The following is a 60,948-nucleotide window of genomic DNA, read 5'->3' on the forward strand; positions in this document are numbered from 1 at the left end:
CTTTGTTGAGTATATACACATGGGAAAGATCTTTATTCGATACTTTTACTGCTTCGATACTTTTCGATACTGCAGTAAGTACTATCGATACAGATTTTGTGTTAGAGATTACAGTGCTATCTGATAGTTTCAATACCCTTCCTCAATGTAAGCTTACATATTTCAATACAAACTTAACTTCTTAGTAAACTCACAATGCTTTTGTTTTTGAAGGTTCATTGTTAATATATCTGCAATCATCTGTTTAGTTGAAAGATACTTTAAAATAATTTGCCCTTCCTTAACAATATCTCTTACAAAGTGATACCTGATATCAATATGTTTCGACCTTGAATGATGTACAGGATTCTTTGCCGACTGCTGAGCGCTTAAATTGTCAGTATTCATTATTGTCGATGTTCCAGATTCTCCAATTTCCAATATAAATCGTCTTAAAGAAATCGCTTTCTTGCATGCGGATGATAATGCCATGTATTCCGCTTCTGTACTAGAGCTACGATGCGTTGTTTTTCAGATTTCCACGAAATCGGTCCTCCAGCCAGATAGAATAGGTATCCTGTGTATGATTTTCTATCAGTTTTGTCACCTCCCCAGTCAGCATCCACGTAACCAGTTAGAGGCTCATTGCTAATTTTGTAATGCAGTTTTAGATCTTTTGTTGATGCCAAATATCTGAGTACATGTTTTACTCCTGTCAAATTCTCACTGTGGGGATCCTTGTTGCGCTGCGCCAATTTAGATACTGAATGTAAAATGTCTGGCCTTGATGATAGCGCCAACCACATGAGTTCACCAATGACCGCTTGATAAGCCTGTTCGTTGACTATTTTGCATCCCTCTTTATCACACGTGATTTGGAATCCGGCATCCAGTGGTGTTGCAGCTGCTCTACACTCCTTAATACCGTGCCGCTGAAGTAGATTTTCTATATACTGGCTCTGACTTAACGTTATCTCGCCAAGCTCGCCTTCTCGCTGAACTTCCAGTCCAAGAAACATATTCAACTGTCCATGATCTACACATTTGAAAGATTGAGCGAATTTTCCTTTTATGCTCATAAGATCATTTTTATCTTGACAAGCTATGATGAGATCGTCCACATATACAAGAATAAGTGCAAGATGGCGTCCACCTTTATTCATGTAAAGACATGGCTCGTTTGTACATGGATTAAAACCAATACTACGCAAAACTTCATTCAATTTACAGTTCCACTCTCTGCCAGGTTGTTTGAGGCCATAAATTGCCTTCTTTAGCTAAAGCACGCCGTCCGCATGATCTTTGGCTCGGAATCCGAGTGGCTGTTGCATGTATACAGTGTCTGTTAAATCACTATTCAAATATGCCGTACATACATCCATTTGGTGCAAATGAAATTTTAACTGTGCAGCCAGGGCAAGAATGAAACGTATACTTCCAATCCGACAAACAGGTGAAAAAGTCTCTGTATAATTAATTCCATACTGCTGTGAACCTGTGCCTTGTACCGCTGCACTTGCCCGTTCGCATCCCTCTTCACAGTAAAAATCCATTTGCCTATAGCCTCTAGCCTATAGCTCGTTCTGTTCTCGGAAGATCTACTATCTGCCAAGTCTGGTTGTTCATACGATCCTCGTACTCTCGATTTATCGCTTCCAACCATAATTCCGAATCAAGATAGCTGATTGCTTCTTCGTAGCTTACCGGAATAAATACGTCACTGCTAGTTGTCACTCCTAAGACATTGTACTGCTTTCGCGGGCGTCCAGGTTTGCCTGTTCGAATCAGCTTAGGTCTGGCAGGACCCACTCGTTTTCCATCCTGCGAGTTGTCCTCACCCTCTGCACCGTCATCATCGCTGTCACCGTCTTCTGCGCTTAGAAACTCGTCAATGCTGTAATCATTTTTTATGCCGACCTTGTCTTGGTCGTATGAGCTTTCGTCTTCCGAACTGGTGTATTCGGGCGAACCGGGGTTGACTTTGCCATCTGATTTTTCGTCGTTGCTGCAGTTGTCCCTCTTATCCTCCAGTTGACCGTCTGAAACACCACCGCCTTGTGGTAGTTCAAACGATACGAATCCAGCATCCTTTGCTATGTTATCAGCTCGCTCGTCGAAAAGTACGTCCCTCTTTTCGATAACTTGTCCTGTGCTCGGGTCGAAAACCCTATACCCTTTGGATGTTCGAGAATAACCAACCATTCGGTATTCCTTTCCTTTCTGCTTGAATTTACTTCGTGCGTGGCCTTTATCTAATGCAACTGCGAAAGAACCAAAAACTTTAAAATGAGATATTGATGGTTTTTTACCATTAATATCTCTCAGGGCGTTCGTAGGCGCTCTGTTCCGCAGATAGACAGCTGTGTATAAAGCTTCTCCCCATAAAGACTCCACCAGGCCAGATTGCGTCAGCAAGCATCGGGCCATCTCCACTAACGTACGATTAGCCCTTTCCGCTACTCCGTTTTGTTGTGGGCTGTACGGGATTGTTAATTGTCGCTTAATCCCATTCGCTTTTAAGAAATTGTCAAAGGTTGTGTTAACAAATTCCTTATATTGTATTTTGTGGTATATTACAACCTTCAATTCCACGAACCATGTTCTTCTTCACGATATCGGACAGACTGCGATAGTTGATGTGACCATATCGCATGTGCCATAAAATACCATCGGCGTTTGCAGCCGCATTACACTGATTGGACTTTTCATCGAATATATATAGATTTCCAGTTTTCTTTACTTGAAATATACACTTACCGTTCTGAATAATCTTTGCGTGCCTTTCGTTAAAGTGCACTAAATTGCCCTTAGAAACGGTTTGACTTACAGACATGAAGTTTCCCTTCATTGTAGGAACAAATAGTACAAGAGTGTAGCGATCCGTCTTTAGCTTGACCACTCCTTTTCCCTCTGCCATCAGAAATCCGTCTCCTGCTAAGCCAATCGTCTCTGTGTGCTTCTCCAGGGTTGTAAACAAATTTTCGTCACAGCACATGTGGCTTGTAGCTCCGCTATCTAGGCACCATTTTGTACGACCAAAGCTATCTGCGTCTAGAGCTCCCAATAAGCTGCACTGTTTTGGAGTCTGCTTCTTCTTTTCGGTTCCATCTAACCGATATTCAGCCTCGATATGTCCACGCTTGCCACAATTAAGCAAATAACATTCTTCCAATTCTTTTTGGAAACTGGCTTTGACGTGTTTGCTACAAAAGCCTGTGCGTGCATGTCGCTTGGACCAAATTGAGATCGTCTCTCTCCCTCTTCTTTGATCTTGATTTGCAGTACCTCGAACTCCGGCAGTGTATCGCGCGTCTCGATGGCGACCACAAAATTTTCGTACTCCTTGGGAAAGCTCGATAGCAGGATTATAGCTCGAAACTCCTCACTTATGTCAATTCCCACCGACGATAGTTGATCCAAAACTTCACTGAAAGCATTCAGGTGACTGCAAACATTTTGGCCATCCTCCATCTTTAAGCTTAGCAAAGTTTTGTAGAGCGATACTTTTCTGACTGGTCCACTCGGTTGATGCACCTCTCTCAGTTTGGTCCAAGCTTCAAACGATGTCGTACACGTTTTTATATAGCTTAGTTGCGACGTTTTAACGCTGAGAGTGATCATGGCTAGAGCCTTACTGTCACGGCTTGGCCAATTCGAATTTTCACCTGCCTCATCCAGTTTCAACGTGCCTGATGCCACGTCTCGTAGCTCCGCGTGTACAAGTACGCTGCGCATCTGTATACGCCAAGAATCATAATTCTTTTCCTCCAATAATCCATAATCCATAATGAAGCTTTTCGTTTTAGCGATCCGATTCCAATTTCATTGCATGCACTCGTAATGCAGACACCGTCAACTTCTCAACTTTTACTCAAGAACCGCGTGGCCTATACATGCATATGTATGTATGTGTGCTCTGGGCCCATAACCTCTTGATGTTGATTCCGCTTGAGTAAAAACACGTCCGACTTTGTTGAGTATATACACATGGGAAAGATCTTTATTCGATACTTTTAGTGACTGCAGTAAGTACTATCGAACCAGATTTTGTGTTAGAGATTACAGTGCTATCTGATAGTCTCAATAAGTAATTTTGGGTTAAAAAGATTCCTAATCTATTTAATTGCATACCTAACTCGATGTCTTCTATGTATTTTGTAAACTCCTGTAGGTTGAATATCACTTCGCAATTTGTTGGTTCTTTTTCCACCTTGAGCCTATTAATTATGTCTATACCGCTGTTTATTATGTCGATAACCAGGTTTAGATCATGGGTTTTAACGGAGTCTTCTGACATGTTATTAATTTTTTCCTCTAACTCCTCCGTGTCGTCTTCATCTAATGTACCAAATAAGTATTTATATGCCTTCCCTACTACGTAACAATTCTTAATCCATTTATTTCTCGTTTTAGTTTATCGACTAAATATTGTATCTGAGGTACATTGGGATAATCGTTTGCTTCAGTTACTAGATTTTCGAACATAAGCATTGTCTTTGTTATGTTTATACTCAAATAGTGGTATTCGTAGCTGGTTGGAATTTCCATCGTTCCGGTTTGGAATAGAATGTATCCATTTTTCGCACTTATTGGGTTTACTTCAATGTTGCTGCATTTGACCATAGTGATAAGTGATAACATGCAACTAAGCATTATTAGAAATATATTGCGTACTTTACGCTTCTCTGGCTGGTATATGCATCCGGGGTATGATGTATCCTCCAGTTGTCTTATAAGTGTTATGTAGGGCCTGTGATCCTTGAATGCCATCGCCAGGGCCGTCTTTGTATCCAGCCATGTGTTTACTCTTTCTTGGGTCACGACCTCCAATGCTGCATACACTTGTAACCGTTTTACTGCTCCGTTGATAACATGTGCTTGTCTGGCATCTTGGGTAGGGTATAAGTTAAGTAGCTGCTCGACCTGGTTAACAAACACAGACAGCTTTTTAAGGTGTGCCATCGTAGAGTAGTTCAGTTCTTTAATTTGATTTAATAACTGATTTAGGTGGGTTTCCGAAAGTTGCGGAACTGCCATTATGTATTCGTATAAGTTTCTGGATACACGGTGTTTATTTTAATTTTTTGTTTTAAGTAACGGATTTAAAAATTTTAATTAATTTTGCTTACCAGGGAAATGAAACGGGCTTTTCCTACAACTGGAAGTGACTTAATGAAGGTCAAAGAATTAATGGAGAGGAAACAAGGGTATGACGAGTCCTTCATCGATAATGTCTCCGACATGCACAACTTGCACTTTAAGTTGAAACACAAAATCGCCGAGGATGAATTTGTAGAGCTTTTGAAAGGACATGACGTCCCCAATAATATCGCAGGCAGAGCTTGAAATCTGTGGTTAAAAAACCGTGGAAAACCGAAGCGAAGTACACCAGTAAATAAGATCCAACGCTCAGACGGGCAAGGACGTATTCCTGATGGTGTCCTTGTGGAAGAATTCCAACGCAAGCCGGGAGACAGCCGCAAGTCCCACAGAACAGCGCATGGTTGTAGAAACTCTTTGCACTATATGCATTGGCACGATGTATCTTCCGTTTTCTCTAACTTTTTCCCACCATTTTTCAATTTATCATCTTTAACTTGACAAATAAATAATGTATCTTTAAAACTATAAGTTTCTATCACTAATATGTTCGTATTTTTGCTTAATGCATCTACATGCTGCATATGCTTTCCTGCTTTATGAACTACCTCAAAATCGTACTCTAATAGTTCTAATGCCCATCTCGCAATCCGAGGGTTTTATTCCACTCTATTTAACGTTAACGTTAATTTGTTGAAGTCCGTAACCATTTTAAATCTCTTTCCCTGTACATAAATTCTAAATCTTCTTAATGCATACAGGATGGCTAATGTTTCCAGTTCGATACTATGATATTTGGCCTCATAAAATATAAGGTGCGATTTCTTATCCTCTTTACTTTGCAATAACACTGCACCAAAACCTTGTGCACTTGCATCTGTATATAACTCTATTTCATCCTTATAATAATATAATCCTAACACTGGAGCTTCCATTAACTTTTTCTTAAATGTCTCAAAGCCTTTTAACTCTTTTTCCTCATGCGTAAGTTATTTTTATTTCGTCAATAAGTCATATAAAGGTTTTGCAATAGTGGAAAAACCCCTAACGAATCTTCTGAAATATGCACACAATCCCAAAAACCTTCCGACACCATGCACCATATCTGAAACTGGAAAATCCATAATTGCTGCGATTCCCTTGTCAGTGGCCCTTACTTCTTATTAAAAATCCTAAATATTGCACACTTGAGTGCAAAAACTCACATTTGTACATTCTTAGCTCTAATTTGTTCCTCATTAATCTGTCAAAAACTGCTCCATGTACTTGCATATGTTTCTTAATTCCATTGCTAGCTATCATTATATCATCCATATATATAAAATTCTATTAATAAATCTTTGAAAAACCGTCGGTGTATTTTTCAACCCCATCGGCATCCTTTAAAATTGGAATTGTCATCAGGTGTCATCAACGAAGTGTATTTAAATGATTCCTTATTAACAAAACATGAAAGTAGCGATGTTTATGATCTAGCTTCGAAAATATCGTTTTATTTAATAACGGCAGAGGATAATTATCATTAACCATCGTTTTATTAAGTTTTGTGTAATCAACACATAACCTTTAATGATTTCGTTTTCTAAATACTCATCTAAAATAAACTGCAACTTTTCTATTTATATGCTAATCTTCCCGGCGAATAACTAAACGCTTTCGAGTCTTAGTTGTATCACACCGAATCTTCGGTTCTTTCGGTGTTACTTTATTAGCATAACAACTTTCTACCAACTTAGTGAATTGACATCTCACATTATGATCTATCTGGTCGCCTATTTGTAATCACTTGATTACATCTATTTCATTAATTTCAAACAGTTTCCTTTCCACTGTGCTTATTTCAAAATGTGCAGATTTTCCTAATCTTTTTCTAATCATGTTACTAATCATTTGATTTTCACTACTACCCTGACGAACACTATCGCTAACTGTTTTATTATTATTGTAAATATTTGCTTCTTCTAACATTTTATCGGCTCTAGTATTACTTTGTTTTTTTATTTTATCCACTGTTTTCAAGGTGTCCAAATTCAAATTTAAATTGCATGCTTCCATAAAATCTCTCCCCAAAACCACATCATAAATCATAGACTAGTTGGCCACAATTATTAAATTGAAGTGCATTTTATCAAAATGTGCAAGAAATAAAAAAAAAATTTATACAAATATCACAATCAATTAGGGCACTTAGGGAGAGATAAGGTTATTGATGCTATTGTTCAGACCGATTGGTTTTCGAATATTAAAGAAAAAGTTGTTAGGCATAAACGAATTGATTTCACCAAAGTCTTCAAAAGAAAAAGGAATGCTGCATAGCATTCCAAAGGGGAACGGTCCGTTTGAGATAGTCTACATCGATCATTATGGACCGGCAGATAACGGTAGGGTAAAGAAACATCTGTTCGTAATAATAGACGAATTCACTAAATATGCAACAAAGACAACGAACACAAAAGAAGTAAATGTAAAGGATTATTTAAGATCATATAGTAGGCCGAAAATTATAGTATCAGATAGGGGCAGCTGTTTTACAACCGAAGATTTATGGAATAAAAGTTTATGGAATAACATAATATTAAGCACAAAAAGATAGCAACAGAATCACCCCAGGGCAATGGACAGGTAGAAAGATTCAATAGAATAGTGGAGCCTATGACCACTAAATTTACAAACATTGAAAATGGATTTCATTGGGATGCAGTTATTGAAGATGTAGAATTTTCTTTGAAAAATACCAAACAATCTCCGAGCAAGATGTAGTTTGGAATTGAGCAAAAGGAGAAATTTATTGATGAGCTAAGACAAAAACTATAAGAGTTAGATAACTTTAGTGAAATGAGAGACTTAAAATAAATTAGAAAGAAAGGAGCGGAGTGATACTGAAAAAAGATATAATAGTAAGAAGAAGACAAGTACGCAGTATAATATAGGAGATTACATTATGGTTAAGATTTTCGATAGTAAATGAGGAGTTGCTAAAAAGTTAATCCCCAAACATAAGAGTCCATATGTAATAGGGAAGGTATTAAAAAGTTATAGGTTTTTGATTAAAGATGTTGAAGGTTTTCAATTGGCACGTAATCCATATCAAGATGTCTGGAGTAATCAAAATATTAAACATTTGGTAGGAAGTAGAAAAAAATGTTGTATAATAAAGTATAACAAAATTGAAAAAAACAAAAAAAAAAACCAGAGACCATGTAATAGCTATAAGTTGAAAATTTCGACAAGATCAGAAGATCTTAAATGTCGGGATGGCCGAATTGTAGTAGACTAGGGTATGTAGATAGTATGCACTCACAATGTACATAAGTTTGCTATGTCAACATTGTAAATAAGTTTGTTTCACAAGATCGGTTTTCTAGCAACATGCGAAGAGGCAGATCGCAAACGGAGAAAGAGTCAGTCAAAGGCTTAAGCTACTAACGTCAAGTGCGAATAAATTAAAGCGAGAAAATGAGTTGTGCGTTTTAATCAAAAATATGGGAGATTTCCTTGTTACGATATCAGCCAACTAAGTTCCGATTGATATTTTTTGTAAGTAACGTATATATCATTTGTGGGTGGCTCACGTTTTCAACGTATTAGGCCAAGTTGCCATGTTGTTCGAGAAGGTTGAGTCCAAAGAAAACAGTAGCGAAAATATAATAGTAACGCATTTAGCGATGCGCTTCGGGTATATCGTTTGTTTGACAGAGGGTGTGGGGGAACTAACCAGAAAGCGTAAAATCGACCCTGCCAACGTAATAGGCTAAGGAGCCAGGTCGTTTGAGAAGCTCGAGTCTTTACGGCTTTCTATGACTTTGGGGCGGAGACGATTTTAGTTTCTTTGGTTTACGCTGCTAGCGTACTAGCTAACTGTTGTGGAATCCAAGCGCATAGGTCAAGCTACCGCGGGTGGTGGATTCCGAAAGTATCGGTCAAATAGCAGCAGGTTGTAGGGTCCGCAAGTATCGGTCATACTGCCTGGTTTTCCGACGACTGGCGGGAGGGGTTTTTCGGACATACAATGTCTTATGAGGACCAGTTCACATATGGAACCAAGTAAAAGCTCCCCAAGAAAAGGTGTCCCAGTTCACGTATGGAACCAAGTAAAAACTCCCCAGAAAAAGGTGGGCCAGTTCATATTTGGAACCACGTAAAAGCTCACCAGGAAAAAAATTCGTCCAGTTCACCTACGGAGCCACGTAAAAGCTCCCCAGGAAAAGGTGGACCAGTTCACGTACGGAACCTAGAAAAAATTCCCTAAACATAGGAAGACGGAGGCAGGTTAGCCGGATGTAACCATGTCAGGGCAAGGACCAACAGCTCCGGGTAATAATTTTTTTTTTTTTTGGGCTTAGATATCGAACGAGTTTTTCACTGAGGAGAGACTTATTAATGGCGTAACAGCACCCCAAATTTCCTATATATTATAAGAAGTTGTAGTCAGCAACGTTCCCTGTAGATCGTGTCATATATTTAGCTGCATACCAGGCAGAACACCGGAAACGATTCTTAATAGAGAAACCCAAATACATAAACACAGGGGGCAAAAAAAAGTGTTGTTTCAACCCTCCACCGGGAGAGAACCCCAATCGCAAACACAAGAAGAGAGTCGTGCACCGCGAGGTGCAAGTGCGGGAGACACCCCCCGACTATATGAGGCACTTAATCAAGAAAGTCTTGAAAACTTCGGAAACCAGCCGGAGGAGGTAAGACACTTGACCGATCAGATTAGAAACACAATGGATGAAGCAGCCGGAGGGATGGACAACCTAGGACCACCTAGGGGTCGCTCCAGCATGCTTCCGCGGTACCAGCCAAGTTCGGAAGAACGGTCGGATGCTGCCGATAGGCGGGAAAAAGTACTGATGGATTTGGTGAGACAAGGTAGAGATAAGCAATGGGAAATGAGCGCTCAAATAACCGCTCTAAAGAAGAACGTCGCAGAGTTACAAGCCACATAAACCTTTTCGGAAAAACCAAGAATGGCATCACCACCTGGACTACACAGAAACCCCACGGATAGCTGGCTAAGGTATCAAGACACCCCGACACCAGAACAAGTGGCACAAGAGTGTTTTAACAGCCAGATGCATCGATTGAGGAAGCTCAGACGAACGGCCAGGGTATACCCCAACAGTGCGTAGCAGCGGAGACCAGTCACCAATTTCACCCCGAGTTAGATCGAAGTCTAACGTTTCAAGCTCCCGTACCAAAGGGGGTTCGGCTAGATAAATGGAACTTAAAATTTGACGGAACCGGCCGCGGTATGACCGTTGAGTTTTTTATTCCGTATGGAAAAGTTACAAGAATTATATGGACTAAGTCGACAGAAAGTTTCAGAGAATTCCATAATCTGCTGGTCGGCGCAGCAAGTAAGTGGTATTGGCAACTAATGGAGGATCGAGCTGAAGATTACGATTTTGATTTCGCTCACCAAGGAAATGAAACTGGAAGTGACTTAATGAAGGTCAAAGAATTAATGGAGACAAAACAAGGGTATAACGAGTCCTTCAGCGATTATGTCTCCGACATGCACAACTTGCACTTTAAGTTGAAACACAAAATCGCCGAGGATAAATTTGTAGAGCTTTTGAAAGGACATGACGTCCCCAATAATACCGCTGGCAGAGTTTGAAATCTGTGGTTAAAAAACCATTGAAAACCGAAACTCTTTGCACTATATGCATTGGCACGATAGCGCATTTTCAACAGCGCCGAGGAAGAGGAAAACATCGCGCAGAACGCTCGCAAAACACAAAAACTTTATGAAAACATAACCGAACACCGACGCTTTTGACAAAAAGTCGTGGACACGGAGATAAGCGTACAACAAGACAACCGTTTCTTTGCTGATGGAGTAGAAATACTGGCACTACTAGATATCGTTACTTGTGCTACTTGTACAGCAGAAGCATTCTTGGAAACAGATGAAAACCAATTAAGTCTGTCTTTACATAAATACACATAGCCTGGCTAGCGCATTCAGCAGAGAATGGTGAGTCGAAGCCACACGTCTATGGGCGCCTGATGAGAACAGGGATGGAAAATCAACTGAAAGAATGGCGTAAACCATGGTAAACGCATCGATTAGTTCGAGCCTTTGTATTCTTAGTGTGTATTCTTTTTTTTTTTGTGTATATTACGTTACTGTTCGGTTTACAATTATTGGTGCACGAATGTTATGTATGTATAATTCCATCAGTATATATAGCAGCATCCACTATTGATACTGACACTATTGATGCTAGTAAGGATTTACAAACGATCAGAACAGCGGCGTCGGGATCACCACCACAGTGTGGAACGGATCGTATATCAGCAGTGTATATTGCAGAACAATCGTCAATGAAAACTCACTCGCTTACTACAAACAAATAATCAAAGAATAAGTGAACCGGTGCTTTTTTATGTAGATATCAACATAGACAAAATAACTTTCCCAAACAAGTGCACCATTCAAGTAATCTGAGAATCGGGTAGCGGCCGCAACGTGCCGCCGAAAACATTCATACAAACATACATATATATATATATATACATGTCTAGATCTTTACTTAGTGTATATTTTTTTTTGTTTGTGTAATAATTGGTACACGTAGGTGTATGTATGTATAATTGCACGTTGGTGTATGTATAATTCCATCAGTATATAAAGCAACACCCAGGATCTAACGCGTCGAGATATCGCTCCGGGGTAAGTTTGACGGAACGCTTTGCATATATGCTTGTGCCAATTTTATGTGTATACCATGGGTAAATATATGTATATTTTTGTAATAACGATAACCGAAAGCAATATATTCCATTAATAGACATTAAATGTTCAATATTTTTTAATATTATTCTGACGCGAGAAGTGGAGAAGGTCAAAAACGATGACATAACGTTTAACGGACAACCTTGATAAAAGGGGATCTTATTGCGCGGCCCGCGACGATCCTTTAGGTATGCGGACGCATGAAGAGGAGGGAAGGTGGCCGAAAATTTGTCCGATCGTTTTACGATCAAGCTACAGCTTTGCTTGGGGGGCAGTGAGGACTGCTAACTGACGAACGGTACGAACTTTTACAGGCACTTCTAATATTTATTCTCGTTATGTTGGAGCGGTGAGAGGCTTACCAAGATCCCACGACCCAAAATCGACGGGATTACGCTGGCAACCTGGTGCCTGAACATCGGATGCCCCTTCCTCCTTAGTCTTAAGCCTTAGTCCTTACCCAGTACACGGGCACTAAAACCCGAAGATCTTTTAGTGGTGTTGTGTTTGGTTTTGTGATTATAGATATATAAGATTGTTTCAAATCTTGTACATCTATCATCTATATTTTGTTCACTACTAATGATTCTCAATTTCTCGTTCACGGTTTTATGAAACCTTTCTTTATCGGCCACACCGTTTTTATTTCTGGTGACGGATATGTTTCTACCTGTTTAACTCTAGTTGTCTAGAGAAGAAATTTAATAGAATTTTTTCAGTTATTGTTTTGTAATTTAGATTACCTGCCTGGTTTCTTCAATTTTAGTGCGGAAAAGGGCATCCGCTATATAATTTTCCTTGCCCGGAATATATTTATTATTGTAATTCAAATTTATAATTCCATCTTTGTAACTTCATATTTGGCTCTTTGATATTATTAACCCATACCAAAGGTTTTTAATCTCTCAGTATTTCAAATGGTCTCCTAAATGTTAGGTTAGGTTAGGTTAGGTTAGGTTAGGTTAGGTTAGGTTAGGTTAGGTTAGGTTAGGATAGGTTAGGTTAGGTTAGGTTAGGTTAGGTTAGGTTAGGTTAGGTTAGGTTAGGTTGGGTTAGATTATATTATGTTATGTTAGGTTAGGTCGGAAGGCCCTCACGGGGCCGCGCATAGGCCAATAAGGCCCATAGCTGTCCGAATGTTTCTTTTATGGAAATATGTTTCGTTTTCGAAATCTTCTAGGATCGAGGTATTTTTCGCGAAGGCAAGTAATTCGCCTGGCTTCTTCCTGGAGGCATCTTCCAGCGATGCCAGAACCGGAGCGCGTAGGTAGTTTATTGTTGCCCTTGTTAGGGCCGGACACTTGCAAACTCTCCAAAGTTTCAATTGCCTCGGATTCGTCACATTTCCGGCATCTGGCGTTGTCGGTAATGCCCAGTTTGACTGCGTGTGCCGCAGCTAGGCAGTGACCTGTAAGAATTCCCAATAACAGTCTGCAGTCTTTCCTTGGGATATGCAGCACGTAGTGACTGAGTTTTACGTTTTGAGTTTTGCACATGATTTTTGAAATTTTGCAGGTGGTGGAAGTTCTTCTCCATCTGCTTTTGGCTCGTTCGTCTGCCCGTCTTTTCAGTTCGCTTTCGAGCGTCCTAAGGGAGACAGGAACGTTTTCTGATCTTTCATTCGTCAGTCCAACGCCTTCCTTTGCAAGTTCGTCTCCCGTCTCATTACCATCGATGCCCTGGTGGCTGGGAACCCAGTAGATCCTCACTGACGTGTTCGTGCTAAGGATATCTAGTGCCTCCCTGCTTGCCAGTACAGTTTTGGAACTGACCGCTGACGATTGCATGGATCTTATCGCCGCTTGACTGTCTACGAACAAGTTGACCGCCTCATGTGGGCGGTCAATGCTCAGCGCAAGCTCTGCTGCTTTCCCTATGGCGAATACTTCCGCCTGGAATATGCTGCATTGGCTTGGTAGCTTATACGACAGCCTCATTTCGGGGTCTGTACAGTATATGCCCGCTCCAACTCCTCCTTCCATCTTGGAGCCGTCCGTGTATATATTGAGGTGTTGGGCATGGTCCTGACATGTTTTCCAGTCGTCTGGTCCCATGAATGTCGTTGTTCTTACATCCGGGCACGTCCTGGTGACTATGTAGTCAGATATGCTGCTCATGTCTCGACCAATTGAACTGTGCCCGAGTCCTTGTAGAGACATATTCCCTGATGCAACTAGGCGTTGTGCAGCCTTTCCCGCGATCATTTGCGCGTGGATGTCTAGGGGATCAACTCCAACTATAGTTTCGAGTGCTTTTGTGGGGGTCGACCTCAGCGCCCCTGTTATGCAGAGCAGTGCCTGCCGCTGGGTTCTCTCCATGAGCTTGTTGTATGTCTTCTTTTCCATAGCCTGCCACCACACTAAGACTCCATACATCAGAATTGGACGCACCACCAAGATGCAAACCCAGTGCATTAGAGCGGGTGAGGGGCCCCATGTGCTGCTAAGCATCTTCTTGGATGCATATAGCGCTATGGTGGCCTTTTTCACCCTCTCTAGTACATTGGGCTTCCATGCCAGCTTGTGTCTAACACAAGTCCAAGGTACTTGTCTGGTGTCTTCGGGGTTAGCATGGATGAGTTAATCTTCGGGGGGACCCATAGCTGCACCTTGTATCTTTTGGTGAAGAGAATGAGGTCCGTCTTGTCCGCGTTTATGGTGAGTCCTACCCTCTTCGCCCACTCACATATCTCCCTGAGCGTTGATTCCATAATCGAGCTGAGTGTCGATGAACAGACTCCCATAATAATTATGCTTATGTCGTCAGCATAAGCTGTTATCTATGGGGCCTTCTCCGGATATATATATACAAACACTCCACACTTTCTCAATGGTGGCTACTAACGAGTGTAGTGCCGTCTCCACTGATTTACCCTTCGTGTAAGCATGCTGGTTGGATGACAGTAGTCGTCCTGCATCATTTCTGATGTATACGTCCAGCAGCTTTTCTAGCGTCTTTAATAAGAAAGAGGTGAGACTAATCGGCCTGTAATCCTTGAAGCTTATATGGCTGCACTTTTTTGCTTTTGGCAGGAAGACAATCCTAGAGGTCCTCCATTGGATAGGGATATAGCCCGTGCTTAGGCACGCTGTGAATATAGCGTGTAGCCATGGGGTGAACACTTCTTTAGTCACCTGTAGCATGGCTGGAAATATTCCATCTAGTCCCGGTGCTTTTATTCCCGCAAAGGAGTCTATAGCCCATTGGATTCTTCTAGAGGATATTAGATCTGTTGGGAGATGCTCCTCTCCAGTTAAGAGGTCCTGGTGCTTGTTATCTCGGTACATCCTAGGAAGTGAGCATGCACTAGTGCTGTTAGGACCTCTTCGCTGCTCTCAGTGCCCTCAGTCCACTGTCCGTCATGGTGTTTGAGCTGACTCTGTATGGTTGACTGCTTCGAGTCAAGCCGTTTCTGGGGCCGTCTCGATATAGGAGCAGAAGTTTCTCCACGAGCTTCTTTGTGCCCTGCGTATTTCCTTCTTGTAATCCCTGAGTAGGATCTTGTATTCCCCATTGATTATATCATTATTCGCGTCTTTGGCGATTTTGAAAAATTCTCGGAGGTTATTGCGTAGAAGCGAAAGAGTACCATTCCACCAGGGTGGAATTCTATGTACTTATGATCTGAGAAAGATGGTCTCTCAAGGACTTTCCATTCTGAAACCATAGTACTTTGTCCCCTTACGAGTGTTAGGTTTAGCACGTTCGAGGAGGTGGGACCTACAAAGGTGTGCTCTTCCCCCACGTTAGCTACGCATAGGTTGGTTGATAGTAAAAAGTTTAGGAGTGACACCTCTGTCGTTGATGTCGGGGCTACCCGACGTCTGCACCCACGATCAGTTGTTGGTCGTTCGGGCTGGTTTCAACCATGCTCCTGAGTTCCTCCGGTGGGACCGTTCTGTCATGTGCCATGTAGCAGGAAGCTACCAAACGGCGATTCCTTTCGCTCTCCAGCATCACAACAGTCAGGTCATCCGTACTGTAACGAGACACAAGGCTAGCATGCAGTCTCTTCCGCACAAGTACGGCGGCTCTGTTTCTGCTTACCGATGGTGTGTAGAAGAGGTTGTAATTGGAGGACTTTAGTCCGGCGACGTCATTGCCCGAGGCAATCCATGGCTCTTGGACCAAAGCTATGTCGGCGGACCCTTGCTCCAGGGCGATGAGGAGTTCCGCCCACGTGACCTTGCTTTCATGAAGATTGAGCTGCAGCACCCTCAGTGGCATGGGTACTGAGCTCCGTATCGTCTAGCGAGAATCCCTGGGCGGCTTCCGCGATGGTTTCCAGACCTAGGTCCTTCTCCACCTCGCCTGCCTTCAGAGTGTGAGCATCCTTATCCCCGGGGTGGCGTTTTTTGAGGCGCTCCCGTACCTTGGATATAGGATGTCCTCTGCCTCCTTGTTTATCTGGAGGACTGCACTCTGGCCCCCCTCCTTGGGTGATGGGTTCGCAAGGTGCAGAACCTTCCAGTTGGTATGTCTGGATTCTGCCGCTGCGGTAGCTTCAGCGCCCGGTCCCCTTGGATTGCGATGGGGAAGAGAACCTTCGCCTTTGGAATGGATGGGACTAGCTCCCTGTCCACCACCTCTAGCTGGGCCCCCTCCCACAACGCCTCCAATTGGCAGACCGTTTGTGTCAGCCACTTTCTTTATATATATATATATATGTATGTTTGCATGAATGTATTCGTAGGCACGCTGCGGCCGCTGCCCGATTCTCAGATTACTTGAATGGTGTACTTGTTTGGGAAAGTTATTTTGTCTTTGTTGATATCCACTTAAAAATATGTACCGGTTCACTTATTCTTTGTTTATTTGTTTTGCCGGCTTTTATGTTATGGACGGTATTAGGCAAGTGAGTTTTTATTGACGGATTGTTTTCCGAGAAGTGCTTCCCGAGAAGTGAACTCCCGAGAATTGAATCTCGAGTATTGACTCTCGATAACGGAATCTTGACTACTTTATCGGTGGGTTACGGTCTTTTTATACCGGCTTAGAGCTTTTTCTGAACTACTTCGGGCATAGATCTTCTATACAAAGTGTTCCCACCTAGGAGTCATATTTCCAGATTTCCCCTATTTTGGAAGTCAATACCCTCTCGGTGAACTGTGCCCGTAACTGTTTTTTTCTCCGACCTATTGAACTGGTCATCGGACACTCGTTTATGGTCGACTTGCATTTTCTTTGTCGCGTTCCGTCTGACTCAACGAGGTGGTATTACCCCTTCCCCTGCTTTAAATTCTGGTTGTGAATCTTCAAAATCTTAGGATCTTACAAAAAGAGAGTACGTAACAGGCTCGAACTATTCGATGCGTTTACCATGGTTTACGCCCTTCTTTCAGTTGATTTTCCATCCCTGTTCTCATCAGGCGCCCATAGACGTGTGGCTTCGACCCACCATACCCTGCTGAATGCGCTAGCCAGGCTATGTGTATTTATGTAAAGACAGACTTAATCGGTTTTGATCTGTTTCCAAGATCTCCGTGTCCACGACTTTTTGTCAAAAGCGTCGGTGTTCGGTTATGTTTTCATAAAGTTTTTGTGTTCTGCGTGCGTTCTGCGCGATGTTATCCTCTTCCTCAGCGCTGTGGGACTTGATGCTGTCTCCCGGCTTGCGTTGGAATTCTTCCACAAGGACACCATCAGGAATACGTCCTTGCCCGTCTGAGCGTTAAAGCTCAGTTACTGGTGTACTTCGCTTCGGTTTTCCACGGTTTTTTAACCACAGATTTCAAGCTCTGCCTGCGATATTATTGGGGACGTCATGTCCTTTCAAAAGCTCTACAAATTCATCCTCGGCGATTTTGTGTTTCAACTTAAAGTGCAAGTTGTGCATGTCGGAGACATTATCGATGAAGGGCTCGTCATACCCTTGTTTCGTCTTTATTAATTCTTTGACCTTCATTAAGTCACTTCCAGTTGTAGGAAAAGCCTGTTTCATTTCCCTGGTGAGCGAAATCAAAATCGTAATCTTCAGCTCGATCCTCTATTAGTTGCCAATACCACTTACTTGCTGCGCCGACCAGCAGATTATGGAATTCTCTGAAACTTTCTGTCGACTTAGTCCATGTAATTCTTGTAACTTTTCCACACGGAATAAAAAACTCAACGGTCATACCGCGGCCGGTTCCGTCAAATTTTAAGTTCCATTTATCTAGCCGAACCCCCTTTGGTACGGGAGCTTGATACGTTAGACTTCGATCTAACTCGGGGTGAAATTGATGACTGGTCTCCGCTGCTACGCACTGTTGAGGTATACCCTGGCCGTTCGTCTGAGCTTCCTCAATCGATGCATCTGGCTGTTAAAACACTCTTGCGCCACTTGTTCTGGTGTCGGGGTGTCTTGATACCTTAGCAAGCTATCCGTGGGGTTTCTGTGTAGTCCAGGTGGTGGTGCCATTCTTGGTTTTTCCGAAAAGGTTTATGTGGCTTGTAACTCTGCGACGTTCTTCTTTAGAGCGGTTATTTGAGCACTCAATTCCCATTGCTTATCTCTACTTTGTCTCACCAAATCCATCAGTACTTTTTCCCGCCTATCGGCAGCATCCGACCGTTCTTCCGAACTTGCCTGGTACCGCGGAAGCATGCTGGAGCGACCCCTAGGTGGTCCTAGGTGATCCATCCCTCCGGCTGCTTCATCCATTGTGTTTTTAATCTGATCGGTCAAGTGTCCTACCTCCTCCGGCTGGTTTCCGAAGTTTTCAAGACTTTCTTGATTAAGTGCCTCATATAGTCGGGGGGTGTCTCCCGCACTTGCACCTCGCGGTGCACGACTCTCTTCTTGTGTTTGCGATTGGCGTTCTCTCCCGGTGGAGGGTTGAAACAACACTTTTTTTTGCCCCCTGTGTTTATGTATTTGGGTTTCTCTATTAAGAATCGTTTCCGGTGTTCTGCCTGGTATGCAGCTAAATATATGACACGATCTACAGGGAACGTTGCTGACTACAACTTCTTATAATATATAGGAAATTTGGGGTGCTGTTACGCCATTAATAAGTCTCTCCTCAGTCAAAAACTCGTTCGATATCTAAGCCCAAAAAAAAAAAAAATTATTACCCGGAGCTGTTGGTCGTTGCCCTGACATGGTTACATCCGGCTAACCTGCCTCCGTCTTCCTATGTTTAGGGAATTTTTACTAGGTTCCGTACGTGAGCTGGTCCACCTTTTCCTGGGGAGCTTTTACGTGGCTCCGTAGGTGAACTGGACGACTTTTTTCCTGGTGAGCTTTTACGTGGTTCCAAATGTGAACTGGCCCAACTTTTCCTGGGGAGCTTTTACTTGGTTCCATACGTGAACTGGGACACCTTTTCCTGGGGAGCTTTTACTTGGTTCCATATGTGAACCGGTCCTCATAAGACAGTGTATGTCCGAAATGCCCCTCCCGCCAGTCGTCGGAAAACCAGGCTGTTTGACCGATACTTGCGGACCCCACAACAGTTAGCAAGTACGCTAGCAGCGTAATCCAAAGAAACTAAAATCGTCTCCGCCGTAAAGACTCGAGCGTCTCAAACGACCTGGCTCCTTAGCCTAGTACGTTGGCAGCGTCGATTTTACGCTTTCTGGTCAGTTCCCCCACACCCTCTGTCAAACAAACGATATACCCGCAGCGCATCGCTAAATGCGTTACTATTATATTTTCGCTCCTATTTTCTTTGGGCTCAACCTTCTCGAACAACATGGCAACTTGGCCTAATACGTTGAAAACGTGAGCCACCCACAAATGATATATACGTTACTTACAAAAAATATCAATCGGAACTTAGTTGGTTGATATCATAACAAGGAAATCTCCCATATTATTGATTAAAACGCACAACTCATTTTCTCGCTTTAATTTATTCGCACTTGACGTTAGTAGCTTAAGCCTTTGACTGACTCTTTCTCCGTTTGCGATCTGCCTCTTCGCATGTTGCTAGAAAGCCGATCCTGCGAAACAAACTTATTTACAATGTTGATATAGCAAACTGCATACCCTAGTCTGCTACAATTCGGCCATCCTGACATTAAAGATCTTCTGATCTTGTCGAAATTTTCAACATATAGCTATTACATGGTCTCTAGTCGATATTTGGTTAATTTTTTTTTTTTAATTTTCTTATACTTAATTATACAAATTTATTTTCTACTTTCTATCAAATGTTTAATATTTTTGTTACTCCAGACACCTTGATATGGATTACGTGCCAATTGAAAACCTTCAACATCTTTAATCAAAAACCTAGAATTTTTTAATACCTTCCCTATTACATATGGACTCTTATGTTTGGGGATTAGCTTTCTAGCAACTCCTCATGTACTATCGAAATTATTAACCATAATGTAATCTTCTACTTTGTACTCCGTACTTGTTTTCTTCTTACTATTATATTTTTTTTGATTATCACTCCGCTGCTTTCTTTCTAATTTACTTTAAGTCTAAAGTTATCTAACTCTTATAGTTTTTGTCTTAGCTCATCAATAAATTTCCCCTTTTGCTCAATTCCAAACTACATCTTGCTCGGAGATTGTTTGGTATTTTTCAAAGAAAATTTTACATCTTTAATAACTGCATCCCAATGAAATCCATTTTCAATGTCTGTAACTTTAGCGGTCATAGGCCCCACTATTCTATTGAATCTTTCTACCTGTCCATTGCCCTGGGGTGATTCTGTTGCTATCCTTTTGTGCTTAATATTATATTCTTCCATAAACTATTATTCCCTAAATCTTCGGATGTAAAACAGCTGCCCCTATCTGATACTATAATTTTCGGCCACTATATGATCTTAAATAATCCTTTAATACTACATTTACTTCTTTTGTGTTCGTTGTCTTTGTTGCATGTTTAGTGAATTCGTCTATTATTACGAACAGATGTTTCTTTACCCTACCGTTATCTGCCGGTCCATAATGATCGATGTATCGATCAAACGGAATGGGATTAATGGGGATTATCTCCCCTTCGGAATGCTATGCAACATTCCTTCTTCTTTTCCAGCCTTTGGTGAAAATGCCACACATCTTAAACAATTTCGTTTACGCCTAATGTTTTCGGCGGTACGCTGCGGCCGCTACCCGATTCTCAGATTACTTGAATGGTGCACTTATTTGGGAAAGTTGTCTTTTTTGATATTCACATAAAAAATCACCGGTTCACTTATTCTTTGATTATTTGTTTGTAGTAAGAGAGTGAGTTTTCATTGACGGATTGTTGTGCAATATACACTGCTGATATACGATCCGTTCCACACTGTGGTGGTGATCCCGACGCCGCTGTTCTGATCGTTTGTAAATCCTTACTAGCATCAATAGTGCCAGTATAATCGGATTGTTTTTCGAGAAGTGTTCCCGAGAAGTGTTCCCGAGAAGTGAACTCCCGAGAATTGAGTCTCGAGTATTGACTCTCGATAACGGAATCTTGACTACTTTATCGGTGGGCTACGGTCTTTTTATACCGGCTTAGAGCTTTTTCTGAACTACTTCGGGCATCGATATTCTATACCAAGTGTTCCCACATAGGAGTCATATTTCCAGATTTCCCCTATTTTGGAAGTCAATACCCTCTCGGTGAACTGTGCCCGTAACTGTTTTTTTCTCCGACCTATTGAACTGGTTATCGGACACTCGTTTATGGTCGACTTGCATTTTCTTTGTCGCGTTCCGTCTGACTCAACGAGGTGGTATTACCCCATCTCCTGCTTTAGATTCTGGTTGTGAATCTTCAAAGTCTTGGGATCTTACAAAATGAGTGTACGTAACAGGCTCGAACTATTCGATGCGTTTACGCATGGTTTACGCTTTCTTTCAGTTGATTTTCCATCCCTGTTCTCATCAGGCGCCCATAAACGTGTGGCTTCGACCCACCATACTCTGCTGACTGCGCTAGCCAGGTTATGTGTATTTATGTAAAGACAGACTAAATCGGTTTTGATCTGTTTCCAAGATCTCCGTGTCCACGACTTTTTGTCAAAAGCGTCGGTGTTCGGTTATGTTTTCATAAAGTTTTTGTGTTCTGCGAGCGTTCTGCGCGATGTTATCCTCTTCCTCGGCGCTGTTGAAAAGGCGCTATCGTGCCAATTCATATAGTGCAAAGAGTTTCTACAACCATGCGCTGTTCTGTGGGACTTGCGGCTGTCTCCCGGCTTGCGTTGGAATTCTTCCACAAGGACACCATCAGGAATACGTCCTTGCCCGTCTGAGCGTTGGATCTCATTTACTGGTGTACTTCGTTTCGGTTTTCCACGGTTTTTTAACCACAGATTTCAAGCTCTGCCAGCGATATTATTGGGGACGTCATGTCCTTTCAAAAGCTCTACAAATTCATTCTTGGCGATTTTGTGTTTCAACTTAAAGTGCAAGCTGTGCATGTCGGAGACATAATCGCTGAAGGACTCGTCATACCCTTGTTTCCTCTCCATTAATTCTTTGACCTTCATTAAGTCACTTCCAGTAGTAGGAAAAGCCCGTTTCATTTCCCTGGTAAGCAAAATTAATTAAAATTTTTAATTCCGTACCTTAAAACAAAAAATTAAAATAAACACCGTGTATCCAGAAACTTATACAAATACATAATGGCAGTTCCGCAACTTTCGGAAACCCACCTAAATCAGTTATTAAATCAAATTAAAGAACTGAACTACTCTACGATGGCACACCTGGCAAGATGTCTGTGTTTGTTAACCAGGTCGAGCAGCTACTCAACTTATACCCTACCCAAGATGCCAGACAAGCACATGTTATCTACGGAGCAGTAAAACGGTTACTAGTGTATGCAGCATTGGAGGTCGTGACCCAAGAAAGAGTAAACACATGGCTGGATACAAAGACGGCCCTGGCGATGGCATTCAAGGATCACAGGCCCTACATAACACTTATAAGACAACTGCAGGATACATCATACACCGGAAGCATATACCAGCCAGAGAAGCGCAAAGTACGCAATATATTTCTAATAATGCTTAGTTGCATGTTATCACTTATCACTATGGTCAAATGCAGCTACATCGAAGTAAACCCAATAAGTGCGAAAAATGGATACCTTCTATTCCAAACCGGAACGATGGAAATTCCAACCAGCTACGAATACCACTATTTGAGTATAAACATAACAAAGACAATGCTTATGTTCGAAAATCTAGTAACTGAAGCAAACGATTATCCCAATGTACCTCAGATACAATATTTAGTCGATAAACTAAAACGAGAAATAAATGGATTAAGAATTGTTACGTAGTAGGGAAGGCATATAAATACTTATTTGGTACATTAGATGAAGACGACAGGGAGGAGTTAGAGGAAAAAATTAATAACATGTCAGAAGACTCCGTTAAAACCCATGATCTAAACCTGGTTATCGACATAATAAACAGCGGTATAGACATAATTAATAGGCTCAAGGTGGAAAAAGAACAGAACCAACAAATTGCGACAGTGATATTCAACCTACAGGAGTTTACAGAATACATAGAAGACATCGAGTTAGGTATGCAATTAACTAGATTAGGAATCTTTAACCCAAAATTACTTATTGAAACTATCAGATAGCACTGTAATCTCTAACACAAAATCTGGTTCGATAGTACTTACTGCAGTCACTTAAAGTATCGAATAAAGATCTTTCCCATGTGTATATACTCAACAAAGTCGGACGTGTTTTTACTCAAGCGGAATCAACATCAAGAGGTTATGGGCCCAGAGCACACATACATACATAAAAGTTGAGAAGTTGACGGTGTCTGCATTACGAGTGCATGCAGATGAAATTGGAATCGGATCGCTAAAACGAAAAGCTTCATTATGGATTATGGATTATTGGAGGAAAAGAATTATGATTCTTGGCGTACACAGATGCGCAGCGTACTTGTACACGCGGAGCTATGGGACGTGGCAACAGGCACGTTGAAACAGGATGAGGCAGGTGAAAATTCGAATTGGCCAAGCCGTGACAGTAAGGCTCTAGCCATGATCACTCTCAGCGTTAAAACGTCGCAAGTAAGCTATATAAAAACGTGTACGACATCGTTTGAAGCTTGGACCAAACTGAGAGAGGTGCATCAACCGAGTGGACCAGTCAGAAAAGTATCGCTCTACAAAACTTTGCTAAGCTTAAAGATGGAGGATGGCCAAAATGTTTGCAGTCACCTGAATGCTTTCAGTGAAGTTTTGGATCAACTATCGTCGGTAGGAATTGACATAAGTGGGGAGTTTCGAGCTATAATCCTGCTATCGAGCCTTCCCAAGGAGTACGAAAATTTTGTGGTCGCCATCGAGACGCGCTATACACTGCCGGAGTTCGAGGTACTGAAAATCAAGATCAAAGAAGAGGGAGAGAGACGATCTCAATTTGGTCCAAGCGACATGCACGCACAGGCTTGTGTAGCAAACACGTCAAAGCCAGTTTCCAAAAAGAATTGGAAGAATGTTATTTGCTATAATTGTGGCAAGCGTGGACATATCGAGGCTGAATATCGGTTAGATGGAACCGAAAAGAAGAAGCAGACTCCAACTGTTCAAAAACAGTGCAGCTTATTGGGAGCTCTAGACGCAGATAGCTTTGGTCGTACAAAATGGTGCCTAGATAGCGGAGCTACAAGCCACATGTGCTGTGACGAAAATTTGTTTACAACCCTGGAGAAGCACACAGAGACGATTGGCTTAGCAGGAGACGGATTTCTGATGGCAGAGGGAAAAGGAGTGCTCAAGCTAAAGACGGATCGCTACACTCTTGTATTAAACGACGTACTATTTGTTCCTACAATGAAGGGAAACTTCATGTCTGTAAGTCAAACCGTTTCTAAGGGCAATTTAGTGCACTTTAACGAAAGGCACGCAAAGATTATTCAGAACGGTAAGTGTATATTTCAAGTAAAGAAAACTGGAAATCTATATATATTCGATGAAAAGTCCAATCAGTGTAATGCGGCTGCAAACGCCGATGGTATTTTATGGCACATGCGATATGGTCACATCAACTATCGCAGTCTGTTCGATATCGTGAAGAAGAACATGGTTCGTGGAATTGAAGGTTGTAATATACCACAAAATACATCCTGCAAAACATGTATGGTGAGCAAAATACATGTTCAGCCGTTTCCACATAAAACGGAAAGCCGAGCCAGTGAAATATTGGAACTTGTTCATACAGATGTATGTGGCCCCTTTAATACAAGATCATTGGGTGGGAATCGATATTTTCTCACGTTTATCGATGACAAGTCTCGTCGCATATTTGATTACTTCGTAGAATTTAAGAAACTTGAGGAAAGGCAACTGGAAAGCTTCTGAAGTGCATACGCAGCGATAACGGAAAGGAATTTGTTAGCGCAACCTTTGACAATTTCTTAAAAGCGACTGGGATTAAGCGACAATTAACAATCCCGTACAGCCCACAACAAAACGGAGTAGCGGAAAGGGCTAACCGTACGTTAGTGGAGATGGCCCGATGCTTGCTGACGCAATCTGGCCTGGTGGAGTCTTTATGGGGAGAAGCTATATACACAGCTGTCTATCTGCGGAACAGAGCGCCTACGAACGCCCTGAGAGATATTTATGGTAAAAAACCATCAATATCTCATTTTAAAGTTTTTGGTTCTTTCGCAGTTGCATTGGATAAAGGCCACGCACGAAGTAAATTCAAGCAGAAAGGAAAGGAATACCGAATGGTTGGTTATTCTCGAACATCCAAAGGGTATAGGGTTTTCGACCCGAGCACAGGACAAGTTATCGAAAAGAGGGACGTACTTTTCGACGAGCGAGCTGATAACATAGCAAAGGATGCTGGATTCGTATCGTTTGAACTACCACAAGGCGGTGGTGTTTCAGACGGTCAACTGGAGGATAAGAGGGATAACTGCAGCAACGACGTAAGATCAGATGACAAAGTCAACCCCGGTTCGCCCGAATACACCAGCTCGGAAGACGAAAGCTCATACGACCAAGACAAGGTCGGCATAAAAAGTGATTACAGCACTGACGGTGCAGAGGGTGAGGACAACTCGCAGGACGGAAAACGAGTGGGTCCTGGCAGACCTAAGCTGATTCGAACAGGCAAACCTGGACGCCCGCGAAAGCAGTACAATGTCTTATGAGTGGCAACTAGCAGTGACTTATTTATTCCGGTAAGCTACGAAGAAGCAATCAGGTGTCTTGATTCGGAATTATGGTTGGAAGCGATAAATCGAGAGTACGAGGCTCGTATGAACAACCAGACTTGGCAGGTAGTAGATCTTCCGAGAACAGAACGAGCTATAGGCTGCAAATGGATTTTTACTGTGAAGAGGGATGCGAACGGGCAAGTGCAGCGGTACAAGGCACGTCTAGTAGCCAAGGGCTGTTCACAGCAGTATGGAATTAATTATGCAGAGACTTTTTCACCTGTTTGTCGGATTGAAAGTATAGGTTTCATTCTTGCCCTGGCTGCACAGTTAAAATTGCATTTGCACCAAATGGATGTATGTACGGCATATTTGAATAGTGATTTAACAGACACTGTATACATGCAAAAGCCACTCGGATTCAGAGCCAAAGATCATGCGGACGGCGTGCTTTTGCTAAAGAAGGCAATTTATGGCCTCAAACAACCTGGCAGAGAGTGGAACTGTAAATTGAATGGAGTTTTGCGTAGTATTGGTTTTAATCCATGTACAAATGAGCCATGTCTTTACATGAATAAAGGTGGACGCCATCTTGCACTTATTCTTGTATATGTGGACGATCTCATCATAGCTTGTCAAGATAAAAATGATCTTATGAGCATAAAAGGAAAATTCGCTCAATCTTTCAAATGTGTAGATCATGGACAGTTGAATATGTTTCTTGGACTGGAAGTTCAGCGAGAAGGCGAGCTTGGCGAGATAACGTTAAGTCAGAGCCAGTATATAGAAAATCTACTTCAGCGGCACGGTATTAAGGAGTGTAGAGCAGCTGCAACACCACTGGATGCCGGATTCCAAATCACGTGTGATAAAGAGGGATGCAAAATAGTCAACGAACAGGCTTATCAAGCGGTCATTGGTGAACTCATGTGGTTGGCGCTATCATCAAGGCCAGACATTTTACATTCAGTATCTAAATTGGCGCAGCGCAACAAGGATCCCCACAGTGAGAATTTGACAGGAGTAAAACATGTACTCAGATATTTGGCATCAACAAAAGATCTAAAACTGCATTACAAAATTAGCAATGAGCCTCTAACTGGTTACGTGGATGCTGACTGGGGAGGTGACAAAACTGATAGAAAATCAAACACAGGATACCTATTCTATCTGGCTGGAGGACCGATTTCGTGGAAATCTGAAAAACAACGCAGCGTAGCTCTAGTACAGAAGCGGAATACATGGCATTATCATCCGCATGCAAGAAAGCGATTTCTTTAAGACGATTTATATTGGAAATTGGCTGCGGAGAATCTGGAACATCGGCAATAATGAATACTGACAATTTAAGCGCTCAGCAGTCGGCAAAGAATCCTGTACATCATTCAAGGTCGAAACATATTGATATCAGGTATCACTTTGTAAGAGATATTGTTAAGGAAGGGCAAATTATTTTAAAGTATCTTTCAACTAAACAGATGATTGCAGATATATTAACAAAGAACCTTCAAAAACAAAAGCATTGTGAGTTTACTAAGAAGTTAAGTTTGTATTGAAATATGTAAGCTTACATTGAGGAAGGGTATTGAAACTATCAGATAGCACTGTAATCTCTAACACAAAATCTGTATCGATAGTACTTACTGCAGTATCGAAAAGTATCGAAGCAGTAAAAGTATCGAATAAAGATCTTTCCCATGTGTATATACTCAACAAATTCGAACATTTTTTTACTCAAGCGGAATCAACATCAAGATTACTAAAGCACGATTATTTGAAACAAGTAAATTCGGAGAAAATGCTAAAGATAAAAACATCAACTTGGCTCAAGACAGACACGAACGAAATTTTGATTATATCCCACGTTCCTAGCGAGGTCACTAAAGTTCCGATATTTCAAATAGTTCCGTACCCAGATGAACATAACTATATTCTAACCGAGCAAATATTCGATAAGTTTTATGTATTCAATAACCAAGTATTTCATAAAGATACAGATAAATTAATATTCGACAAATGTATTGTTGGACTTATTAAACAAAAGCAAACTCAATGCAAATACATTAAAGCCCAAAGAAATTTCCAAATAAATTATATAGAACCAAATATACTTTTAACATGGAATATTGCTGAAACAGTTGTCAACCAAGATTGTACAAACAACAAAATATTAATATCAGGAAACAACATCATTTAAATTAAAAATTGTACCATGCAAATAGATGAATTCCTATTTTTTTTTTTTTTTTCCTTTTTTCTCTTTTTTATTGAATCTTCCCTTTTACTTAAGAGACTTACAATAAGTTTTCAAATCTTATTCTAAGCTAGCTAATTATCATTTTATGAGATGATTTGTGCTATGTGGCCTAACAAATTTAACGCTGGGCTGGTTGATCGTTGCGGTGCAGTCGACTTTGGCTGCATACTCGAAGAAGTTTCCTTGCAAGAGGATTTGGATGTGAGCCTAGTTTTTCCTTGTATTTAACTTTTCTCTCTGTTATTGTCTTAATGACAAGTTTTATTTTTAGGTCTTTGTGTATATTCTCGTTCCGAAGATACCATGGAGCTCCGGTTATGATTCTCAGAATCCTAGACTGTGCTCGCTGAATGATCTCGATGTTGCTTCTCGATGCATTGCCCCATAGCTCGGAGCCATAGGTCCATATGGGTTTAAGAACGGAGTTATACAAAAGGACTTTGTACTCCAGGCTCAGGGGAGACCGAACGTTTATAAGCCAGTGTAGATCCTTTGCTTTTAGTCTCAGGTGCGTCGTCTTGGCCTCTATGTGTTTCCGCCAGGTGAGCCGCTTGTCCAGATGAATACCTAAGTATGTTACGTCATCGGCTTGTGGGATGCGCGTGTGGTTCATAACCAAGGGCGGGCAGCTTTGTTTGTTAAGGGTAAACGTAACTTGTTTGCATTTTTGTTCGTTTACTCGTATGCGCCAATTTGCAAGCCAATTCTCTACACATGTTAAATAGCGTGCTAGTTGCATCGTAGCTTTTACTGGGCATCTGGATCGACTCAGTATTGCAGTGTCATCAGCGAATGTGGATATTGTTAGCTGGTAGTCTGTTGGGATGTCCGCTGTGTATAGGGTGTATAGAATTGGACCTAATACACTTCCTTGGGGCACTCCAGCTTCTATAGTACAATCGCTTGAAGTGCTTGAACTACATCTAACCGCGAACACTCTTTTGTATAAGTAAGACTTTAGAAGCTTATGTAAGTTTTGAGGCAGCAGTTTGGTTATTTTAAACATAAGTCCATCCAACCATACTCTATCGAATGCTTGTGCAACGTCCAAGAATAAAGCTGTACAATATTCACGATGCTCAAAAGCAGTGCGAATTTCCGTTGTGATGCGGTTAACCTGCTCAACAGTTCCATGTTTTGCCCGAAAACCAAATTGGTGCGATGGGAGTGTGTCGTGTGTTTTAAGGTGGGGACTGATTCGTAGCAGCAGTACTTTTTCAAATAACTTGGAGAGACAAGTAAGTAGGCTTATTGGCCTGTATGATGATGGCTGTGTTTTGTCTTTCCCAGGCTTAGGGATCATAACTATAACTGATTTCTTCCACTTTTGAGGAAAGTATCCAATTTTGGTAATAGCGTTGAAGAGTAGGCAGATTTGTAGAACTGCACACATTGGAAGCTCGATGATCATTTTCGGTGTTATTAAATCGAAGCCAGGCGATTTTCCAGTCTTCAGTTGGTCTCTAATGACTTTCGTTATTTCGCTTGGCCGAAATTCTATGGGATCTTGTGGTGCTAATTCAGATGCAGTTAAGGGTGGGAGAGTAAATGAGTTAGTGGCTGGATTGGGTTGAAATACCTTTTTGAGATGATCAGCGAAGACTCTTGCTCTGTCCATGTCACTACGAGACCAGTTTCCGGTAGAGTTACGGAGGGGTACGACAGTTTCTGCTGGTGCCTGCAGATTCCTGTGGGCTTTCCACAATGAGTTTTTTGTGCTGGTGGGCGTGAGGTTCTCGATGTAACGCAGTTGTGCGTCCGCTTCTTTTTTCTTAAGCGCTTTAGTAAGTCTGCGAGAAGCTGCTTTTAGTCTACTCTTTGCGCCAGGTGATCTGTGCTCCTGCCACTCCCTTCGAAGTCGTCGTTTTTCAAGCACAAGGAGTATATTGTGGAGTTGACGCTTTTGCTGCTGCGACTAGTGTTGATTCTAGGCTACCAGCAAACTGATCGATGTCTTGCTCGGTTTCCAATGAGCTAGAGAAGTCGGTATGTGAACAAACATATTTTTTGTACCTCTCCCAGTTGGTCCTGTTGCTTGTGAGTCTATACGGCCGCTCGATGTGTTGCAGTTGGTACAAAAGATTAAAGATCACCGGGCAGTGATCAGATGAAAGTTCTGAAAGTGCCTCAGCTGTAATCATTGATTGGGATATCCTTTTGGTGATGGCAAAGTCAATCAAGTCTGGAAGCTTTTTAGGATCTACTGGCCAGTATGTAGGCGTACCCGGAGAAACATAATTAAGCTTGTTTTGCGGTTTAATAATTGCGTTGTATAGCTGTTTTCCTTTAGGGGTTGCTATCCGAGATCCCCAGTACATGTGCTTGGCATTCCAATCACCAGCTGCAACAAACCTTTCACCGAGCGAGTCGAAGAGTGTTGTGAATTTGTCCTCTGATAGTGTGAAGCGGGGTGGGCAATAGACAGCAGCCAGAGTGAGAGCACCGTTATAGCATTGGAGGCTTATAGAGGTAGATTGTAGGCAATCTTCTTGCCAATTACTAACAAAGTGGTGTTTGATTCGCGATCGTTTTAGTATGCCAGTGCCTCCATGGGCCTTGCCATCCGGGTGATTCGTAAAGTAAAATTTGTATCCTGGTATTTGAAAATTGTACTTTTCAGTGAGGTGAGTCTCTGAGAGTAGCATAACATCAATGTTTCTGTCGGCTAAGAACTGAGCAAGTTCTAGCTTGTGCCGCGAAACACCATTAGCGTTCCAGGTTGCTATTATTAGGGGAGTCATTATACTGTTTTAGAGGAAACGAGCATTTGAATAAGGATGTTTTGGTTCCTCATAAGCTCTTGCATAGTTGTTTGCATGAAGGCCATAAAGTCTTTCATGCTTTGCTGCATCGAAAGCATAATCGCTTCAACGCCAATTGGCTGCTGTTGCATGTTATCGTGAGTGTTTGTTTGATGAATGGGGGTGTCCGCTGCTGGTGCTTGGATCCCTGATTTTAGTGCACTTGCAAAGGAAATATTTGGCGCTGTTCGGTAGCTGGTAGACAGAGGGATGTTAGTTGTACTCGGTTCCATTGCTTTGTGAATTGCTGGTGTGGTACGATCACGAACTGAAGTCACTCGTTTGTTTAGGCGACACTTAAGTTCCTTGTAAACAATGCATCCTCGCCAGTTGGCAGTGTGGTTTTCGCCACAGTTGCTGCATAATTTAATTGAGCTGTCGTCCTTGTTCTTGGGACAGTTTGCGGTACTGTGAGCATTGCTGCAAACGACGCAGATAGATTTTAGGGTGCAGTACGCTTTGGTGTGGCCATATTCTTGGCAGTTAGTGCACTGCACAGGCTGCTTGCGCTTGTGTGGCTCTTCGACGGTTATTCTCCGGTGCAGTAGAAACTGGAGTTTATAAATAGGATGTACTTCATTTTTGCTGATTTTTTGACTCGATGGCTCCAGTTCGACTTTGAAGAGTGGCTGCGGCTCTTTCTTCCTGTTAAGAATGTTGATCACCGTTTTTGCCTTAAAGTTTTTCTCCTTTAGTGCCTCGATAATTTCGGATGGGGTCACTGATGATTCAATTCCTTTAATGACGACCTGCAATCCTTTGGCACTTTTAAGCTGGTAGGTATAGTAACTCTTTCCAGCTTCATCCAGGTACTTGGTCACTGATCGATGGCTAGACTCATCCGGAGTCTGCACTTTCGTTTCATGTATGTTTCCCTTGGTAAGAGGTATAACGTGGAACCTGTTTTCTCCGATGATCGTAGCTAGTTTGTTAACCAGTGCGCTTGAGGTTTTCTCTCGTATAAATATTGGAGGCGGATTAATCTTCTTCTGCTCCTGTTCTTTCATTGGATGCACTTCGCAGTCATCCAGTAGTGCAAACCTATTTGAAGTTGAGTTGTCAACGTTGGTGCGATTTATTTTCGGCTGATTGCCAGCCTGTTTGTGTTGTGGGCTTAGCTTTCGCTTTATTTGAATGTAGCGATCCAGCCCTGTTTGAAACAGTTTTGTGTTTTGTTTTGGTTCTTGTCCGCTTTTGTTTTCTAGAGTCGGAGAGAGTGCACTTGCTTTGGTTGTTGTTGTTTCAGCAGAAATGTACACAACTCTCGGTACTGAGCATAGTGTTGATGTTGTTGTTGTTGCTATAGGTGCAGTTGCAGTAGATATCGAAGTTACTGTGCTGGTAGCTACAGAGCTTGGCACCGTTTGCAATGAGGAGAGCGCGAGAGAGACGCTCTCAATGCGTTCGGGTTCACATCGTGCAGTCATAAGCATTGGTGAGCAGGACCGCGATCGTTTGCTTTCTGCAGGTGCTAGGTCATTGACTCGATGGGTTGTTTGGCACTCACGGGCGTCAGACACGAAGGTGAAGTATGCATTGTTTCGTTGGAGAGAGAGCCGGCGCTCGTCTTGCTCTTTTTGCCGCTGAGCGCGCAATAATGTAGCAGATTTTACACAAACGATTTATATCACCAACAATGTTACACGTTTAGAACCAATAAATAACTTAGAAACAAGAGAAATGATAAAATTGCATGTAAAACAGTACAACTTTTTCCAAATTATATGCATTACAACTTTTGTCATCATGATAATTAGTTTGACTCTGTATTTAGCATATAAGTTTACAAATATACCTAAGAAAATTATTGTGAAATACTGTAAACAAAAAGAAGAACATCCGCACCTTGAAACTAATGTCAAGGAAAATATTCAACCAGAAAACAATGTTACGATATATCCAAATTTAACGACCTGAGGACAGGCCAAATTCAATGATTGGGGGAGTGACATATCCATAAGTCCCTAAGACTTAAGCACATGCCTACACACTAATATACATACAACATGTACACCCAAACTCACCCACACACCCTACACAACTCTGGATGTACCCAACAGATACCTGATAAGTCACCCACTGGTAGACTAAACATCCGTTTTCTAATTTAAACAATCTATGCTTAAGCCCTCGCATCATCGTTGCGTTCCCACGTTCAAAGCTCGGACTCGCAATCCCGAAAAACAGAAGTATTAGATTTCAATAAACAAAATTATAAGAATCTAAGAGCACTTTTATCCAAGAGGGAATGCACTTGAATCCAAGAGAAATGCAAAGACTATTAAAGTCAGCAACTCCAAAGCTTTCTCTTTTCATTTGATCAGAACCCTCAAGTCTAAAGTCCATATTAGAAAAGCTCGAAACCGAGGCTTGAACGTCAATCAAATCAGAGTAATTATTAGAGTTCAGCTTGATGCCTAATTATAATCGGTCGGTGTTCTTCTCAACTAAAAAATATTGTAAATATTCAGTAAAATAAAATTATATTTGTTATACATATGAGTATTGCGATTATTTAATTATATATATATATATATGTATGTTTGTATGAATGTTTTCGGCGGCACGCTGCTTCCGCTACCCGATTCTCAGATTACTTGAATGGTGCACTTGTTTGGGAAAGTTATTTTGTCTTTCTTGATATCCACATAAAAAAGCACCGGTTCACTTATTCTTTGATTAGTTGTTTGTAGTAAGCGAGTGAGTTTTCATTGACGGATTGTTCTGCAATATACACTGCTGATATACATACGATCCGTTCCACACTGTGGTGGTGATCCCGACGCCGCTGTTCTGATCGTTTGTAAATCCTTACTAGCATCAATAGTGCCAGTATCAATAGTGGCTGCTGCTATATATACTGATGGAATTGTACATACATATACTTTCGTGCACCAATAATTGTAAACCAATCAGTAACGTAATATACACAAAAAAAAAAAAGAATACACACTAAGTAAAGGTCGTCTTTCTAGATATATATACATATACGTTGGTATAAATGCTTCGGCCGCTACCCGATTCTCAGATTACTTGAATTATGCACTTGTTTGGAAATAGGCAATTGTGTTTTCATTGACGGATTGTTTTCCGAGAAGTGCTTCCCGAGAATTGAACTCCCGAAAATTGAATCTCGAGTATTGACTCTCGATAACGGAATCTTGACTACTTTATCGGTGGGCTACGGTCTTTTTATACCGGCTTAGAGCTTTTTCTGAACTACTTCGGGCATCGGTCTCGGTTTGGAAGTCAATTCCCTCTCGGTGAACTGTGCCCGTAACTGTTTTTTTCTTCGACCTATTGAACTGGTCATCGGACACTCTTTTATGGTCGACTTGCATTTTCTTTGTCGCGTTCCGTCTAACTCAACGAGGTGGTATTACCCCTTCCCCTGCTTTAGATTCTGGTTGTGAATCTTCCCTGCTGACTGCGCTAGCCAGGCTATGTGTATTTATGTAAAGACAGACTTAATCGGTTTTGATCTGTTTCCAAGATCTCCGTGTCCACGACTTTTTGTCAAAAAGTTATGTTTTCATAAAGTTTTTGTGTTCTGCGTGCGTTCTGCGCGATGTTATCCTCTTCCTCGGCGCTGTGGGACTTGCGGCTGTCTCCCGGCTTGCGTTGGAATTCTTTCACAAGGACACCATCAGGAATACGTCCTTTCCCGTCTGAGCGTTAAAGCTCATTTACTGGTGTACTTCGCTTCGGTTTTCCATGGTTTTTTAACCACAGATTTCAAGCTCGGCCAGCGATATTATTGGGGACGTCATGTCCTTTCAAAAGCTCTACAAATTACAACTTAAAGTGCAACTTAAAGTGCAAGTTGTGCATGTCGGAGAAATAATCGCTGAAGGACTCGTTATACCCTTGTTTCGTCTTTATTAATTCTTTGACCTTCATTAAGTCACTTCCAGCTGTAGGAAAAGCCTGTTTCATTTCCCTGGTGAGCGAAATCAAAATCGTAATCTTCAGCTTGATCCTCCATTAGTTGCCAATACCACTTACTTGCTGCGCCGACCAGCAGATTATGGAGTTCTCTGAAACTTTCTGTCGACTTAGTCCATATAATTCTTGTAACTTTTCCATACGGAATAAAAAACTCAACGGTCATACCGCGGCCGGTTCCGTCAAATTTTAAGTTCCATTTATCTAGCCGAACCCCCTTTGGTACGGGAGCTTGAAACGTTAGACTTCGATCTAAATCGGGGTGAAATTGGTGACTGGTCTCCGCTGCTACGCACTGTTGAGGTATACCCTGAGGAATGGTCGTTCGTCTGGGCTACCTCAATCGATGCATCTGGCTGTTAAAACACTGTTGCGCCACTTGTTCTGGTGTCGGGGTGTCTTGATACTTTAGCAAGCTATCCGTGGGGTTTCTGTGTAGTCCAGGTGGTGGTGCCATTCTTGGTTTTTCCGAAAAGGTTTATGTGGCTTGTAACTCTGCGACGTTCTTCTTTAGAGCGGTTATTTGAGCGCTAATTTCCCATTGCTTATCTCTACTTTGTCTCACCAAACCCATCAGTACTTTTTCCCGCCTATCGGCAGCATCCGACCGTTCTTCCGAACTTGCCTGGTACCGCGGAAGCATGCTGGAGCGACCCCTAGGTGGTCCTAGGTGATCCATCCCTCCGGCTGCTTCATCCATTGTGTTTCTAATCTGATCGGTCAAGTGTCCTACCTCCTCCGGCTGGTTTCCGAAGTTTTCAAGACTTTCTTGATTAAGTGCCTCATATAGTCGGGGGTGTCTCCCGCACTTGCACCTCGCGGTGCACGACTCTCTTCTTGTGTTTGCGATTGGGGTTCTCTCCCGGTGGAGGGTTGAAACAACACTTTTTTTTTGCACCCTGTGTTTATGTATTTGGGTTTCTCTATTAAGAATCGTTTCCGGTGTTCTGCCTGGTATCCAGTTAAATATATGACATGATCTACAGGGAACGTTGTTGACAACAACTTCTTATAATAGATAAGTAAGTTGGGGTGCTGTTACGCCATTAATAAGTCTTTCCTCAGTCAAAAACTCGTCCGGTATCTAAGCCCAAAAATAAAAACAAATAATTACCCGTAGCTGTTGGTCGTCGCCCTGACATGGTTACATCCGGCTAACCTGCCTCCGTCTTTCTATGTTTAGGGAATTTTTACTAGGTTCCGTACGTGAACTGGTCCACCTTTTCCTGGGGAGCTTTTACGTGGCTCCGTAGGTGAACTGGACGACTTTTTTCCTGGTGAGCTTTTACGTGGTTCCAAATGTGAACTGGCCCAACTTTTCCTGGGGAGCTTTTACTTGGTTCCATACGTGAACTGGGACACCTTTTCCTGGGGAGCTTTTACTTGGTTCCATATGTGAACCGGTCCTCATAAGACAGTGTATGTCCGAAAAGCCCCTCCCGCCAGTCGTCGGAAAACCAGGCTGTTTGACCGATATTTGCGGACCCCACAACAGTTAGCTAGTACGCTAGCAGCGTAATCCAAAGAAACTAAAATCGTCTGCGCCCCAAATTAGTCATAGAAAGCCGTAAAGACTGGAGCGTCTCAAACGACCTGGCTCCTTAGCCTAGTACGTTGGCAGCGTAGATTTTACGCTTTCTGGTTAGTTCCCCCACACCCTCTGTCAAACAAACGATATACCCGAAGCGCATCGCTAAATGCGTTACTATTATATTTTCGCTCCTGTTTTCTTTGGACTCAACCTTCTCGAACAACATGGCAACTTGGCCTAATACGTTGAAAACGTGAGCCACCCACAAATGATATATACGTTACTTACAAAAAATATCAATCGGAACTTAGTTGGTTGATATCATAACAAGGAAATCTCCCACATTATTGATTAAAACGCACAACTCATTTTCTCGCTTTAATTTATTCGCACTTGACGTTAAGTGTAGCTTAAGTGTTTTGACTGACTCTTTCTCCGTTTGCGATCTGCCTCTTCGCATGTTGCTAGAAAGCCGATCCTGCGAAACAAACTTATTTACAATGTTGATATAGCAAACTGCATACCCTAGTCTGCTACAATTCGGCCATCCTGACATTAAAGATCTTCTGATCTTGTCGAAATTTTCAACATATAGCTATTACATGGTCTCTAGTCGATATTTGGTTAATTTTTTTTTTACAATTTTCTTATACTTAATTATACAAATTTATTTTCTACTTTCTATCAAATGTTTAATATTTTTGTTACTCCAGACACCTTGATATGGATTACGTGCCAATTGAAAACCTTCAACATCTTTAATCAAAAACCTAGAATTTTTTAATACCTTCCCTATTACATATGGACTCTTATGTTTGGGGATTAGCTTTCTAGCAACTCCTCATGTACTATCGAAATTATTAACCATAATGTAATCTTCTACTTTGTACTCCGTACTTGTTTTCTTCTTACTATTATATTTTTTTTGATTATCACTCCGCTGCTTTCTTTCTAATTTACTTTAAGTCTAAAGTTATCTAACTCTTATAGTTTTTGTCTTAGCTCATCAATAAATTTCCCCTTTTGCTCAATTCCAAACTACATCTTGCTCGGAGATTGTTTGGTATTTTTCAAAGAAAATTTTACATCTTTAATAACTGCATCCCAATGAAATCCATTTTCAATGTCTGTAACTTTAGCGGTCATAGGCCCCACTATTCTATTGAATCTTTCTACCTGTCCATTGCCCTGGGGTGATTCTGTTGCTATCCTTTTGTGCTTAATATTATATTCTTCCATAAACTATTATTCCCTAAATCTTCGGATGTAAAACAGCTGCCCCTATCTGATACTATAATTTTCGGCCACTATATGATCTTAAATAATCCTTTAATACTACATTTACTTCTTTTGTGTTCGTTGTCTTTGTTGCATGTTTAGTGAATTCGTCTATTATTACGAACAGATGTTTCTTTACCCTACCGTTATCTGCCGGTCCATAATGATCGATGTATCGATCAAACGGAATGGGATTAATGGGGATTATCTCCCCTTCGGAATGCTATGCAACATTCCTTCTTCTTTTCCAGCCTTTGGTGAAAATGCCACACATCTTAAACAATTTCGTTTACGCCTAATGTTTTCGGCGGTACGCTGCGGCCGCTACCCGATTCTCAGATTACTTGAATGGTGCACTTATTTGGGAAAGTTGTCTTTCTTGATATTCACATAAAAAATCACCGGTTCACTTATTCTTTGATTATTTTTTTGTAGTAAGAGAGTGAGTTTTCATTGACGGATTGTTGTGCAATATACACTGCTGATATACGATCCGTTCCACACTGTGGTGGTGATCCCGACGCCGCTGTTCTGATCGTTTGTAAATCCTTACTAGCATCAATAGTGCCAGTATAATCGGATTGTTTTTCGAGAAGTGCTTCCCGAGAAGTGAACTCCCGAGAATTGAATCTCGAGTATTGACTCTCGATAACGGAATCTTGACTACTTTATCGGTGGGCTACGGTCTTTTTATACCGGCTTAGAGCTTTTTCTGAACTACTTCGGGCATCGGTCTTCTATGCCAAGTGTTCCCACCTAAGAGTCATATTTCCAGTTTTCCCCTACTTTGGAAGTCAATACCCTCTCGGTGAACTGTGTCCGTAACTGTTTTTTTCCCCGACCTATTGAACTGGTCATCGGGCACTCGTTTATGGTCAACTTGCATTTTCTTTGTCGCGTTCCGTCTGACTCAACGAGGTGGTATTACCCCATCTCCTGCTTTAGATTCTGGTTGTGAATCTTCAAAGTCTTGGGATCTTACAAAATGAGTGTACGTAACAGGCTCGAACTAATCGATGCTTTTACGCATGGTTTACGCTTTCTTTCAGTTGATTTTCCATCCCTGTTCTCATCAGGCGCCCATAAACGTGTGGCTTCGACCCACCATACTCTGCTGACTGCGCTAGCCAGGCTATGTGTATTTATGTAAAGACAGACTAAATCGGTTTTGATCTGTTTCCAAGATCTCCGTGTCCACGACTTTTTGTCAAAAGCGTCGGTGTTCGGTTATGATTTCATAAAGTTTTTGTGTTCTGCGAGCGTTCTGCGCGATGTTATCCTCTTCCTCGGCGCTGTTGAAAAGGCGCTATCGTGCCAATTCATATAGTGCAAAGAGTTTCTACAACCATGCGCTGTTCTGTGGGACTTGCGGCTGTCTCCCGGCTTGCGTTGGAATTCTTCCACAAGGACACCATCAGGAATACGTCCTTGCCCGTCTGAGCGTTGGATCTCATTTACTGGTGTACTTCGCTTCGGTTTTCCACGGTTTTTTAACCACAGATTTCAAGCTCTGCCAGCGATATTATTGGGGACGTCATGTCCTTTCAAAAGCTCTACAAATTCATTCTTGGCGATTTTGTGTTTCAACTTAAAGTGCAAGCTGTGCATGTCGGAGACATAATCGCTGAAGGACTCGTCATACCCTTGTTTCCTCTCCATTAATTCTTTGACCTTCATTAAGTCACTTCCAGTAGTAGGAAAAGCCCGTTTCATTTCCCTGGTAAGCAAAATTAATTAAAATTTTTAATTCCGTACCTTAAAACAAAACAAAAAAAAATAAACACCGTGTATCCAGAAACTTATACAAATACATAATGGCAGTTCCGCAACTTTCGGAAACCCACCTAAATCAGTTATTAAATCAAATTAAAGAACTAAACTACTCTACGATGGCACACCTGGCGGCAAGCTATCTGTGTTTGTTAACCAGGTCGATCAGCTACTCAACTTATACACTACCCAAGATGCCAGACAAGCACATGTTATCTACGGCGCAGTAAGACGGTTACTAGTTACTCTGTGTTTGTTAACCAGGTCGAGCAGCTACTCAACTTATACCCTACCCAAGATGCCAGACAAGCACATGTTATCTACGGAGCAGTAAAACGGTTACTAGTGGATGCAGCATTGGAGGTCGTGACCCAAGGAAGAGTAAACACATGGCTGGATACAAAGACGGCCCTGGCGATGGCATTCAAGGATCACAGGCCCTACATAACACTTATAAGACAACTGCAGGATACATCATACACCGGAAGCATATACCAGCCAGAGAAGCGCAAAGTACGCAATATATTTCTAATAATGCTTAGTTGCATGTTATCACTTATCACTATGGTCAAATGCAGCTACATCGAAGTAAACCCAATAAGTGCGAAAAATGGATACCTTCTATTCCAAACCGGAACGATGGAAATTCCAACCAGCTACGAATACCACTATTTGAGTATAAACATAACAAAGACAATGCTTATGTTCGAAAATCTAGTAACTGAAGCAAACGATTATCCCAATGTACCTCAGATACAATATTTAGTCGATAAACTAAAACGAGAAATAAATGGATTAAGAATTGTTACGTAGTAGGGAAGGCATATAAATACTTATTTGGTACATTAGATGAAGACGACGGAGGAGTTAGAGGAAAAAATTAATAACATGTCAGAAGACTCCGTTAAAACCCATGATCTAAACCTGGTTATCGACATAATAAACAGCGGTATAGACATAATTAATAGGCTCAAGGTGGAAAAAGAACAGAACCAACAAATTGCGACAGTGATATTCAACCTACAGGAGTTTACAGAATACATAGAAGACATCGAGTTAGGTATGCAATTAACTAGATTAGGAATCTTTAACCCAAAATTACTTATTGAAACTATCAGATAGCACTGTAATCTCTAACACAAAATCTGGTTCGATAGTACTTACTGCAGTCACTTAAAGTATCGAATAAAGATCTTTCCCATGTGTATATACTCAACAAAGTCGGACGTGTTTTTACTCAAGCGGAATCAACATCAAGAGGTTATGGGCCCAGAGCACACATACATACATAAAAGTTGAGAAGTTGACGGTGTCTGCATTACGAGTGCATGCAGATGAAATTGGAATCGGATCGCTAAAACGAAAAGCTTCATTATGGATTATGGATTATTGGAGGAAAAGAATTATGATTCTTGGCGTACACAGATGCGCAGCGTACTTGTACACGCGGAGCTATGGGACGTGGCAACAGGCACGTTGAAACAGGATGAGGCAGGTGAAAATTCGAATTGGCCAAGCCGTGACAGTAAGGCTCTAGCCATGATCACTCTCAGCGTTAAAACGTCGCAAGTAAGCTATATAAAAACGTGTACGACATCGTTTGAAGCTTGGACCAAACTGAGAGAGGTGCATCAACCGAGTGGACCAGTCAGAAAAGTATCGCTCTACAAAACTTTGCTAAGCTTAAAGATGGAGGATGGCCAAAATGTTTGCAGTCACCTGAATGCTTTCAGTGAAGTTTTGGATCAACTATCGTCGGTAGGAATTGACATAAGTGGGGAGTTTCGAGCTATAATCCTGCTATCGAGCCTTCCCAAGGAGTACGAAAATTTTGTGGTCGCCATCGAGACGCGCTATACACTGCCGGAGTTCGAGGTACTGAAAATCAAGATCAAAGAAGAGGGAGAGAGACGATCTCAATTTGGTCCAAGCGACATGCACGCACAGGCTTGTGTAGCAAACACGTCAAAGCCAGTTTCCAAAAAGAATTGGAATAATGTTATTTGCTATAATTGTGGCAAGCGTGGACATATCGAGGCTGAATATCGGTTAGATGGAACCGAAAAGAAGAAGCAGACTCCAACTGTTCAAAAACAGTGCAGCTTATTGGGAGCTCTAGACGCAGATAGCTTTGGTCGTACAAAATGGTGCCTAGATAGCGGAGCTACAAGCCACATGTGCTGTGACGAAAATTTGTTTACAACCCTGGAGAAGCACACAGAGACGATTGGCTTAGCAGGAGACGGATTTCTGATGGCAGAGGGAAAAGGAGTGCTCAAGCTAAAGACGGATCGCTACACTCTTGTATTAAACGACGTACTATTTGTTCCTACAATGAAGGGAAACTTCATGTCTGTAAGTCAAACCGTTTCTAAGGGCAATTTAGTGCACTTTAACGAAAGGCACGCAAAGATTATTCAGAACGGTAAGTGTATATTTCAAGTAAAGAAAACTGGAAATCTATATATATTCGATGAAAAGTCCAATCAGTGTAATGCGGCTGCAAACGCCGATGGTATTTTATGGCACATGCGATATGGTCACATCAACTATCGCAGTCTGTTCGATATCGTGAAGAAGAACATGGTTCGTGGAATTGAAGGTTGTAATATACCACAAAATACATCCTGCAAAACATGTATGGTGAGCAAAATACATGTTCAGCCGTTTCCACATAAAACAGAAAGCCGAGCCAGTGAAATATTGGAACTTGTTCATACAGATGTATGTGGCCCCTTTAATACAAGATCATTGGGTGGGAATCGATATTTTCTCACGTTTATCGATGACAAGTCTCGTCGCATATTTGTTTAATTCGTAGAATTTAAGAAACTTGAGGAAAGGCAACTGGAAAGCTTCTGAAGTGCATACGCAGCGATAACGGAAAGGAATTTGTTAGCGCAACCTTTGACAATTTCTTAAAAGCGACTGGGATTAAGCGACAATTAACAATCCCGTACAGCCCACAACAAAACGGAGTAGCGGAAAGGGCTAACCGTACGTTAGTGGAGATGGCCCGATGCTTGCTGACGCAATCTGGCCTGGTGGAGTCTTTATGGGGAGAAGCTATATACACAGCTGTCTATCTGCGGAACAGAGCGCCTACGAACGCCCTGAGAGATATTTATGGTAAAAAACCATCAATATCTCATTTTAAAGTTTTTGGTTCTTTCGCAGTTGCATTGGATAAAGGCCACGCACGAAGTAAATTCAAGCAGAAAGGAAAGGAATACCGAATGGTTGGTTATTCTCGAACATCCAAAGGGTATAGGCTTTTCGACCCGAGCACAGGACAAGTTATCGAAAAGAGGGACGTACTTTTCGACGAGCGAGCTGATAACATAGCAAAGGATGCTGGATTCGTATTGTTTGAACTACCACAAGGCGGTGGTGTTTCAGACGGTCAACTGGAGGATAAGAGGGACAACTGCAGCAACGACGTAAGATCAGATGACAAAGTCAACCCCGGTTCGCCCGAATACACCAGCTCGGAAGACGAAAGCTCATACGACCAAGACAAGGTCGGCATAAAAAGTGATTACAGCACTGACGGTGCAGAGGGTGAGGACAACTCGCAGGACGGAAAACGAGTGGGTCCTGGCAGACCTAAGCTGATTCGAACAGGCAAACCTGGACGCCCGCGAAAGCAGTACAATGTCTTATGAGTGGCAACTAGCAGTGACTTATTTATTCCGGTAAGCTACGAAGAAGCAATCAGGTGTCTTGATTCGGAATTATGGTTGGAAGCGATAAATCGAGAGTACGAGGCTCGTATGAACAACCAGACTTGGCAGGTAGTAGATCTTCCTGTGAAGAGGGATGCGAACGGGCAAGTGCAGCGGTACAAGGCACGTCTAGTAGCCAAGGGCTGTTCACAGCAGTATGGAATTAATTATGCAGAGACTTTTTCACCTGTTTGTCGGATGGAAAGTATACGTTTCATTCTTGCCCTGGCTGCACAGTTAAAATTGCATTTGCACCAAATGGATGTATGTACGGCATATTTGAATAGTGATTTAACAGACACTGTATACATGCAAAAGCCACTCGGATTCAGAGCCAAAGATCATGCGGACGGCGTGCTTTTGCTAAAGAAGGCAGTTTATGGCCTCAAACAACCTGGCAGAGAGTGGAACTGTATGGATGGAGTTTTGCGTAGTATTGGTTTTAATCCATGTACAAACGAGCCATGTCCTTACATGAATAAAGGTGGACGCCATCTTGCACTTATTATTGTATATGTGGACGATCTCATCATAGCTTGTCAAGATAAAAATGATCTTATGAGCATAAAAGGAAAATTCGCTCAATCTTTCAAATGTGTAGATCATGGACAGTTGAATATGTTTCTTGGACTGGAAGTTCAGCGAGAAGGCGAGCTGGGCGAGATAACGTTAAGTCAGAGCCAGTATATAGAAAATCTACTTCAGCGGCACGGTATTAAGGAGTGTAGAGCAGCTACAACTCCACTGGATGCCGGATTTCAAATCACGTGTGATAAGGAGGGATGCAAAATAGTTAACGAACAGGCTTATCAAGCGGTCATTGGTGAACTCATGTGGTTGGCGCTATCATCAAGGCCAAACATTTTACATTCAGTATCTAAATTGGCGCAGCGCAACAAGGATCCCCACAGTGAGCATTGGACAGGAGTAAAACATGTACTCAGATATTTGGCATCAACAAAAGATCTAAAACTGCATTACAAAATTAGCAATGAGCCTTTAACTGGTTACGTGGATGCTGACTGGGGAGGTGACAAAACTGATAGAAAATCATACACAGCATACCTATTCTATCTGGCTGGAGGTCCGATTTCGTGGAAATCTGAAAAACAACGCAGCGTAGCTCTAGTACAGAAGCGGAATACATGGCATTATCATCCGCATGCAAGGAAGCGATTTCTTTAAGACGACTTATATTGGAAATTGGCTGCGGAGAATCTGGAACATCGGCAATTATGAATACTGACAATTTAAGCGCTCAGCAGTTGGCAAAGAATCCTGTACATCATTCAAGATCGAAACATAAGGATATCAGGTATTACTTTGTAAGAGATATTGTTAAGGAAGGGCAAATTATTTTAAAGTATCTTTCAACTAAACAGATGATGGCAGATATATTAACAAAGAACCTTCAAAAACAAAAGCATTGTGAGTTTACTAAGAAGTTAAGTTTGTATTGAAATATGTAAGCTTACATTGAGGAAGGGTATTGAAACTATTTGCTATCAGTGCTATCTGACACTGTAATCTCTAACACAAAATCTGTATCGATAGTACTTACTGCAGTCACTAAAAGTATCGAATAAAGATCTTTCCCATGTGTATATACTCAACAAAGTCGAACGTTTTTTTACTCAAGCGGAATCAACATCAAGATTACTAAAGCACGATTATTTGAAACAAGTAAATTCGGAGAAAATGCTAAAGATAAGAACATCAACTTGGCTCAAGACAGACACGAACGAAATTTTGATTATATCCCACGTTCCTAGCGAATATATTAAATACATATATTAAATACATAATATATGCAAATACATTAAAACCCAAAGAAATTTCCAAATAAATTATATAGAACCAAATATACTTTTAACATGGAATATTCCTGAAACAGTTATCAACCAAGATTGTACAAACAACAAAATATTAATATCAGGAAACAACATCATTAATATTAAAAATTGTACCATGCAAATAGATGAATTCCTAATTTCCAATAATGTAGCAGATTTTACACAAACGATTTATATCACCAACAATGTTACACGTTTAGAACCAATAAATCACTTAGAAACAAGAGAAATGATAAAATTGCATGTAAAACACTACAACTTTTTCCAAATTATATGCATTACAACTTTTGTCATCATGATAATTAGTTATCTTTGTATTTAGCATATAAGTTTAAAAATATACCTAAGAAAATTATTGTCAAATACTGTAAACAAAAAGAAGAACATCCGCACCTTGAAACTAATGTCAAGGAAAATATTCAACCAGAAAACAATGTTACGATATATCCAAATTTAACGACCTGAGGACAGGCCAAATTCAATGATTGGGGGAGTGACATATCCATAAGTCCCTAAGACTTAAGCACATGCCTACACACTAATATACATACAACATGTACACCCAAACTCACCCACACACCCTACACAACTCTGGATGTACCCAAAAGATACCAGATACCTGATAAGTCACCCACTGGTAGACTAAACATCCGTTGTCTAATTTAAACAATCTATGCTTAAGCCCTCGCATCATCGTTGCGTTCCCACGTTCAAAGCTCGGACTCGCAATCCCGAAAAACAGAAGTATTAGATTTCAATAAACAAAATTATAAGAATCTAAGAGCACTTGTATCCAAGAGCGAATGCACTTGAATCCAAGAGAAATGCAAAGACTATTAAAGTCAGCAACTCCAAAGCTTTCTCCCTTCATTTGATCAGAACCCTCAAGTCTAAAGTCCATATAAGAAAAGCTCGAAACCGAGGCTTGAACGTCAATCAAATCAGAGTAATTATTAGAGTTTGTCCAAGTTACGGGGTTTGGACTGTCACCCGCTCTCCGCTCCCTCTTACGCTCTCCCGCTCTTCACCACAGAGTCCCCAAGGAGTCTCCGCTGCGCTTGGGAGAGCCTAACTAATTAGAATAAGCACCAGTGTAAAAACTAATTTCGCCGAATAAACATACGCCCGGTCGCGCCCGCGCAATTACGAAAAGTCTAGTGTTCGCTTTTCTTCGAGTGTTTCTATTTCAGCATATTTGGAAAATTCCAGGACAGCAGCCCCCTACAACCCAACATTTTTGATCCATTCGAGCCAGATCACCTGGATTTTCAAGTTTGTCCACCAGCGAACAAATTTCAAGATAAGTACGAAATTTCCATTTTCTTTAATTGCCGGTCTTCAGCAAAAGGTTCGAAAACCTTGTGAAAATTTCTAAGTCCGAATTTCCGAACATATTTAAATATTCATCCAGTCCGAAAAGTGCAAAATTCCAAATGTGAAAAAGTGAAAATAATTTGTGCCAAGTTCAGTGAAAATTTCTAAGTCCAAAGCTTTGCCAAAAGTGGTAAAAATTCTGTTCTCTTTTCACTGTGTCCAACGCAAGCCAAATTCTTTTCGCAACACATTTTTGCTTTAACTCCGCAGTCCACTTAATACAATTTGATTTGCTATCGAAGAATACAAAAACGAAACAAACAACACATACCCTCGGTCCCGCCCAACCGACCGAGGGGCGCTGCCGTGTATCGTACGGCTCGAATCGCGGGAAGATAAACGCGATATAGAAGACAGTAAAGGACGAGGAAATATATGTATGCTAGTAGTAATATCTAAGGATTCGTTAAGTACGTTAGTAATGTTCGCTTTAAAAACGGCAGAGTCAGAATTAGAGATAATAGGATAGAATCTATTATAGTCAGAACATAATACTCTGTAGGGATCATGCAACTCATAGTTAGATCTACAATGATTTAAAATTAGAGGTACGTAATTTCTAGTAAATCTGCTTGGAACAGTGAAGTCTAGCCGACTAACCAAGTCGGGACTATCCACTTCACCACGAATAAGGTTAAAAATAAAGACTGTTCCAAGCATCGTTCTACGGTTAGCTAAGGAGGGTAAGTTAATTAACATTAATCTATTCGAATAAGGAGGTAATCTACGGTTTGCATCCCAATTAAGGCGCCGTAAGGCAAAAAGTAAGAAGTTCTTTTGAAAAGATCCAATTCGGTCCGAGTAAACTTCATATTGTGGACTCCAAACAGGTGATCCATACTCGAGGATCGGACGGACTAGAGAAATAAATAATGTTTTGGTCATGTAAGGATCATCAAATTCCTTTGACCACCGTTTTATAAAACAAAGCACACCCCTGGCCTTATTGACAATAGACGAAATATGGTCTGAAAATTTAAGTTTAGGGTCCAGAAGAACACCAAGATCATCAACATGTGTTATTCTGTCCAAAGAGCACCCACTTAAAGTGTAAGTTGCGTGCATTGAGTTGGCACGACAAAAGGTCATAACTTTACACTTAGAGCCATTTAAGTTTAATACGTTATCACGGCACCAGGTTTGAAAGCAATCTAGATCGGATTGTAAGTCCAAATGGCGAGAAATGTCCTTATATTGCAAGCATAATTTTACATCATCAGCGTACATTAGTACACGCGAATGATTTATTATTAAGGGAAGGTCGTTAATAAATAAGGTAAAAAGGAGCGGACCTAGGTGGCTCCCTTGTGGGACGCCGGTTGTGACTCGGAGAATACAAGAAAGAGAATTTTTAAAGAGGACCCGTTGCGTCCTGCCATTTAGATAACTTAGAATCCAATTTAGGAGATCAACAGGGAAACCTAAAATCAAGTTTTTTTATTAAAAGTAAATGATTAACAGAGTCGAATGCTTTACTGAAATCCGTATCTGTTTGAAGATTATTTTTGAAACCCTGTACTACGAAGGAGGTTAGCTCCAGAAGGTTAGTAGTTGTTGATCTGCGTTTCATGAACCCATGCTGACATGGTGAAATAATTGACCTACAAAGGTGCTGCAAATGAGGAGTGATAACGTTTTCAAAAAGCTTAGGGATAGCAGACAATTTGGAGATTCCTCTGTAATTGCTTGCATCCGATTTGCTACCTTTTTTATGGAGAGGGATCACAAAGGACTCCTTCCATATTTGGGGGAACTGAGTAGATTCCAGAGATAAATTAAACAGTTTTAGTAGAGGTTTGCACAAGGCTTCAGCACAGAATCTAAGCACACAGCCAGGAATTCCGTCGGGACCTGGCGAATAGACAGGCTTAACTCGCTGAAGATCATAAAGCAGTGAGCTTTCGTTTAAAGTGGGACAGAATATTAAATTTGACTTTGATACCGCGTAAGAGTAAGGTTGTTCGGAATGAGGTAACGTAGAATATGTGGTTTGAAAAAACTTGGCAAATAGATCGGCTATTGCCTGATCCGATGTTACCGAAGTATTTTCAAAAAATAGCAAGGAAGGGTAACTAGTTGTTTTGCGCTTAGTGTTAACGAAATTATAAAACTGTTTGGGATCCTGTGCGAACTGGAACTTACAGCGGTTTAAATAATTCTTATAACACTGAGCATTAAGCACGGTAAAATTTAACCGAGCACTTACATATTTAGAAAATATAGATTGAGAACCGGTATTTTTAAATTTTATATAAAGTCTGGACTTAACATTTCTTAGATGTGTCAACTCTTTATTAAACCAAGGAGGTTTGTTAGAGGTAGACGGATAGTACATCGGAACACAAGAGTTGAAGAATGATTTTATTGCATTATAAAAAATATCTATGGCATCGCCCATTATGTTGCAAGAATATAGATCAGACCAATTAAAGCCAGATATAAAAAGATTTAGCCTCTGAAAGATTGCCTTACGAAAACAATGAATTCGTTTGGTTGACTTTTCTGGCCTCTCTTTTATTACGGTACCTGTGTCGATTGTCACCTCGAAAGTTGGATGGTATGGATCTTCAGGTTGACTAAGAGGTGCTACTCTAGTCAGAAACACACTTTCAGGACTTGAAACAAAACATAGATCCAATAAACGACCAAGAGAAACGACGGCAATTTAACTAGTACGGATTACGAAATTGACTTATTAAAGAATTTGTTAAATTCCACCGCTGGATTTAGCAAAACAAAAATAAATTCGGAGCGCAGAAAAAAAACACGACCGTTCGCTTTGAAGCACTGGTTATGTATAACATACATATACCAAAGTTTAAATTGTTTCCCGTCGGCAAATCCAAACCACAAATAAAATGTATTCTAAGTGCCGACGCGGAAAAGGCGTTTTGTTTTCCATCAATTTTTTCCGTAAATTTCCAAATTAATTTCCGACCAATAAATTAAAAGCGGGTTTTTCTCTTTTTTTTTAACAAATAAATATTTCAATATTTATTAAATTAATTTTTAAATTTTCAAAAAAATTTAAAAAAAACTACAAGACAATAATTTTTTTTTTCATCCATAAATAAATAATACGACCGCCAAATATAAGTCGGTAACCCGACAAATATTTTTTCCTGTGTTGCTTGGATATTAATTTGTGTTTGTTTTAGAAGTACTTACAACGCGGAGAAAAGAATCCAATTCTACCATTCAATTTTCTCCGTTTCCAGTTGTAAACAAAAAAATAAAATTTTCTACGTTCTAATAAACATTTTTTTTCACCGTGTTCCACGTTCCAAGTGTTCCAATCGTAAATGAGGTGGACCTAATTAGCATAAATCACAGGTCATTTATACAATTCGCTGTTCACTCCGAGTCACCTGTCCAATTAGTCGAAACTACGGCGTTTTCACTTCATAAATTTTACACCACTTTCTCACTCATTACATCCTATACGGTCTTTTTCCGCTGCTTTATACCGTTCACGGCGGCAAGCTTAAATTTATTAAGTTCAGGCTAAGGAATCTGTCTCCATTTTCAAAAGTGTGACCGGGCTCCAAAACCGCTTCCCTTCCATTTCGCATTTTTTCGATTATGCCCATCGGGGACGATAAGAAGAAATTGTCCGCTGACAAACCCAGGTCTATTTTTTCACCACAAGGGCCCAAGAGTCCAAGTATCCCAAGCATTTCGGTGAAAACGCCTGCGCAGATTTCCGACGACTGTGCTACTCCATCCAAAACCGCAGTACAGCGCACAGCTAAAAATATGGCTGCTTCCGATCTAGCGCTAGCCAAATTCATTTCGGTTTCTGACCGCTTAAGCAAATTTGAGGCTCAGATTAACACTCCGGAATCTGCAGCTCCAACCGTCACGATGCTCAGCGTCCGTCGCGACCAAGTCTGAACCCTATGGGACAAGGTTGAAAAGGAATTCGACCTCTGCTCAGAGTGCCTTGTGTCAGCAGGCAAGCGGCAGCAGGCAACATGCCTATTCTCAGGGCTAAATACAGTTATTGATATTCAGTCTATGAAAGGTGTGTTGCCCAGCTCGTTGATAAAATCGAGCAGGGCACGTCTCAGTCTGGCTGTCAGTTGCCTCCATGCGATACAGAAGTTTTCGCAGGCGACTATTTTCGCTGTCCGACTTTCCGGGATCTTTTCACAGCCATTTATATCAATAATCCACGGCTGACTCCGGTTAAAAAGTTATTCCATTTTAATGCCAAAACAAGTGGCGACGCGCATGCCATCGTTTCGATTTCGCCTCTCACCAACGAGGGTTTCCGCTCTGCGTGGGAAAACCTAATAGAGCGTTTCGAAAATAAACGATTGTTGGTAAACAGTCAATTGAAAATACTGTTTAATGTGCAGTCGATACCACAGGAATCTGGGTTGGCCTTGAAAAGTACTGTTCAAGGTTGCTTGACTGCCTTAGAACTGTCAGGCATCAACACTGAGAACTGGGACTGCCTGCTGGTATATCTGTATTCATCCAAGCTCCCGAAGATAACTCTCTCCTTATGGGAGCAGTCGCTCCATAAGAAAGCCGACATCCCGACATGGGCAGAGCTGAACACCTTCCTCACAGAACGTCATCGAACCCTTGAGGCCATCGATGATGTGAGACCGTCCGTACCAAGTCATACGCACTCCAAAGCGATGAACTCAAGTGGGCCCTCTAGAAAACTAAATTCCTATGAGACGAAAGTGGCTCCAAAATCGAAAAGTTGCGACTTGTGTAACAAGGAAAACCATCCTGCCGTGTATGTCCGCGTTTTCTCCAAATGTCGGTTGACGACCGGTCAGCCTACATTAAACGGAAGCAGTAATGCTTAAACTGCTTTGCAAAGGGACATCAGCTTCGTGAGTACAAAAGCACGCACAATTGTTTTACTTGCCGTGGCCGGCATCACACGTTGTTGCACCGAAACAACCCATTTTCCAGCAATTCAAGTCCTCCTGCAAGGCAAATTTCTGCTAATCAAGCCAATTTCCTTCCTAATGAGCAAGCCGGTGTTCAAAATTATTTCGCCACGTGTTCAAGAGCAATCCTTCTTAGCACTGCCGTAATCAATATTTCCCATCTTGGCACTAACTTTAAGGCACGCGCCCTGATCGACTCCGGATCAGAGGCAACATTCATAACCGAGCGACTGTTCAATCTAATTAGATTGCCATTCCAGGTGGTTCAAGCCCAAGTCTCAGGCTTAAACCAAACAGTAGCTGCTCAGTCCAAGAAGCTCTGCAGTTTCACCATCCGAATTCCGACTAGGCCCGCGTTGCAGTTGGAGACGACGGCCTATGTCCTCCCTCAACTAGTCGGAAATCTGCCCTCCTACCCGATTCCGCAAAATTTCCTTCGGGATCTTCCCGATTTTCCACTGGCGGATCCAAAATTCCATGAGAGCGCACAAAAAGATGTCCTTATCGGAGCCGACATTCTGCCTTCGATGCTTCTGAGTGGAGCAAAAACCAACATCTGTGGCTCTCTCTTGGGGCAAGAGACCATTTTCGGCTGGGTACTAACTGGGCCAGTGTCAGCCTCAGCCCAAAGCAGAATTTCTTATTTTCGACACAGATCTCCCACGCGAACGATAATTCACTGGACAAACTACTCACAAAATTTTGGGAGGTGGAGAATATACCAACAGAGCTGGTAAAAAAATCCGATTCCATGTGCGAGAAGAATTTCCTTCAAACGACCACGAGAAACGAGTGCGGCAAATATGTCGTTCCTCTGCCTTTTCGCGACCCAGAACATATCGGTTCCGGGCTAGGGCATTCTAGGTCTTTCGCGTTGGCTCAGTTCTTAGGAAATGAGCAGCGTCTAAAAAGAGATGAGGCCTTGAAAGCGAGATACGATTCGGTGATCCAGGAATATCTCGACTTAAAGCACATGCGACAAGTTCTTCCTACACATGATTGCAACGCCTATTATATTATAACTACTAAACTCCGTGTAGTATTTAATGCCTCCAGCCCTTCATCGAATGGTACCAGTTTAAATGATATCCTTTATGCTGGCCCTGTCTTACAGTCCGACTTGACCATTCAAATTCTGAAGTGGCGCTATTTCCGATACGTGTTCAGCGCCGATATCGAAAAAATGTATCGGTAGATCTGGGTAGATCCGAAACACACTCCATTCCAGCGAATACTTTTCCGTAACAATAGAGGGGAAATCAGAGATTTCGAATTGAAAACAGTAACCTTTGGAGTCAATTGCGCGACTTTCCTGACCATCCGAGTACTGCAGCAGCTAGCAGCTGACGTAGAACTCAGCCATCCAAAAGCTAGCAATGTCATTCGAAATTTCATGTATGTGGATGATGTTCTAGCCGGAGCGGACTCCACGGAAGAAGCTCAGCTCATGGTGCAAGAGCTCCGAGACGCTCTGAATTCCGCCGGATTTCCATTGAGGAAATGGACCTCCAACCAAAAGGAAGTTTTAGCGGCCATTCAGAGCAACCATCTTTTAAATACTGATTTTCTCGAGATCGATGCAGAAAGCACTGCCAAAACCCTCGGTATTCGCTGGAAGGCAACCTCTGACGAATTCTTCTTCGTCCCGCCAGAGTTGGCTATTGAAACGTCCTTTACAAAACGCCAAGTCCTGTCCCAAATTGTTCGACCCTGCAGGCTGGTTAGCGCCGTTTATCGTTCGAGCTAAAATTTTCATGCAGGAGATTTGGCTGCAGGAGCTTGGGTGGGACAAAAACATTCCAAATGAGCTGTTTCAGCGATGGCTTAATTTTCTCCAAAGTTATTCGGTTTTAGAGCAGATACGCATTCCACGCTGGCTATCGTTTCATCCAGATTTCAAGGTCGAGCATCATGGCTTTGCATCGCAAAAGGCTTATGGGGCGGCAATATATGTCCGCGTAGAAGTGGGCAGCACCATTATGGTGCAACTCCTAACCGCGAAAACCCGGGTAGCACCAGTCAAAACGGTTTCGCTCCCAAGACTGGAGCTGTGCGGAGCGTTATTGCTTTCCATCAGCCATCATTCCGCAGATGCCTACGATTAACTCCGAACTTTACTGTTGGACGGACTCCACGATAGTGCTTGCATGGTTAAGCAAGTCAGCGTGCCAGTGGACCACATTTGTAGCCAATAGGGTGACGAAGATCGCCCAGGCCACAAAGACAGAGAATTGGTCTCATGTTCAATCTGACCATAATCCAGCAGACCTGGCAAGTAGAGGAGTTTCCCTCCAAGATCTAGCCGATAGCCAGTTATGGTGGCACGGACCGACTTGGTTGCAAAATCCACGCAACCAATGGCCAACTCAGGTCGACAACGCTCCGGTGACCGACCTGGAGGAGCGTGCTCTAAAAGTCCATCTCGCAAAAGTTCCTTCTGAAGAGTTGTTGGCACGTTTCTCCAAGCTTGAGAAAGCTCTACGGGTCCTTGCTTATGTTCATCACTTTATTCAGCGGTGCAAGAAGCAGACATCTCCATCTAATGTGCTTTTGCTGGACACTGAAATCGCCGCCGCCGATCGGTTCCTAATTTCGAACACTCAGCGCAGAGAATTCCCTGTTGAATATCACTGCCTAAGTGAAAAGCGTCCAGTGCCAAGTTCAAGTGCCATCCTAAGCATGAACCCGTTTCTAGATCCGCAAAGACTGATCAGGGCGTGCGGCCGTGTGGCGGCTTCCGAAAGCCTTCAATACAATGAACGGCATCCAGTGATTCTTCCGTAAAAGTGCCTGCTTTCTCGCCACTTTGTGAATTTCACTCATCGCATAACTCTCCATGGTGGGAACCAGTTAATGGTGCGCCTCATCCGGTCGAAATACTGGATTCCGAGAATTAAGAACCTGATGAAAGCAGTAGTAAATTCGTGCAAAGTATGTGTGATCCACAAAAAGCGGTTGCAAAGCCAACTGATGGGTGTCCTGCCCAAAGAAAGAGCATCGTTCTCCCGACCATTCACGTATACTGGCATGGATTACGCCGGTCCGTTTGATATAAAGAACTATACGGGAAGAGCATGTCTTATTACAAAGGGGTATGTGTTAGTTTTTGTTTGTTTCTCCACCAAGGCCAAGCACTTACATATTTAGAAAATATAGATTGAGAACCGGTATTTTTAAATTTTATATAAAGTCTGGACTTAACATTTCTTAGATGTGTCAACTCTTTATTAAACCAAGGAGGTTTGTTAGAGGTAGACGGATAGTACATCGGAACACAAGAGTTGAAGAATGATTTTATTGCATTATAAAAAATATCTATGGCATCGCCCATTATGTTGCAAGAATATAGATCAGACCAATTAAAGCCAGATATAAAAAGATTTAGCCTCTGAAAGATTGCCTTACGAAAACAATGAATTCGTTTGGTTGACTTTTCTGGCCTCTCTTTTATTACGGTACCTGTGTCGATTGTCACCTCGAAAGTTGGATGGTATGGATCTTCAGGTTGACTAAGAGGTGCTACTCTAGTCAGAAACACACTTTCAGGACTTGAAACAAAACATAGATCCAATAAACGACCAAGAGAAACGACGGCAATTTAACTAGTACGGATTACGAAATTGACTTATTAAAGAATTTGTTAAATTCCACCGCTGGATTTAGCAAAACAAAAATAAATTCGGAGCGCAGAAAAAAAACACGACCGTTCGCTTTGAAGCACTGGTTATGTATAACATACATATACCAAAGTTTAAATTGTTTCCCGTCGGCAAATCCAAACCACAAATAAAATGTATTCTAAGTGCCGACGCGGAAAAGGCGTTTTGTTTTCCATCAATTTTTTCCGTAAATTTCCAAATTAATTTCCGACCAATAAATTAAAAGCGGGTTTTTCTCTTTTTTTTTAACAAATAAATATTTCAATATTTATTAAATTAATTTTTAAATTTTCAAAAAAAATTTAAAAAAAAACTACAAGACAATAATTTTTTTTTTCATCCATAAATAAATAATACGACCGCCAAATATAAGTCGGTAACCCGACAAATATTTTTTCCTGTGTTGCTTGGATATTAATTTGTGTTTGTTTTAGAAGTACTTACAACGCGGAGAAAAGAATCCAATTCTACCATTCAATTTTCTCCGTTTCCAGTTGTAAACAAAAAAATAAAATTTTCTACGTTCTAATAAACATTTTTTTTCACCGTGTTCCACGTTCCAAGTGTTCCAATCGTAAATGAGGTGGACCTAATTAGCATAAATCACAGGTCATTTATACAATTCGCTGTTCACTCCGAGTCACCTGTCCAATTAGTCGAAACTACGGCGTTTTCACTTCATAAATTTTACACCACTTTCTCACTCATTACATCCTATACGGTCTTTTTCCGCTGCTTTATACCGTTCACGGCGGCAAGCTTAAATTTATTAAGTTCAGGCTAAGGAATCTGTCTCCATTTTCAAAAGTGTGACCGGGCTCCAAAACCGCTTCCCTTCCATTTCGCATTTTTTCGATTATGCCCATCGGGGACGATAAGAAGAAATTGTCCGCTGACAAACCCAGGTCTATTTTTTCACCACAAGGGCCCAAGAGTCCAAGTATCCCAAGCATTTCGGTGAAAACGCCTGCGCAGATTTCCGACGACTGTGCTACTCCATCCAAAACCGCAGTACAGCGCACAGCTAAAAATATGGCTGCTTCCGATCTAGCGCTAGCCAAATTCATTTCGGTTTCTGACCGCTTAAGCAAATTTGAGGCTCAGATTAACACTCCGGAATCTGCAGCTCCAACCGTCACGATGCTCAGCGTCCGTCGCGACCAAGTCTGAACCCTATGGGACAAGGTTGAAAAGGAATTCGACCTCTGCTCAGAGTGCCTTGTGTCAGCAGGCAAGCGGCAGCAGGCAACATGCCTATTCTCAGGGCTAAATACAGTTATTGATATTCAGTCTATGAAAGGTGTGTTGCCCAGCTCGTTGATAAAATCGAGCAGGGCACGTCTCAGTCTGGCTGTCAGTTGCCTCCATGCGATACAGAAGTTTTCGCAGGCGACTATTTTCGCTGTCCGACTTTCCGGGATCTTTTCACAGCCATTTATATCAATAATCCACGGCTGACTCCGGTTAAAAAGTTATTCCATTTTAATGCCAAAACAAGTGGCGACGCGCATGCCATCGTTTCGATTTCGCCTCTCACCAACGAGGGTTTCCGCTCTGCGTGGGAAAACCTAATAGAGCGTTTCGAAAATAAACGATTGTTGGTAAACAGTCAATTGAAAATACTGTTTAATGTGCAGTCGATACCACAGGAATCTGGGTTGGCCTTGAAAAGTACTGTTCAAGGTTGCTTGACTGCCTTAGAACTGTCAGGCATCAACACTGAGAACTGGGACTGCCTGCTGGTATATCTGTATTCATCCAAGCTCCCGAAGATAACTCTCTCCTTATGGGAGCAGTCGCTCCATAAGAAAGCCGACATCCCGACATGGGCAGAGCTGAACACCTTCCTCACAGAACGTCATCGAACCCTTGAGGCCATCGATGATGTGAGACCGTCCGTACCAAGTCATACGCACTCCAAAGCGATGAACTCAAGTGGGCCCTCTAGAAAACTAAATTCCTATGAGACGAAAGTGGCTCCAAAATCGAAAAGTTGCGACTTGTGTAACAAGGAAAACCATCCTGCCGTGTATGTCCGCGTTTTCTCCAAATGTCGGTTGACGACCGGTCAGCCTACATTAAACGGAAGCAGTAATGCTTAAACTGCTTTGCAAAGGGACATCAGCTTCGTGAGTACAAAAGCACGCACAATTGTTTTACTTGCCGTGGCCGGCATCACACGTTGTTGCACCGAAACAACCCATTTTCCAGCAATTCAAGTCCTCCTGCAAGGCAAATTTCTGCTAATCAAGCCAATTTCCTTCCTAATGAGCAAGCCGGTGTTCAAAATTATTTCGCCACGTGTTCAAGAGCAATCCTTCTTAGCACTGCCGTAATCAATATTTCCCATCTTGGCACTAACTTTAAGGCACGCGCCCTGATCGACTCCGGATCAGAGGCAACATTCATAACCGAGCGACTGTTCAATCTAATTAGATTGCCATTCCAGGTGGTTCAAGCCCAAGTCTCAGGCTTAAACCAAACAGTAGCTGCTCAGTCCAAGAAGCTCTGCAGTTTCACCATCCGAATTCCGACTAGGCCCGCGTTGCAGTTGGAGACGACGGCCTATGTCCTCCCTCAACTAGTCGGAAATCTGCCCTCCTACCCGATTCCGCAAAATTTCCTTCGGGATCTTCCCGATTTTCCACTGGCGGATCCAAAATTCCATGAGAGCGCACAAAAAGATGTCCTTATCGGAGCCGACATTCTGCCTTCGATGCTTCTGAGTGGAGCAAAAACCAACATCTGTGGCTCTCTCTTGGGGCAAGAGACCATTTTCGGCTGGGTACTAACTGGGCCAGTGTCAGCCTCAGCCCAAAGCAGAATTTCTTATTTTCGACACAGATCTCCCACGCGAACGATAATTCACTGGACAAACTACTCACAAAATTTTGGGAGGTGGAGAATATACCAACAGAGCTGGTAAAAAAATCCGATTCCATGTGCGAGAAGAATTTCCTTCAAACGACCACGAGAAACGAGTGCGGCAAATATGTCGTTCCTCTGCCTTTTCGCGACCCAGAACATATCGGTTCCGGGCTAGGGCATTCTAGGTCTTTCGCGTTGGCTCAGTTCTTAGGAAATGAGCAGCGTCTAAAAAGAGATGAGGCCTTGAAAGCGAGATACGATTCGGTGATCCAGGAATATCTCGACTTAAAGCACATGCGACAAGTTCTTCCTACACATGATTGCAACGCCTATTATATTATAACTACTAAACTCCGTGTAGTATTTAATGCCTCCAGCCCTTCATCGAATGGTACCAGTTTAAATGATATCCTTTATGCTGGCCCTGTCTTACAGTCCGACTTGACCATTCAAATTCTGAAGTGGCGCTATTTCCGATACGTGTTCAGCGCCGATATCGAAAAAATGTATCGGTAGATCTGGGTAGATCCGAAACACACTCCATTCCAGCGAATACTTTTCCGTAACAATAGAGGGGAAATCAGAGATTTCGAATTGAAAACAGTAACCTTTGGAGTCAATTGCGCGACTTTCCTGACCATCCGAGTACTGCAGCAGCTAGCAGCTGACGTAGAACTCAGCCATCCAAAAGCTAGCAATGTCATTCGAAATTTCATGTATGTGGATGATGTTCTAGCCGGAGCGGACTCCACGGAAGAAGCTCAGCTCATGGTGCAAGAGCTCCGAGACGCTCTGAATTCCGCCGGATTTCCATTGAGGAAATGGACCTCCAACCAAAAGGAAGTTTTAGCGGCCATTCAGAGCAACCATCTTTTAAATACTGATTTTCTCGAGATCGATGCAGAAAGCACTGCCAAAACCCTCGGTATTCGCTGGAAGGCAACCTCTGACGAATTCTTCTTCGTCCCGCCAGAGTTGGCTATTGAAACGTCCTTTACAAAACGCCAAGTCCTGTCCCAAATTGTTCGACCCTGCAGGCTGGTTAGCGCCGTTTATCGTTCGAGCTAAAATTTTCATGCAGGAGATTTGGCTGCAGGAGCTTGGGTGGGACAAAAACATTCCAAATGAGCTGTTTCAGCGATGGCTTAATTTTCTCCAAAGTTATTCGGTTTTAGAGCAGATACGCATTCCACGCTGGCTATCGTTTCATCCAGATTTCAAGGTCGAGCATCATGGCTTTGCATCGCAAAAGGCTTATGGGGCGGCAATATATGTCCGCGTAGAAGTGGGCAGCACCATTATGGTGCAACTCCTAACCGCGAAAACCCGGGTAGCACCAGTCAAAACGGTTTCGCTCCCAAGACTGGAGCTGTGCGGAGCGTTATTGCTTTCCATCAGCCATCATTCCGCAGATGCCTACGATTAACTCCGAACTTTACTGTTGGACGGACTCCACGATAGTGCTTGCATGGTTAAGCAAGTCAGCGTGCCAGTGGACCACATTTGTAGCCAATAGGGTGACGAAGATCGCCCAGGCCACAAAGACAGAGAATTGGTCTCATGTTCAATCTGACCATAATCCAGCAGACCTGGCAAGTAGAGGAGTTTCCCTCCAAGATCTAGCCGATAGCCAGTTATGGTGGCACGGACCGACTTGGTTGCAAAATCCACGCAACCAATGGCCAACTCAGGTCGACAACGCTCCGGTGACCGACCTGGAGGAGCGTGCTCTAAAAGTCCATCTCGCAAAAGTTCCTTCTGAAGAGTTGTTGGCACGTTTCTCCAAGCTTGAGAAAGCTCTACGGGTCCTTGCTTATGTTCATCACTTTATCCAGCGGTGCAAGAAGCAGACATCTCCATCTAATGTGCTTTTGCTGGACACTGAAATCGCCGCCGCCGATCGGTTCCTAATTTCGAACACTCAGCGCAGAGAATTCCCTGTTGAATATCACTGCCTAAGTGAAAAGCGTCCAGTGCCAAGTTCAAGTGCCATCCTAAGCATGAACCCGTTTCTAGATCCGCAAAGACTGATCAGGGCGTGCGGCCGTGTGGCGGCTTCCGAAAGCCTTCAATACAATGAACGGCATCCAGTGATTCTTCCGTAAAAGTGCCTGCTTTCTCGCCACTTTGTGAATTTCACTCATCGCATAACTCTCCATGGTGGGAACCAGTTAATGGTGCGCCTCATCCGGTCGAAATACTGGATTCCGAGAATTAAGAACCTGATGAAAGCAGTAGTAAATTCGTGCAAAGTATGTGTGATCCACAAAAAGCGGTTGCAAAGCCAACTGATGGGTGTCCTGCCCAAAGAAAGAGCATCGTTCTCCCGACCATTCACGTATACTGGCATGGATTACGCCGGTCCGTTTGATATAAAGAACTATACGGGAAGAGCATGTCTTATTACAAAGGGGTATGTGTTAGTTTTTGTTTGTTTCTCCACCAAGGCCATCCATTTAGAGCCTACATCTGACTTAACGACCGAAAAGTTTCTTGCCGCTTTCGCTCGTTTTGAGTACAGAAGGGGTTGTCCACGTCAAGTCCAGTCAGACAATGGTAAAACCTTTGTTGGCGCTGCCATCCTGCTTTCCCGCGATTTCCTTCAAGCCGTAAAAGAGTCGGTGACGAATGCCTATATTCATCAAGAGATGCAATGGCAATTTATTCCTCCGGGGGCACCCCATATGGGAGGCCTTTGGGAAGCAGGCGTAAAAAGTTTTAAGACGCTATTTTACAAATGCACTGCCACACGAAAATACACGTTCGAAGAGCTCTCCACGCTCTTGGCAAAAATAGAAACGTGCCCTAACTCCAGGCCGCTCTCTCCTATGTCTGAGGATCCGACAGATTTGCTGGCTCTGACGCCAGGTCATTTCCTTGTCGGGGACCCCTTATGTCCACGGTGGAACCCGAAGTAAAGGGAGAAACGAAATCCATTCTTAATCGGTGGCAGCATTTGAAAGCTCTCCATCAGCAGATCCGTGTGCGATGGAAAGAAGAGTACCTCAAAGAACTCCACAAGCGCACTAAATGGCAGGCCCCGTCCAAAAATCTCCGCATCGATGACATGGATGTCAT

At 42.1% G+C, this 60,948-nt stretch overlaps 1 protein-coding gene and 2 pseudogenes across 1 annotated transcript; all 3 read left to right on the forward strand.

The window, feature by feature from the left end:
* Positions 1 to 26,610: 26,610 nt before the first annotated feature.
* On the forward strand, positions 26,611 to 27,177 carry LOC122756483 (secreted RxLR effector protein 161-like). Its single transcript, XM_044006300.1, has one exon. It carries the CDS (start codon positions 26,611 to 26,613, stop codon positions 27,175 to 27,177), a length of 567 nt encoding a protein of 188 aa, XP_043862235.1.
* A 22,835-nt stretch (positions 27,178 to 50,012) lies between these two features.
* Positions 50,013 to 54,475, forward strand: LOC122756666 (annotated as a pseudogene).
* Positions 54,476 to 55,860: 1,385 nt separating this feature from the next.
* LOC122756398 lies at positions 55,861 to 60,679 on the forward strand (annotated as a pseudogene).
* The last annotated feature ends 269 nt before the right edge of the window (positions 60,680 to 60,948 follow it).

This window comes from Drosophila santomea, chromosome 2L, assembly GCF_016746245.2.
Source record: "Drosophila santomea strain STO CAGO 1482 chromosome 2L, Prin_Dsan_1.1, whole genome shotgun sequence".
In the NCBI taxonomy this organism is placed as follows: domain Eukaryota; kingdom Metazoa; phylum Arthropoda; class Insecta; order Diptera; family Drosophilidae; genus Drosophila; species Drosophila santomea.

Excerpts from the sequence above, each read along its gene's own strand:
- LOC122756483 (XM_044006300.1), top strand. The coding sequence starts at position 26,611 with ATGTTTCTTGGACTGGAAGTTCAGCGAGAAGGCGAGCTTGGCGAGATA.